The 72,089-nt window shown below is 36.5% G+C and overlaps 1 protein-coding gene across 2 annotated transcripts; it reads right to left on the bottom strand.

The window, feature by feature from the left end:
• Nucleotides 1-58,376: 58,376 nt before the first annotated feature.
• Nucleotides 58,377-68,882, bottom strand: KNAT1 (homeobox knotted-like protein). Of its 2 annotated transcripts, none has more exons than XM_079005393.1 (5): nt 68,043-68,882; nt 67,804-67,935; nt 67,522-67,660; nt 59,666-59,922; nt 58,377-58,978 (listed from the first exon to the last, which is right to left on the bottom strand). In XM_079005393.1, exons 1-5 carry the CDS (start codon nt 68,418-68,420, stop codon nt 58,769-58,771), a joined length of 1,116 nt encoding a protein of 371 aa, XP_078861519.1. In that variant the 5' UTR covers nt 68,421-68,882; the 3' UTR covers nt 58,377-58,768. The 2 variants fall into 2 exon arrangements, with proteins under 2 accessions (XP_078861519.1, XP_078861518.1); XM_079005392.1 differs by having other exon boundaries at nt 67,501-67,660; nt 68,043-68,879.
• Between the last annotated feature and the right edge of the window lie 3,207 nt (nt 68,883-72,089).

The following is a 72,089-nucleotide window of genomic DNA, read 5'->3' as shown; positions in this document are numbered from 1 at the left end:
CCTTCTTAAAGTCATAGGGATCAAGGATATATCTAGTTTTTAATTTTTCCCGATTCACCTCTTGAATTTTCAAGGTTCACCTTGTGAATCCGTAAATGTCCGTATACAACACAGATTCCTGATCCGCGATGTTTATCTTCTAGAAGGACATACTCACCTCATGAATCTTCTAACTCTCACCTCGTGAGTACGCATTTTTCTGATTTTCTTGTCTTTCAAGCCTTCAACCTCCAACGTTCCATTCTTTAACGCTTTTAGTCCATTTTCTTCAAAATGTCTTCTTTTTGGCTGCAAAATATATTTTAACCTTATAAGTACCATTATGCTATTCAAATAACCAAAATATATGTAAAGTGTACTTAAATATTGCCTAAAAATGTACCATTATTTTAAAATACTAGGGTTCTTAAATTTAAGATTTCAAAATTAAACTATTTAATTAAATTTTAAATTATAAAACTATAAGGGTGTATTTTAAAACTTTTCAAAAATACTAGATCAAATTTTAAATAATTAAATTAATCAATTAATTTTGTCTTTATCTTAAAATTTGACCAAATTATTTATTTTGATAAGGATATACAATTACCATTTCAGAAAATTCAATTTTAAGCAATAAAAACAAATTTAGGTAATTATCCTAATCAAATCAAGATATGAAAATCGAAAAATCAGGGAACTGACAGGACAACTCGTCGAGTCTGGGAAGTGCACTCGTCGAGTAGGGCCAACTCGTTGATTCTGGGAATTGAACTCGTCGAGTAGGACCAACCCGTCGAGTTCTATGAACAGATTGACGAATCTGTTCCCTCCTCCTTTGGACAATTCACATATGCATCAAATTCAACTGAAAAACATTATAGGATCTGATACCACTGATGGGTTTTGATCATAACTACAACCTATGTGTTCATGCAACCCTAATTGCTTTAGATCTAAGTTTTTCACTAGTTGAACATGCAAATTGAATACCAAAGCAAAACCCTAGATCTAACATATATAAATCGAAATCTACATATAATAGGGTTTAAAAGATTACCTCACTTGTTATGTAGGAATAACAAGAAATCTTGTAGGATCCGTGACTCTTGAAAGCTTAGTGCTTCAAATGTGACACCTCTAATGGCTTATAAACACAACTAGCAAGAGGATGAGAGGAGAGAGAGAAGAGGGATGCTCTTATAAATTTGGCAGGGTTTATAAATGTAAGCATCGACCGAAAATCATAGGTGATGAGGTCTTTATATAGTTATGGGATGCTAGGTTTTTTTTGGAGAAAACCCTAATTTACTGCTTAAGGCTTAAGTAGCCCATGGACTCCTCATCTAGAGGCCTTGGAAGAAACTAATAGGGCCTCCTTATAGTTTTCGTCCACTCCCATCTAAGGAGTCCAATAGCCTATTTTCACAACTATCAGCTCGGGCTTTTATGGAAATTGGATGTTTGTTCGAGAAGTTGTAAGTCAAGTATGAGTTGAGTAAAGTGTAGAGTTTCTTGTCACCTTTTCATGGATATATGGATCATCAGAATCGGATTTATAATGAAGAAGTTATGGCCTTCGGAATATGTTAGGGTTTGAGGGGAAACCCTAGTACGCAGGGTGTACCTAGGGAGTACGCGGTGCATACTGATGCGAAGGTCATTACGCGGGGCGTAGTGTGGTATATGCTTAGCATATTGCGAAGATTGGATCGGGGGTGCGAGATCTCGTACGCTGGGCGTATGAGGGGGTAAATGAAAACCCTACATTTTGATGTTGTACCATATATAAGCACATTAAGTCTTTTGGGCTGGCCTCTCTACCAACCTCCAAGTCGCCAAAACCCTAGAAATCGTCCCTTAGCCTCCATGGTGGTGTTTTTGAGCTCATTATGTGCATCTTGGTGTTTTTGGGTCATATTTAAGAAAATGGAGTTTGGTGCAAGGTTGTGGATCTAGGAAGAGCTTATGGGTCTTGATTTTCTACATCATTTACAACTTGTTTGAGGTAAAAAGCTATGATCTTGTTCACTATTGGCTTAGATCAATTATTTTTGAGTTTTGGTTCCTTTTTGGCCCAAGAATGAGATTTAGTGGTTTGGTACCACTCCAGGAGCTATGAGTTGCCATTCTTGGTGTTTCTGAGGTTCTAGATGCATAAAGTTGTCACCTTTAAGGTCTAGATTCATCCATACAAGAGTTCATGTCCATTTGATGAAAGTAGTGTGTTATATCTTGAAGTTGGGTTCTTTTGGGGCATGCAAAGTCACCAAGTCAGCGACTATGGTTCCAGACACTTATTTGGACTCAGATCTGTGCTTTGGACTTTTGGACATAAGCATTAAGAGCTTAATGTAAAATTTGGCTTAATGGATGAGTACGCTAGACGTACAAGTCTGTACATGCATCGCACAAGCCAAAAAGCAAGTACGCTTAGCATACAATTGAGTACGCCCCACGTACTCAGTCAGGTGGGTTTTTGCTTTCGGTCTTCAAGTTCGGGCTTTTTTTTGAGCTTAGGTGTTTGAGTTCCTAATGGAACATCTGAATGCAAGTGTTTTGAGCTAGGAAAATTGGTTGGGCTTTAGGGTAAGGCCCATGTTAGGGGTTTGGGCCCAATTTGGAAAATTAGACCATATCTGGGCCTTGGTTGATTATTTGGCTTTTGGGCCTTTCAGATTATGAGTTTGGGCCTTAGTCTTGGACCAAGCTAGGTTAGAGGTAAAATGGTCTTTTTACCTCGAGTATGGATTTATGGATATGGATTGGGACCCAATTGTTAATTGTGTGTTGTTTTGGTATTGGTAGTTCGGGGATCGGTGAGCTAGCAGCCAGGGATTATCTGTATGATTCGACAGTGTGAGGTGAGTCTCCTTACTGTGTTTAGCGGGTCGAAGGCACCAATGTCGGACCATGTTTTATTATGTTAGGATGCTAGATATCTTTGTGGCTCTTGCATGTGTATGTATTGGTATGTATGCTGAGCGGGGCTCGATGTCGGGCAAAACCCGATGACTGTATTGTATGCTGTTATCTTTGTGATTATCGCATGTGTTGGTAGGATTATATGTTTGCATGCTAGGCGGGGCCCATTTTGTAAGTGTGGGCGGGGCCCGTATCTCATAGGGCGGGGCCCGAAATGCAAGTGTAGGTGGAGCCTGTTATTTGAGTGTGGGCGGGGCCCATTATATGCTTAGTTATGTATGGTATGAGGTATCTTGGGGAACTCACTAATATTTGTGCTTAAGGTTTTAGTTTATGTTTCATGTACTTCGGTTTTCAAATGGGAGAGCTCGGGATGATTGTAGGGCACACACCACATGTTTTCACATTCTGTGATTTACTCTGATTTGATGATGTTTTGCTAAATCTTGACTACCTTTGTATTATGAAAATGATATGTATTAACGATTTATTAATCTAAAAACGAAAATTTTATGTCATTGGCCTTGGGATGTTACTAGTTGGTATCATAGCCTTGGTTTGAGGGATTCATATATACTCTCGGGTGTGTCTAAACTCTAACTGAGGATTTGGTAAAGTTTTTCAAAAACGAAAGAAAAATGATTTAAAAATGGAAAAAAAGTTTTATAATACAAGAAAGGGTGTGGTGCATGCAATCGACCAAACTCAAGTAAGTTTCTCCCAAAATACCAATACATGTTATCTGGTATGATTTCATTTATGAATATGTGAATCACGTGCTAGTTAGGGCTAAGGATATGCTCAGTTTTTGCATGATATAATGCTAGGAGAGATGCCTTGTATGCCTATTGTTTGAGCTTGTAGACTTGCATGCTATTTCTGATTAGCCAGTGATAGGTTGACCTGATATGTGATGCCTAGTAGCCTAGGATGCATGGGATGCTGAATTAGGTATGATTTGTATGCGTAAGGCAATCAGTAGCGGGAGTGGGAGCTCCTAGTATGGGTTGTAGTATGTAGGATTGGATGCTCTTGATTACTCTATGGATTGGAGTGTTACTACATGAATGCTGCTTGCTTTATGCTTTGTGGAAATTATAAGTGATGTGAGTTAGTTATTGAGTGAATATGTCAAGTCACATGTGGCAGAGGTTGGATAACCTTAGAGTGACGGATTTGACCCTATTGCGTAACTCTTGTTTGAGTCTAGCCGTTGTAGCGATGATTTTGTTACTCAAAGGATTATCTAAGATTTGTTGCATGAGGTTGTGTTCATAAGGTAACTAACTGACATTATGAGGAATTCTTCAGCAGTTGAGGACAGGGTGAGGTTGGGAACCTAGGAAAGCCTAGGGATTGCTTCAGTGGGTTTTGTTGTGCTGGTTAGTGAGTGTTTGGTGTATGGATTTCAGAAGGTAACTTAGAGGATCCGGGAGGATTCTTGAGGAAAGTATGGATAGGTGTGGAAGGTAGTATTGGGCCCGTACTACTGAAAGCACAAAATCCATACTCGAATCGGGGAAAGTCTTGAAGAATCTGGGAATCCTTGGATGATGATTCTTGAACATAATCAGATCTTTTGCATGTTGTTTCAGTATTGTGTTGAGCACTCAGGAACGAGGTTCTTGTTCTGGTTCCGGCTTAGGAGCAGGAGCAGGTACTGATTTGATCGATGCAAAGATACGAGAGTTCATCTCATCGGAGATTATTCGCCACATTTTGGAATGGACCTCGGTGGTCTTTGGTTCAATTAAGGAAGAGAATTTAGAGTTCTTGGATGGTCGTCTCGGGGCCTTTCTGCCGAGATTGCAGTAAGGCAGTTGGGGGCTCATCTGGAGCCCAAAGCTTGTGTATCTCTAGAATCCTTTAGGAATGAGGATCCTATTGTTAGTTCTTGTCATTTGGGATTGGAGGTGAGTTTTGCACCATGTTACCAGGATGGCCGGGGTAGCTCAGGAGGAGGAGGTTAGGATTCCTTCAGATGCTTTTGCGGGTATGTCATCTTCTGTTCTTCTGGGTTGTTATCGGGAATTTGTATTGTGTTGGAATTTTGCTTGGTTTTGGTTAAGTTATATCCCGGGTTGATTTTATGCTATTGTATGGGTTATCAAGGATTTTTATATTCCATTCTGCATGTCGAGAGTCTTCAATGAATCTTTAGAGGGTCGTATCTTGTTGATCGGGTTTCAGCGTGTTCAGTTGTTGATACGGGTCTTTTTTGAGATCAATTCAGGGGTATTGTTTGGATGATCCTTGTTCAGGGTTAGTGGGTTAGTTCTCCAGTAAAGTCAGGGTTTAGTTGTTTTATCTTTTGATCTGGTGGGATTGGCGGTCGTCTATGGAAGAACTTTTGGGGTTCAAACACTACCATTGCTAGGAGAGGAGCGGTAACAGGAAGATGGTGGTGTTAGTTGCATGAGTTGTTGGTCATTGGAAATGTCAGGGGAGTTTTATATCTTCATGGGTTGTAGATGGTTAGGATTCTATGATTCTTTGAGAATGGAGGTTGGGGTGAAGGTTCGTCACTTCAGGGTAAGTGTTATGGTTTCTAGTCGCCAACATAAGAACTCAAGGATTAGGGGTGTGCAAAAAAACCGAAAAACCGAGCCGAACAGTCCAATCCGAAACCGAAAAAAATCGTAACAAAAAAAAACCGAAACCGAAAAAACCGGATATCAACGGGTCGGTTTTTGGTTTTGATATTTAAGTATCCACGGATACCCGAACCGAACCGTTTGATATATATATATATATATATATATATATATATATAGACATACACACACACACACACATATATATATATATATATATATGTATATATATATATATATATATATATATATATATTAAAAAAAATATTATTTCATTAGTATTTTTCGATTGATCTATGAGTCCATGCATAGCCCAAACAAAAATCCATATCGGCAACTCCAGTTTTGTAATTCTAAATTCATTTGATTTTCTTGTTATTTTTATTATTGTATTTATTATACAAATTATAATATATATGATATTTGAACTTCATTATGTTTTTTAACTCTTTGACTTACTAATTTTAAGAAAGAGATAAATAAAATGGAGTTTGTAGTTTCAATTGGATTTAATTTTTAATATTTTACCGGGTACCCGTGAACCGAACCGTGATTAACCGCCTTCATACGGTTTGGTTTTTTTGTCAATTCGGTTCTGTTTCGGTTAGTGCACATGAGGTACCCGCCCCGTGGTCATGGTTCCCAATTTTTTTACTATCTGAACTGAATCGCCCCGTAAACACCCCTATCAAGGAATTGGTATGGTATCGTGGGAGGTGATTTGGATTATCAGACTGGTTAAGATTTCAAGGGTATTTTTAGAATTTCAGGACTTAGGCGATCATTGAGTTTGGATAGCAATGGAACTCTTGTATTGATTACCGCATGCGATAGGCGGTTCATGCTATATGAGGTTGATGGGTCAGGGATCCATCAGATTTAAGAGGTGATGGAGCTTCGTCGAATCCAAGTGGGGGAGAATTGATCAGGATCTTCGGGTGTTAGGAAGGGTGTGGAACTAGGGAGAGTTTCACATCCTGGTCCGAAGGAGAAACGACCCAAGTGGCTATTTGGATTGAGGTTCTATAAGTGGGAGTTCAGGAAACTTCCGACAACTGGTCGGTGTCTCCTTTATTATGCGTAATAGGCTTGGGGTGGAGCCTAAGTTGAGGGCTTTGGAATTCGAAGTATGACCCGAACACCTGATGGGATGCGGTTGGATGCAGCTTTCGGCTCAGGATGTGTGAGGTTGTGATGGATAAGGTAAGGATATGGGTGGTAACCATGGTTGGTTGGTAGTGTGGTAAGACTGCGATGGGATCGTAGCATTCACCAATTCGAGGTAGACTATCATTGGAGGTGATCATGAGCGTAAAGGGGGAATCAGTTTTTACCTTGGGCACACTGGTCAGGATTGTCGAAGAGTATCTCTCTGATTTAGATTGAGGACCATTGGGGTCTGGGGCGGAGTCGGGCCTGTGTAGCTCTAGATAGGTGGGACCTGTGGGCGAGGTCGCTCTGTGGTATAGTTTAGGCGGGACATGTAGGTAAGGCGCGTGTGATTATGTTAATATAAGTAGGACATGGTAGAGACTGTTGGGTCAAGGTCTGACAACCCGAAATTTCCATTCTGTACAAACTATATCACTTCAATAGAAGTTATAGCAGTCACAGTTAATTTTCAGACTTTTTCGTGTAAGTTTGAGTAATTCAGGGTTTACACTTCAGGAAATATCAGGAGAGTGGGTGCACTAGGGTTTTGTGCAACACTGTTATTCCAACACTCTATTATATTAGAGATCATTTCAGGAATAAAAATATTTTCTGCCAAAAATATCTCAGGACTATAAATAGAATTCTGAACCAAATTCATTCATTATTCACTTTTCCAACTAGAGAAAAGCCATTTTCTCTCTCACGGATCTTCGGGTTTTTATACCAAAACATGAGTAACTCTTTCTAGTAGTGTTAGAAAGCTTTAAATGTGTTCATAACATAGATTACATAGCTAAATCATTAGATTTAGGAGTTTACTCCCCAAGGTGTTCTTAGGCGGTAAACTCCCGAAACCGAGCCTAGACTGTCCCCCGTGATATACTACTGCCTTGGACTTGTATAGGAGTGTATTAGGGACATAAAATCAAGCAAGAATCACCCAAGTTTGGGAGTTCACGGCCCAAGAGTATCTTAGGCCGTAAACTCCAAAAAGCATGCTCAAAATGGTGCTTTTAAGGCACCTAAGGCCTTAGACTTTTACCTAGACTTGTTCCCATTAAATCAAGGGCCTTAAACACATAGAAATCACCTTGCAAAGTGAGTTTACGACCATGACATGGTTCATGGGCCGTAAACTCATTAAAGGGGCACCAAAGTGTGTCAAGAGTCTTCATATGTTTGGATTAAAAGCCTAGAACTTATACCACTTATGCATGAGGCTTGAAAACAACAAGAACACCATTCTAAGGGAGTTTACAACTGTAAACTCCAAAGGAAATGGCCTTAGGGCCGTAAAATCCTAAATGGAGTGTTTCTATACCTTAAACCCTTCCAAGAATTTAACCACCAAGTTGGAATAATTCTAGGAATCATTTGGAACTTCAAAACACACAGTACACCCATGGTTGGGAGTTTACGGCCGTAAACTCAAGAGTTTACAACCGTAAACTCCATGTGTGATGATATATGGAGAGTAAAATCATATGTAGGGTCCTTTGGAACCCTAAACACAAGTGCCTTGTCCCACAATAGCTTAGATGCAATCCTTAGGGCTTAAAACACTTATATAAAGTGTTTATTATGTCTAGGATGTCTTAACATTATCAATTAGTAATTTGAGACTAATTGAGTGCATATATGTGTGATTATATGTTCATTAGGATCGTAGTGTGTGTACAAGTCCTCACTTGACGCCTAACATTCCTACACCGTCCAGTTCATCCGAACCACCATCTACAGGTGAGTTCATACCCCTAATCAATGTTTTAAATGATTTTAAATGCTTTAATGGGGGGGGGGGATACAAGTAGAAAACACCATGTTATTAAATCATCTGTATGTATTTTATAACTGTTTTCATTCAACAGATTTCACATACTACAAAATGTGATGCATGAAATGGTTTTTTATCTTTAAAATACTTTGTTATCAAATGTATTACTTTTGAAATGATTATCAAAATGACATCAAGTCACTTTTATATTTATTCAAAACCCTTAGATGTCTTAAAAAACCATTCTTACATTCTTGAACTAAACTATGCACATACACTTAAATTCTTATATATGTATTGATGTTATAGTTTACAACTTTCATTTAGTTTCTCACACCCTTGAGTAGTAAGAGTGTATAAACCTACTTGAACAACCAATTACCTTTCAGTAAATTATCATAGGGATAATTTGGAGATATCAAACATTATTCCTATTACAAGGAATCACACAGGAGTCAGTTCATTCATGAGTCTACACCAGTACATTACCTGATACATGAGTACATATACATATGCTTACCTGATACATGAACATGTTTACATATACTTGCCTGATACATGAACACACTTACATGAATACCATACATGAACACTATTACATAGGTGCATTATCCTGTATTCACTTACCTGGATACTTGTATCTCAACTTGTGAGGACGATTTATTAGTATTTTCTGTATAAATTATCTTTCTTATCCCAGTTCAATGGGATATCTCGGCGGGACTAACCATTCCGAATCCCATCTGATTAACACCACTGGTAGATGACCATCTATGGAGGTCTAAGGTTATCACTTATATTAGGAATATTTATTCGTACCTTCTGTGTAAATTTTCCTGCCTATCCCTGTTCGACGGGATGTCTAGACGGGACTAACCCTTCTGGAACCCAGCTGTTAGCAACACTGGGTGATGAACATCTACGGATGTCTAAGGTTGTTACTGATATTAGGAGTCAGTTACGGAACTAACCATTCCTCCATCCTACTGTTGCAACAGAGGATGAGATGAAAGTCTTCAGATGATTATTAGGTTAACGTTGCTACGGGACTAACCCTCCCTCCACCCTGCTGCCGCTACAGAGGATGAGTGGACAATCTTCGGATGTTCATTAGGGTATAACTTTTGCTTCGGCGATGTCGTGTTAATCCTGGTCACCCAGGGATAACACTTACATGATTATATTTTTCCTACTTTACTTTATTTTGTGATATATTCACATAAACGATGAGTTAGACTAAGCACTTTTAGTACTAGTCAATAGAAAGGAAAAGCTATCATTTTACGTACATAACATTTAGGTCTCTTTCAAAATAACTTGTATTCTCAGGTCATCAGTAGACATGTACGGTGGCCAGGTTTTGAGAAGACGGAGCAGACAAGTCTCGTCTTTTATTTTGATTGTATATTTTTGTGTCTTATTACAGTGAAAGAACACACATGTATTAAAACTTTACTTATAATGCAATGGATGATGTTGTTGCTTGTTTATTATATTACACTGTTGTGATACTGTACATGACGTCCTCCACCCCTGAACGTTTCCGCCGTTCATGGTTTTGGGGTGTGACAGATTGGTATCAGAGCATTGTTTATAGTGAATATAGTATATCAACCCATAAAAGATATACTAACTATAAATACATGGGGATTAAAACACTCTGTCTAAGAGTTATACTTTTAAATAATAAAATATTTAAGTAAGTATATGTGCCTGCATTCATACTAAAATCAGTGTCACAATGACAAGAACAAAAGTATTACGATTGTTGAATATCACAAGTAGGCCTGGGGATATATGGTCAGTCTTGGGAATGACATAGCCTGATCAACTATGCTGGTCCGAGGAGTGATTAGCATATGCCCAAGAATGGTTGTGATATGGCAACAAGTCTAAAAACTTACCAACACAACCATAAAGAAATACCATTGGGGTATTTGGTCTTACTGTAATTATCTTAGTCGGTTCGTCTATTTAGCTATTTCTTACACCCCTTTTCTCGCGTAGATTAAAATGGCTGGATTTCACCATGGCGATCCGTACTTCCCAAACCAAGGCAATGCTGGTTGGCTAGAGACAGAACCAGAAGATGATCACCCAATCCCTTTGGATGATCACCATCCTGAGGGTTTTTTCGATAGTTCTGACTCCGAGCCTGAAGTCAACAACCTACCCCCAGCTGCTCAAAACCCAAACCTGAACCCCCATCCCGCATTTCAAGGACCCACGCCTCTGTGGGCCACTAACATGGCTAGATGGAGCCAGGAACAAGGTCAACCCATTCCCTACAATGGAGATCGAAGTTTCTACAACCTCACCGAAGGAGGTTTTGCTGACAGGGTCCTACCCATCATGGTTCGTAGAATTTCAAGAAACACGATACTGGGTCAAGCAACTATTGACCGGGTCGTTGAGATTGAAGCCAACTCTGGCGTTAACACTGTCCACATTTGCCAACTAGAGTCTGCTCATGAAAGGACTCTGGTCCGCAATGCAAATATGCAGAGGGAACTTGCTAAAACTCAAGCTGAAGTTAGGGAACTTTGAGCTCAGCAAGTGAGAGCTGACAGGCGTATGAGGGACATGGAACGTCTACTGTCGGGATCAAGAACTCATGCTAGCAGTTCTCGTCGCCGATAGAATCTCGTCGACTCATCTTTTGGATATAACCTAGTTTATGTAAAACTTTGGTCTAATTTCCCGTCTTTATAAATCTTAGACCTGTTAGGTCTTGATCTAGTCTTAATTCTATCAAAATTTCTCATCTTGGTTGATGTAAGGCCTACTTCTAGGCCATTTTCCCAAACTTGTTACATCTGTGATTCCAGTATTATTGACAAATATTTAATCTTATGGAAATTTTTATCCAAATGCTGTCATCTTCTTTTAGTCATACTATTCCTTCTGTTGTTGGGTTATGGGGAGTTAGTCCATGAGACACATTCATTAATTATTTATTCTTATCCATGTCGTCATCTTTTAAACGGATAGTTAAAGATGCCGCCACGCAGAAATCCCAGACGTAACCCAAACAACGAAGCACCGATACCACCACCTCCACCACCACCTGAACCTCTTCAACCACCTAATCCTTTCGATGCCAACATGTTCCAGGTAGTGTTCACAGCAGCAGTTGCAGCTGCTGTGTCAGCAATCAACGCTCCTGCCCCTAGTGGATCAGGAACAGGTGCACCTCCCTCGAACCACGACGAAAGCCATGGACACCCTCGGGGATGCACCTACAAGGACTTCACGAACGCCAAACCCCGCAACTTCAATGGAACTGGGGGTGTTATGCTGTTGAGACAATGGATTGAAAAGATGGAATCTGTCTTTGAAATCTGTGCTTGTCAGGAGGGCAACAAGGTTAAGTTTGCAGCTTGTACCTTCTCTGACAGAGCACTAACATGGTGGAACAGCCATGTTAACTATCTGACTTTGGTGGTGGCGTATTCCATCAGCTAGGAAAAATTGAAGGACATGCTGATGAAAGAATACTGTCCTTGAGGCGAAGTACAAAAACTCGAGTAGGAATTCTGGGGTCTACAAATGGTTGGACCCGACATCACGACCTACACAAATAGGTTCTGTGATCTGGCAAACTTATGTCCTGATATGGTTGCTCTTGAGAGCAAAAAGATAGAGAGATATATCTGGGGACTGTCGCCCCAGATCCAGTCAAGTGTGATAGCTTCCAGGCTATTACTTTCGATAGCGCCAAGGAACTGGCACAATCTCTCATCGATCACCGGAAACCTCAAAACCCAACAATCCCTACACCCGTACCCCAAAAGTCCAACCCCGACCACAACAGGAAGGGGTGGAATAAGAGGAAAAGAGGGGCTTCGCAAGGATCCTCCAAGAAACAACAACTTGTGGCAATCAATGCTGCCACAGTTACTCCCATTGTCCCTGCGAACCCCTTACCAGCAAAAACATATGCTGGAACTCTCCCGAAGTGCACCAAGTGCAACTTCCACCACCACAGACCTTGCAAGGAGATGCAGTGCTCTAACTGCAATAGGAAGGGACACACAGTCCATTTCTGCAAGACTCCAACAGCTCAGGCCGCCCAGGTTCCTAACGCCAGTATGGGCCAAACTTGCTACGGTTGTGGTGAGGTGGGCCACTACAAGAGGAACTGCCCTAAAGCGGGGATGGCTGGCGGAGTAGGAAGAGTTATGGCCCTAGGACACAAGGAAGCGGTAGCTGATCCTATAATAGTTACTGGTATGTTTCTCCTCGATAACTCATATGCTTGCATACTTTTCGATAGTGGAGTAGAGAAAAGTTTTGTAAGTCACAAACTTGCACACCTGCTTAAACAAAAACCATGTGCATTAGATAGTTCATTCACGGTAGAAATGGCTAACAGGAAAACATAGAGTACTAACTGCATATACGTAGGTTGTATCTTAACTTTAGATGGCCATACTTTCAAGATAGATGCCAGTCCCAATTAAATGTTTCGACGTTATCATCGGTATGGATTGGTTGAGTCTTCTTCGCGCCGACATCTTGTGCTTTGAAAAAGCAGTTCGTCTTAACCTTCCTAACAACGAAACCTTAATTATCTACGGCGACAAACCTAGTACGAGCCTTCGCATCATTTCGTGCATTCAAGCTCAGAAGTGCTTGCGAAAGGAGTACCATGCATTCCTCGCACACGTCGTTGATACAAGTCAAGAAATGAAAAACATTCAGAACATCCCTGAAGTACGTGACTTCCCCGACATATTCCCAGAAGAACTTCCCGGTTTACCATCGCAACGCCAAGTTGAGTTTAGAATCGACTTAGTGCCAGGAGCTACCCCAGTAGCCAAATCTCCTTATCGTCTGGCACCGGCTGAAATGCAGGAACTTTCCAGTCAACTTAACGAACTTCTCAAGAAGGGATTCATTCGACCAAGCTTCTCGCCATGGGGAGCACCGATCTTGTTCGTCAAGAAGAAAGATGGATTGTTTCGCATGTGCATCGACTATAGAGAACTCAACAAACTTACCATTAAAAATTGTTATCCCTTGCCCCGCATTGACGATTTATTTGATCAACTTCAAGGAGCCAACTACTTCTCTAAGATAGATCTACGATCCGGATATCACCAACTACGAGTGTTAGAGGAGGATGTTCCCAAGACAGCCTTCCGAACTCGTTATGGGCACTACGAGTTTGTAGTGATGCCATTCGGATTAACAAACGCACCCGCAGTATTCATGGATCTGATGAATAGGGCGTGTCGTCCTTACTTGGACCAGTTCGTCATCGTCTTCATTGATGACTTACTCATCTACTCTCGAAGTAAGGAGGAACATAGCCAACATCTCCGTAAAATCTTAGAAACATTGCGGTCAGAGAAGCTCTACGCGAAGTTCTCCAAGTGCGAATTTTGGATTCGGCGAGTCGAATTTTTGGGCCATGTTGTTAGCGAAGAAGGTATACACGTGGACCCTTCCAAAATTAAGGCCATCGAGAACTGGTCAGCACCAAAGACACCTACTAAAATTCATGAATTTCTAGGTCTAGCTGGCTACTATCGCAGGTTTATTCAGAACTTCTCCCGCATAGCAAAACCTCTTACAACACTTACCCAGAAGGGCGTGGCCTTTGACTGGGAAGAGAAACAAGAAAGAGCGTTCCAAACGCTCAAACGAGCCTTGTGCACCGCACTAATACTGTCCCTCCCCGAAGGGATAGAAGACTTCATGGTCTATTGCGACGCATCAAACCAAGGGCTCGAATGTGTTCTGATGCAGCGAGGTAAAGTCATAGCCTATGCCTCGAGATAGCTGAAGACACATGAGGTTAACTACACAACCCACGACCTTGAGCTAGGAGCAGTTGTGTTTGCTCTAAAGATCTGACGACATTACCTGTACGGTACAAAAAGCACGATCTTTACAGACCATAAGAGTCTGCAACACATTTTCGAACAGAAAGAACTCAACATGAGGCAACGACGGTGGGTCGAGCTACTCAGTGATTACGAGTGCGATATTCGTTATCACCCGGGTAAAGCCAATGTAGTAGCCGATGCCCTAAGTCGGAAAGAATATTCTGGTCGTAGGGTCAAATCTTTGACTCTAACCATCCATTCACACTTGTCCACGCAAATAAAGGAGGCTCAGCTCGATGCTTTGAAACCTGAAAACGTGGCTGGTGAATCCCTTAGAGGGATGGATAAGAACTTAGAAGTCAAGGGTGGCGGAGCCTTATACCTCATGGATCGGATCTGGACACCGAAACACGGTGGCTTCAGAGACTTGGTCATGACCGAAGCTCACAACACTTGTTATTCCGTCCACCCGGGTTCAGATAAGATGTATCTGGATCTTAAAAAGTTATACTGTTGGCCTAACATGAAAGCAGATATTGCTACCTTCGTGAGTAAATGCCTTACTTGCGCAAAGGTCAAGGTCGAATACCAGAAACCCTCCGGTATCCTGCAGCAACTGGAGATACCAGAATGGAAGTGGGAGCGGATCACTATGGACTTCATAAACAAGTTGCCCAAGACGATGGGTGGACTTGATTCCATATGGGTCATCGTCGATAGACTGACCAAGTCTGCACACTTCTTGCCAATCAAAGAAACAGACAAGATGGAGAAACTCACACGAACTTACATTAGGGAGATTGTAAGGCCGCACGGTGTTCCTTTATCTATCATCTCGGACCGAGATAGTAGATTCTCTTCGAGGTTCTGGCAGTCATTACAAAGTTCCCTAGGAACTAGGCTGGACATGAGTACAGCCTACCATCCACAGACCGACGGGCAAAGTGAGAGAACTATCCAAACCTTAGAAGATATGTTGCGTGCCTGTGTGATTGACTTTGGAAAAGCTTGGGATACCCATTTACCCCTTGTTGAATTTTCCTACAACAACAATTATCATACGAGCATAAAGGCAGCTCCATTCGAGGCCCTCTATGACCGAAAGTGCAGATCCCCTCTGTGCTGGGCTGAAGTGGGTGATACCCAGTTAGCTAAGGGACGAGTTCTCGAAAGCACTCTCACGGGTCCGGAGATCATTCGGGAAACGAAAGAGAAGATCGTTCAAATTCGTTAACGATTGAAAGCCTTTAGAGACCGACAGAAAAGCTACGCTGACCAGCGTAGGAAACCATTGGAATTCCAGGTGGGCGACTGAGTCCTACTGAAGGTCTCACCTTGGAAGGGCTTGATACGCTTTGGAAAGCGTGGGAAGCTCAATCCAAGATACATAGGGCCTTTCTAGATTCTCGCAAGAATCGGCCCTGTAACTTACAAACTCAATCTACCGCACAAACTCAGTAACGTACATCCTACCTTCCACGTCTCGAACTTGAAAAAGTGTCTGTCCGACGAGACTCTTGTTATTCCACTCGACGAGATCGAGATCAACGAGAGCCTCAACTTCGTGGAGGAACCAGTAGAGATCATGGACCAAGAGGTCAAGCAAACAAAGCAGAGCCGTATCCCGATAGTGAAGGTGCGCTGGAACGCAAAGCGTGGACTTGAATTCACTTGGGAACGAGAGGATCAAATGAAACTGAAATACCCTCACCTTTTCGCTTAGTTATTTGTAACTTCTTAATTGCTTAAATTCTAATTTTGGGACGAAATTTCTTCTAACGGGGGATGATGTGACAACTCAAAATTTCCATTATGTACAAACTATATCACTTCAATAGAAGTTATAGCAGTCACAGTTAATTTTCAGACTTTTTCGTGTAAGTTTGAGTAATTCAGGGTTTACACTTCAGGAAATATCAGGAGAGTGGGTGCACTAGGGTTTTGTGCAACACTGTTATTCCAACACTCTATTATATTAGAGATCATTTCAGGAATAAAAATATTTTCTGCCAAAAATATCTCAGGACTATAAATAGAATTCTGAACCAAATTCATTCATTATTCACATTTCCAACTACAGAAAAGCCATTTTCTCTCTCACGGATCTTCGGGTTTTTATACCAAAACGTGAGTAACTCTTTCTAGTAGTGTTAGAAAGCTTTAAATGTGTTCATAACATAGATTAAATAGCTAAATCATTAGATTTAGGAGTTTACTCCCCAAGGTGTTCTTGGGCGGTAAACTCCCGAAATCGAGCCTAGAATGTCCCCCGTGATATACTACTGCCTTGGACTTGTATAGGAGTGTATTAGGGACATAAAATCAAGCAAGAATCACCCAAGTTTGGGAGTTCACGGCCCAAGAGTATCTTAGGCCGTAAACTCCGAAAAGCATGCTCAAAATGGTGCTTTTAAGGCACCTAAGGCCTTAGACTTTTACCTAGACTTGTTCCCATTAAATCAAGGGCCTTAAACACATAGAAATCACCTTGCAAAGTGAGTTTACGGCCATGACATGGTTCATGGGCCGTAAACTCATTAAAGGGGCACCAAAGTGTGTCAAGAGTCTTCATATGTTTGGATTAAAAGCCTAGAACTTATACCACTTATGCATGAGGCTTGAAAACAACAAGAACACCATTCCAAGGGAGTTTACAACCGTAAACTCCAAAGGAAATGGCCTTAGGGCCGTAAACTCCTAAATGGAGTGTTTCTATACCTTAAACCCTTCCAAGAATTTAACCACCAAGTTGGAATAATTCTAGGAATCATTTGGAACTTCAAAACACACAATACACCCATGGTTGGGAGTTTACGGCCGTAAAATCAAGAGTTTACAACCATAAACTCCATGTGTGATGATATATGGAGAGTAAAATCATATGTAGGGTCCTTTGGAACCCTAAACACAAGTGCCTTGTCCCACAATAGCTTAGATGCAATCCTTAGGGCTTAAAACACTTATATAAAGTGTTTATTATGTCTAGGATGTCTTAACATTATCAATTAGTAATTTGAGACTAATTGAGTGCATATATGTGTGATTATATGTTCATTAGGATCGTAGTGTGTGTACAAGTCCTCACTTGACGCCTAACATTCCTACACCGTCCAGTTCATCCGAACCACCATCTATAGGTGAGTTCATACCCCTAATCAATGTTTTAAATGATTTTAAATGCTTTAATGGGGGGGGGGGGATACAAGTAGAAAACACCATGTTATTAAATCATCTGTATGTATTTTATAACTGTGTTTTCATTCAACAGATTTCATATACTACAAAATGTGATGCATGAAATGGTTTTCTATCTTTAAAATACTTTGTTATCAAATGTATTACTTTTGAAATGATTATCAAAATGACATCAAGTCACTTTTATATTTATTCAAAACCCTTAGATGTCTTAAAAAACCATTCTTACCTTCTTGAACTAAACTATGCACATACACTTAAATTCTTATATATGTATTGATGTTATAGTTTACAACTTTCATTTAGTTTCTCACACCCTTGAGTAGTAAGAGTGTATAAACCTACTTGAACAACCAATTACCTTTCAGTAAATTATCATAGGGATAATTTGGAGATATCAAACATTATTCCTATTACAAGGAATCACACAGGAGTCAGTTCATTCATGAGTCTACACCAGTACATTACCTTATACATGAGTACATATACATATGCTTACCTGATACATGAACATGTTTACATATACTTGCCTGATACATGAACACACTTACATGAATACCATACATGAACACTATTACATAGGTGCATTATCCTGTATTCACTTACCTGGATACTTGTATCTCAACTTGTGAGGACGATTTATTAGTATTTTCTGTATAAATTATCTTTCTTATCCCAGTTCAATGGGATATCTCGGCGGGACTAACCATTCCGAATCCCATCTGATTACCACCACTGGTAGATGACCATCTACGGAGGTCTAAGGTTATCACTTATATTAGGAAGATTTATTCGTATCTTCTGTGTAAATTTTCCTACCTATCCCTGTTCGACGGGATGTCTAGACGGGACTAACCCTTCTGGAACCCAGCTGTTAGCAACACTGGGTGATGAACATCTACAGATGTCTAAGGTTGTTACTGATATTAGGAGTCAGTTACGGAACTAACCATTCCTCCATCCTACTGTTGCAACAGAGGATGAGATGAAAGTCTTCAGATGATTATTAGGTTAACGTTGCTACGGGACTAACCCTCCCTCCACCCTGCTGCCGCTACAGAGGATGAGTGGACAATCTTCGGATGTTCATTAGGGTATACCTTTTGCTTGGGGATGTCGTGTTAATCCTGGTCACCCAGGGATAACACTTACATGATTATATTTTTCCTACTTTACTTTATTTTGTGATATATTCACATAAACGATGAGTTAGACTAAGCACTTTTAGTACTAGTCAATAGAAAGGAAAAGCTATCATTTTACGTACATAACATTTAGGTCTTGGTAGAAGACTACATTATCATAACAAAACATTCGGGTCTTGGTAGAAGACTACATTGTCATAACAAAACATTCGGGTCTTGGTAGAAGACTACATCTCAAACTGATAGAAAATAAGGGATTTTCTAGGGCTTTTCATACTTACATCAACACTTTCATTTAAAGGTTTACATGACTTTTAAAATAACTTTTAGTAAGCAAGACAATGACACTTAAATACTTATGAATTCACCAGCTTTAAAGCTGATACTCTCTTTCAAAATAACTTGTATTCTCAGGTCATCAGTAGACATGTACGGTGGCCAGGTTTTGAGAAGACGGAGCAGACAAGTCTCGTCTTTTATTTTGATTGTATATTTTGGTGTCTTATTACAGTGAAAGAACACACATGTATTAAAACTTTACTTATAATGCAATGGATGATGTTGTTGCTTGTTTATTATATTACACTGTTGTGATATTGTACATGACGTCCTCCACCCCTGAACATTTCCGCCGTTCGTGGTTTTGGGGTGTGACACAAGGTTTTGGATCTGGAGTTGCAGGATCAAGTGGGTGGTCAGTGTGTAACACAGAGGGGTTTATAGGCTGGGTAGCCTTGTTATTTGAACTATTGGGAACTTGGTGGTTGGACCAGGTGCGAGACTGGTAGTCTCAGTGATGGTTTGGGAACCTTCATATCCTGGTCTAGTGTGGGGTTGTCGTGAATCAGAAGGTTTTGGGTAAAATACAAGTGTAGATCCGTGGATCTTGGGTTATGAGTTGAGTATTGGGTTGGTTTTTTGGTGAGATCTTGAGTTGGGAATCACGAGTGTTTTTGTGCAAGATTTTCTTTCCAATGGGATAAGAATTGGGGTATCTATATGACAAGGGAATCAATCGAAGGGTTCAAGGGTAAGGAATTGATTCAGTTTTGATGGTAGATCAAGCCCTTGTGATTGTGTCTTGGATTGGTTGTATTTATGAAGGGAATCAAGACAAGTAAATGCGGTATTATTGATTTTGAACTCGTATGTGGAGTCGCTCGTTATTCGAAGAATATGTTAGGTTACTTGCAGCTAGGATTGGATAATATCAAAGAAAATGATTTAATCATGTTGCGTAGCTCTTGTTTGAGTCTAACCGTTGGAGGGATGAGTCTTATACTCGAACGATTATCTGAGCCTTCTGTCAAGTATAAGTGTTCTGCAACAATAATTTGTATGAGATTCTATTTTCTACTGGGAACCTCACGTTATCAGAAGTTGAGTAGTCAGTTGGGAGATAAGTGGAATGGATTTAGCAATGGTTTAGTATGGGCAACTTTTCTGGGAGTTAGACCATCTCGAGAATTTAGATATCAGATTGAGTAGATGTGGTTATTTCGCAAGGGATTATTTTCGGGTGGAGAAAGGATTCATTCATCTTCAGGTTAGAGATCCCTGCTAGGGTTGGGTTTGGTTTCCTTGGGAAGGTTGTGGTATGTTCGGGGTTTTGTCCGTGTTGCTCAGGTTGTTGGGCGTGCTGAAGATAGTAAGGAATGATTTCGAGGACGAAATCTAATTTAAGTGGGGGAGAGTTGTAACGCTCTATTTCAAATCATTTTCTTATTTCGGGGTGGTGATCAAGAAATGGGTATGAGCAGACTTAGGACCGTTACAAAATTTAGACTTGAACTCATTTGGAGGTGGCTGATGTATTTGGATGATCTGGGTGTCCGGTTTGTGTTCTGGAGCCAAAGGGTATTTTGGTAATATGTCAGCTCAGGTATTTATGGAAATTAGATATTTGTTTGGGAAATTGTAAGGTAAGTATGAGTTGATTACACTGTAGATTTTCTCGTTACCTTTTCATGGATATATGGATCTTCGTAATAAGATTTATAACGAAGAAGTTATGGCCTTCGGAATATGTTAGGGTTTGAGGGGAAACCCTAGTACGCGGGGCGTACATGGGGAGAATGCAGGGCGTACTGAAGTGAAGGGCATTACACAGGGTGTAGTGTGGTGTACGCTTAGTGTACTGCGAAGATTGGATCGGGGGTGCGAGACCTCGTACGTTGGGCGTACGAGGAGTACGCGGGGCATACGAAGGGGTAAATGAAAACCCTAAATTTTGATGTTGTACACTATATAAGCACATTAAGTCTTTTAGGCTGGCCTCTCTATCAGCCTCCAAGTCCCCGAAACCCTAGAAATCATCCCTTAGCCTCCATGGTGGTGTTTTTGATCTCATTATGTGCATCTTGGTGTTTTTGGGTCATATTCAAGAAAATGGAGTTTGGTGCAAGGTTGTGGATCTAGGAAGAGATTATGGATCCTCATTATGTAGTTCATTTCCAACTTGTTTGAGGTAAAAAGCTATGATCTTGTTCATTGTTGGCTTAGATCTATTATGTTTGAGTTTTGGTTCCTTTTTGGCCCAAGAATGAGATCTAGTGGTTTGGTACCACTCCAGGAGCTATGAGTTGCCACTCTTGGTGTTTCTAAAGTTCTAGATGCATAAAGTTATCACCTTTAAGGTCTAGATTCATCTATGCAAGATTTTATGTCCATTTTATTATAGTAGGGTGTTATATCTTGAAGTTGGGTTCTTTTGGGGCATGCAAAGTCACCAAGTCAGTGACTTTATGGTTTTAGACACTTGTTTGGACTTAGATCCGTTGTTTGGACTTTTGGACTTAAGCATTAAGAGCTTAATGTCAAATTTGGCTTAATGGATGAGTACGTTGGGCATACAAGTCTGTACGTGCAGCGTACAATCCAAACAACGAGTACGCTTAGGGTACAATAGAGTACACCCTGCGTACTTAGTTAGGTGGGTTTTTGCTTTTGGGCTTCAAGTTTGGGCTTGAGTGTTTGAGCTCCAAATGAGCCATCTGAATGCAAGTGTTTTGGGCTAGGAAAATTGGTTGGGCTTTAGGGTAAGGCCCATGGTAGGGGTTTAGGCCTATGATATTTGCATAATTAGTCATATGTTTAACATACATTTTTATTCATTTTTAGCTAATTATGTGTATAATATGGACAAAAGGTACTTAATAATGTTTAAATTGTGTTTTCATTCCAAAAGACATGCTTGGAAGTAAAAAGGAACAAGGAGAAGCAATTAGAGACCAAAGAGTGAAGAACGAGGAACAAAAGCACACTAACTCGACGAGTCCGCGAGGCTACTCAGCGAGTACCCAAGAATATTCCCGAATATAAGCCAAGACTCCTAGCAATAGACAGATTGTACCTGTACTCGGCGAGTCTGCGAAGCTACTCGCCGAGTAGACCTTGTTTTGTGATAATTATAAATACCGAACCTTTATCCAAATGGGGGGAGATTTTCTGACTTTTGGGAGCTGCACCTGTGATTAAAGAACCCTTTGGAGAGCCAAGGAACCCTAATCTTCGATCCTTTGAAGAATCAAGGCAAATTAGGTTATACATTCCACTTAATCTTAGAATTTAAGCATGTCTAGCCTAGTTGAACTTGTTTTTGAGTTTGTTTTTACTGCACCTATGAACTAAATTTGTTTTGTTTCTGTTTGGGGAAGACCAAGTAACTCCTATGGTTTAATTATTAATTTTTGATTGATTTTTTATTGGTGATCTTATTCAATTAAGTTTGTTAAAGAACCTTATGCATTAACCACAACTATTTTCTGTTAATTGGAAGACAATTAAGCTGCATGAACATCTCTTAGTTGTTAACCTCATATGTTTATGTGAACACTTTATCATATGCCTAGGAATAATGAATATGAAACTAGGATTAATAAGAGAATGAGTAAATTAATGTGTGAGCTTGTTTGAGAAACCAACAAACAAGAGGTTAATTGAAACACTAATTTGATTAACCAATTACAAATCTTATTTAATCCAAATAATTGAACTAGGGAATTAATTAGTTTAAACACTTGATCACTGCTTGAATTGATTAATTTTCAAAGGGTTAGTAGTAATGAACATGAACCTAACCACTATAGTTGGTAGCCAATAACAATTGATTTATCATATTATCATATAAATAACCACTAGATTATAGCCCGCGTTAAACGCGGGAAACACATAAAAAAACATATAATCGTATATAGATATTGTATAATGATTATAAAAAAATATATATGGTTATTGGTATTATTGAAATGTGTAGAAAATACATTGAAAACAATAAATATATATAATCATTGAAAGATCTCTTTGTAGACATCATTTTTTGTTTTATTAGTTGAACGACTTTCCTCGTCTCATATAGTTATGATATTTATATATTTATAATCATTTTAATTAGATGTTCCTTGCATAATAATGTTACCTAATTTAAACATATGTTGACAACCAATATACCGTTTTTTCTATTGCATTAAATATTGACAAGTATTTCATTTATTCAAATAAAGTTATGCAATATAATTTATAAAATGTTAAATGTTATATATATATATATATTTAATTTTAGTATATCATCAATGAAGATTCTTTTCTAAATCATGATTGATTTATTTTAAATTGATTATAAATATAAATGCTAGCTTTTATGTTTGTTCTTATTTATTTGGTGTTCACAAAAACTTTGCATTAGTTTTGGCGCAACTTTGAATAATTTTAGTATATCATCAATGTAATTTGATATATATTTCAATTATATGAAATATCAAATAATGACATTTCATTACTATTGTGATAATTTAGTTTATATATTGTATTTTCACTAATCTTAACGGTCTTATTTTTTCTAATAACCGTAACGCTTTTACTAAATGTACTTTTTACAAATCTCCTAATATCTTATAATTTTTATCTTACTTTATAATTTTTCATAACTATGTTATTTTTGATGGGTTTTGTTCATAAGGCATCCTATGTGCTCATACAAACCCTAATGCTTGGATCTAGGTTTCTCTATTGTACATGCTTTGAATCCAAGACTATAAACCCTAATTCTAGCATATGGAAATCGATATTAACATATAATTAGGTTTATGATATTACCTTGATTGTTATGTAGCAATAACAATCCCAATTCCCCCTTGAATTGACTTTGGAAGGCTTAGAGTCACAAGTGTCACTCCTCTAATGGCTTACAAACACCAAGAGCAAATGGAGAAGGTATAAAGAGAGGGGAGAGGTATAAGAATTCGTCTCTAGGACCTCTTGGGAAGGCATGGATGAATTCATGAGCCTTAGGGGGTCTTTATATAGGTGTAGAGATTAGGGTTTTAGTCCTTATCCTTATCTAGTTGCTTGCCCACCAAGTAACCATAAGATAAGCCTTGAAAACCCTTATCCTAGTCAAATTCTAAGGCCTTATCACCTTAAATTCGTCCAACCTATTAATAAGATAGTCCTTACCTTATTTTGTAACTATCACATAATTACAATTCAGCCCCTCTAGTTTAATTAATTACACTTGATCACAAAATTAATTCTTAATTAATTATTGACCAATATTAATTAAACAAATATGATTTCTCCTTTAATATATTATTCTTATAACATATTAATAAATCATAATAACCTCTCTCTTTATTTATTTCTCCAATCAAGTTGCTTTGGTGAAGGCAACCCAAAAGGACCATGCACCATCGGGTCAAGTACATACCAAAATAGTTATGGACTTAGACACTAATCCAACAGTCTCCCACTTGGATAAGTCTAACAACTATTCTGCGTATGACTTCAGATCCTGATCTGCAATCGTAGCTTTCCAAAACCGCTGTCAACTCTGATCCTATCAGATACGCGTGTCCTTAGATAAGGGATCATATATTCCTCCATTCTAGATATCATATGAGATATGATTTAAAATCATTCTCTTTGTACTATATCTCGATTCCGATTTATGACGACTGACTAATTGAACAAATCAAATTAGCCCTAGCCCGGCCGAGCATTTACGTTTGTCATCACAAAATCATCGAGGGGCCCAAAGATATCGCTTTTATCCTACCTTGGATAAAAGGAACGAATAAACTTTGATACAATGCTTGCTTGCACCCACTCACCGAATCATACACAACAATATGTTTTATAACACCAAGTTACTGGTGCGTTTACATATTATCAATGTGCAACCGATTTGCAAGATACAACTCACACATCTCGGTTTCAAGAATATAAGATGTTATCGTCTCACCAATCACTCGTGATACAATCCATGGAGTGATCCAAGTGAGCGTGGGTTTAATCCAATGCTCAAATCATATTCATAAGCACTCATGAACGTTGCAGCAAACATTTGCTTATGTCTAATACTCTTTTAGACAATCCACACACCAATTCATGACAGTCTTCATTCATACCTACTTCCAACATATGAACGACTATGGCCCGTTCGAATAATTCAATTATTCTTAATAAATTCAATTATTCTGGAAGTCAAAACATGCAAATGTGAAACACAAGAATAATACTAATCCCATATGGCCTCAAACCTTTGAGTATAAATAAAACACCTTTTATTTATCACCATATCGATTACTCATTATTTGTTGTTTCGGGTAATCAACTTCTTACTTGAATTATTACACTTGTCCCATGCTCCTAGCATGCACACAATGTTTACTTATGGTTCTCACTTTGTGAAATAGATCAAATTGAACACATTTCTAATCATTCTCATTTCACAACTCCAAATCCATTTTTCATAAGTTAAAGAATATCAAATTCTTGCTACTTATAGAATATGCTAGATTCTAACATTCTATGCAACTATCCTTTCGTAATGTCACTGCACCAAAGTCACAAAGACTATTGCCAATGATATTACAAAGTCCTCTATCGGAGATTGTTACAAGACAATTCCGTAGACGTGATGTCTCTCACTCAAAGTACATTCTTTGAACATCCTTTTGCATAGAAGTTTCTAATCTAGTCATAGATTTCTCAATATTCAATTCCCAATATGGACACACTTCCATATGTTCCATATGACAACTCATTCTTAATAGAATATTTTCTGTTCATAATAGAGTCGATATGGTCCATCTAATATGGAAACATTTCCATATTTTCTAATACTATACTTCCAACTACTCACAAGCAACCAATCCTCGTCGAACTTTGGATTGTCCTTTGATAGTTGTTTAATTATTTTAGTCAAAACCAATTCTAGTCCCTTTTCCCTCTAAATGGGCTCGACATTTGGAAAATTTTATAATGGTCAAACATTAAAGCATTTGCAATCGATCCTATACCCGAAGCGTATGAGACACGACGCACAATGTTTTATTTGCTATGTTCTCAAAATTCGAATTGTGAAGAGGAACGCCGTAATCATAATCGAAATTTTAAGAACACACTATGTACTCTTGACTAAATTTATTAACATTTCTCAACCTAATCCTTTAGATTTGAAATGAAGCATAATATTCTCTCCCTTAATTATAGCAAAAAAACTTTACAACCCTTACAACTTTGCAAGGTATAACTCTTGTTTTCTATAATTAATATTGCCAACTTGCAATACGTGCCTTAATAATCATACAATCATAACATTTATGCTCCCACTATCATGATGATTATCATAAAACATAACACTTATGCTCCCACTAGCTTCGACATGTATTCATGGAAAGGGATACCATAACCATAATCGAATTCGAGAATGCAATTTTACAATCACTATCTTCTTAAAATCTTTCTTAGTGAAAGTATTTCCTCATAATCATTTTCATGAAGGAGGAAATCTTATGACACTTAGATTTAAACGGTGTATGTGTTCCTATCCATGTGAATTTGTTAAAACCAAAGTTTACGACAAATTCAAACTCATATGGACCGAACTTTCTTAATCTTGATTTCTTGCCTTATGGTAGTACAACTGCCCACCATGTCTTCCATGTAGTTTAGCAGCTCACCCTTTCCTATCAATGTACCTTTCATTGATTAAGGTGCCTTGCCTTTTATGCGTTCAAAATGAGAACTCATAGAACTCACATGCATAATTAACTCAATTGGAACAGCACATAAACAAAATAATGTCAACACGATAGGTTGTAAACCTCAACTTGTGTGCTAGTGATGATCGATAAGGTTTATTTTATTTGTTCTTGAACCCTTTCAAGACCATTAAGACTCCCACTGACTTCTTGACATATAAGATTCTCTTGTCAATAACCATTTGTTGACAAACAAATATTCAAGGGTTAGTGTAGCTTTTATCAAAACACTTCATAAATTGGTCCTAGTTGGTCTTTGTCTTATCCAAGACGTCATAACTTTTCACATTTGATGAATGTCATAAACCTTATTAATACTTATCACTCAATTTCACAATCTGAACTCTAGAGACTTGTTTTGGAACGAAGTATGATTGACTTTTCGATCTAACCATTTCTTCAATTCTTGATTCCGCTTCTTTAGACATACAATTGTACTAAGACTCACTTAGAGGATCTATTGAGATATGGTTCTTAATCATTAAGACCTATCATAAAACATAAAAGCTACTCTCCCTTCTTCTTAGAATGGAGAAACTTTTATCTTTCTGCCTACACGATTCTTCTTATTCGTTTTACTATTGATTTAAACTTTTTCAATCAATTCATAATTACACTTAATCTTGTAAGTATAATCATATTTACTAAACCTTTAGTAAATCATGACGAATATCATTGTTACTCTTATGGTGGACTTGATTAACACGCAACTTTGTGTGCTCGATCTCCTAGTCCTTCACTTGACACTTTGTCAATGAATTAGTCTATTTTCCAAATATGAAATTTCTCATTCATCGTGCAACCAAGTTGCATGATTCCAAGTTTGTGTCCAATTGAAACTTGGGCGATGAGAAACTCTCCCTATTTGGTAAATTCTCGACTTTCCATAAATAACATAATAAGAACCAAATCCATTATTGCTAATATTCAAACATCAATTTTTCATGTACGCCATTGCAAAGATAAATAAATAAAATCAAAATTTATTTTATTGTGGAAAAATTTGTCCTTACAATGCAATTCATTGAAAAACTATCCTAATACATCTTTCTTAGCAATCTAATTCTAACTCTAAATAGCAGCTCAAGAATCTAATCTTCGAGAAATGCGATCGAAATCCATTCCTTCATGGTTAGATTCTGCTCACTTCTTCCCTTAAGCTTCCTTTCTTTTCTTCGATCCTACAAAACATCAATTGTAATCTTATCACATTATGTATTAAGGATCTAGAATAGAAGCTTAAAAGAGTTAGTTAATGGATTTTACCTACATTAGAGCCATACGTTTCGACTCTCCCATCTCTTAGATCTCTTAGGTAAATGGGGCAGCTTTGTCTCCGATGCCCTTTCTCTTGGCAATAAAAGCAGATTGACTCTCTTGGAACAGGACATGGAACTACTTCAGACATTGCCTTTCTCTTATGATCAAAATTTTCGATCATAACATGTCTTTCGTTGCCATTGTCTATATCCATAGAGGTCTTGAAGACAGATTCACCAATCAACTTTGCTTTTCTATTGCGTCAAATCATTGCTGATTCAGCAGCAAAAGCATATAGGTGAGATCTATAAGGGTCACGTTTCGGTTCATCATATAGTACTCTCTTACGAACTTAATATATGAGTTAGGAAGTGACTGAAGAACCCAATCAACAGCCATTTCCTCACAGACAACGGATCCCAACATTCTTAACCTATCAATGTGTGACTTCATCCCTAGGACGTGTGCACACACCGGCTTTCCTTCTTTATGTTCACTTGCCAAAAGGGCTTGAGTGATCTTGAACTTTTCAAGCCTTCGAACTTGTGGGTTAGGGAGAATAATTGGAGGAGGAGGAGGAAATGAAGCATGATTTCTTGTTCCTCGATCGAATCGTGGAATATCATCTTCATGTGGAAAGCTTGTCCCACGGGATTTAGGAATATCATAGTTGTCGAACTTTGACATCTACAAAACGGGAGAAAATGAATTCAAGTTAGTTGATAGATTGAGTCCTTAGTAGATCACCCAAATGAGATACTGAGGCTAGGACCCAACACAATATTCTACAACTTGGGAGAGGGATGCCGTAACCCAAATTGCAGAACATTTGAAGGTAAGTGAATGACGATTCACTAATTTCCACCATGAAAAACGAAAAAGAAATTTAGGTTTTAAATCTATGAAAACTGCTAGATCCTTTGAGATTCATTGAACATTTCAATGGCATGTTTAAATCTCGATATGCCCTTCTTATTTGTGACTGGGATGCCGAGGATCACAAAGCTGGTGTGAATAACCATGCAAACTACATGGTACCCTCACATGTTACAGTCACCTATTCGATGTGCCGGTAAACCACGCACGCTCCACCGAACTATGACAAACATTGAGTCACCCTTTTCTACCTTTGCTTAGAACCATTTAGTGTGCCGGTAAACCACACACGCTCCATTAACGTCTTTGCAAGGGCACAAAGTGTAATTTCATGGAATTGCATCAATTAACTTTTGCCTAAGTAACTAAGATTGGGAATTTTATGAAAAGATTTCGTTACTTTTATACTTCATTATACTTATAGTGGAAGGTTTCGTCCTATCCTACCCGTTCGGCTAACGACCCTCCACTAGTCAAGAGTGTGGTGGGTAAGAGTGGATACCCATTCAATCGCCATTTTATAGGCAATTTCCTTAAACACCCCTTATAGACCAGCTTCGTGAATGAGGCCTAGTAACGGTAAGACTGACTTTTAGTCATACATATATATATATATATATATATATATATATATATATATATATATATATATATATATATATATATATATATATATATATAATGTTAGACTTTTAATGTTATATATATATAGTATAGGGTGTATTTTACACTTTTAAAATATTAGGTGGTCAAATTTAACAATTATACTTTTAATTCAATTAAATTTTAAACCAAAAACTTTATGGATTTATTAAACCTCTTTTAATTATACACCTTAATTAATTAATAAAACCATAAGGGTGTGATTTGAACTTTTTCAAAACAATACTAGGGTTTTAGAATTTAGCATTCCTAATTAAACTTTTAATCAACTTTTAAATTCCAAAACTTGAGGGCAAGTTTTGAAACATTTCAAAACATTAGGGTTTAGAATTTAAATTATACATCAAAATTAAACAATTAATCAAACTTTAAATTCCAAAACTTGAGGGCAAGTTTTAAAACCTTTTTGAAAACATTAGAGTTTCAACTATTTAAATTTCAAAACAACAAAACTTTTGAGGTCAAATTTAAACTATAAAACCTAAAGGGGAAAATATGAAACATTTCATAACACAAGGATCAAATAACAAATAATTTAAATTAACATTTAATCACATAATTATCCATATTTGATTTATTTAATGATTTCTTGCAAAACAATTTACCAATTTAATCAAAATAATTAATCAATTATCACATAAGGAAACAAATATTTTATTAATTGATAAATATCTTCAATTAGATCAAGAATATAGTCATATATATATATATATATATATATATATATATATATATATATATATATATCAAAAAATCGGATTTATATTGATCTAATATAATAAGGCAAGTATCCTCAAGCAAAAACAACAAGAAATCTCGGTTTTCCCTCTCACTGACCAGCCGACTCGTCGAGTCAGGCATGGACTCGTCGAGTTAGCATGAACTCGGCGAGTTCAGCACCCAGAAACACAAAAATCGAAATTTTCCAACATACAAAGCATCAATACAGTAGAAACCAATCTAGGCTCTGATACCACTGATGAGTTTTGGTCATAAGACATCCTATGTGCTCATACAAACCCTAATGCTTGGATCTAGGTTTCTCTATTGTACATGCTTTGAATCCAAGACTATAAACCCTAATTCTAGCATATGGAAATCGATATTAACATATAATTAGGTTTATGATATTACCTTGATTGTTATGTAGCAATAACAATCCCAATTCCCCCTTGAATTGACTTTGGAAGGCTTAGAGTCACAAGTGTCACTCCTCTAATGGCTTACAAACACCAAGAGCAAATGGAGAAGGTATAAAGAGAGGGGAGAGGTATAAGAATTCGTCTCTAGGACCTCTTGGGAAGGCATGGATGAATTCATGAGCCTTGGGGGGTCTTTATATAGGTGTAGAGATTAGGGTTTTAGTCCTTATCCTTATCTAGTTGCTTGCCCACCAAGTGACCATAAGATAAGCCTTGAAAACCCTTATCCTAGTCAAATTCTAAGGCCTTATCACCTTAAATTCGTCCAACCTATTAATAAGATAGTCCTTACCTTATGTAACTATCACATAATTACAATTCAGCCCCTCTAGTTTAATTAATTACACTTGATCACAAAATTAATTCTTAATTAATTATTGACCAATATTAATTAAACAAATATGATTTCTCCTTTAATATATTATTCTTATAACATATTAATAAATCATAATAACCTCTCTCTTTATTTATTTCTCCAATCAAGTTGCTTTGGTGAAGGCAACCCAAAAGGACCATGCACCATCGGGTCAAGTACATACCAAAATAGTAATGGACTTAGACACTAATCCAACAATTTTCAAGATTGACTGCTTTAGTAGTGATTTTTTTTTCAGTCTATTAAATTTTATATTTCATTGTACAACATCATCGTTTGTATGTATTCTGAAATTTCACTTTAAAAATGCTTAATGTTTACACCTTGATATTAATTTTTTTAATAAACTCATGTAATAATTATGGAATATATATCTCATTTTAATTAACATTCATTTCCTTTATTATATAAAATTCCTCAATAAACAGATATACTTTTGGAAAATAATAATTATAATATGGCAGCATTATCTAAGACGTAAATGTTTGATATACTTTTGGAGAAAAAAAATCAAGATCATTAAAAAAAAATATATATATATAAAGAAAATACAAATTTAAATTAGTTGAAATTATGGATGAAATTACTGGCGAAAATTTATTTTGGAGGGAGTTGTATTTTGTAAGGTATAATAATATTACAAAATTTGAAATATCTATATTTGTTGTGTAAATTAATAAATTTTATTGTTACTATACAAAGATAAAAAAGTAGGTTGATATGATATACAAAAACATAATAATTTCAATGATATTTTAAAATTATGCCAAAATTAACCGGATTCTTATGACATAAAAATTAAAAAAAAAATCATAATCATCTCTAATATATAAAAGTAACATTTTCGTAATTAATATCAGTTCCCAAGATAGTTAATTTTTGTTTTGTTAAAGGTATCTAATATCTTTTCATGTTTATTTGAAAAGTTTTAGAAAAGTAGTTAACTGATTTCATGTAATTTGTGACAAAGAAAATCGAAATATATGAATACATACATTTGATATAGGAACAAAAAATAATCGAAAAAATATAAAAAAACGAAAAAACGTACCGACCTTTTAGCGCACAAGAGCGAATGTTTATAGCAGAGAATGATGATGGAAGTTATAAGCAATATTAACGATGTTGTAGGAGAAGGTTTGAAGAAAAGAAACGATTGAAAATAAATATGAGTCGCGGATTCAATGATGAATCGTATATGTATGTGATAATTTGAATATGATTTTTCGGTATTAATGGTTGATATTAAGGCCTTGATTGAAATGATTTGTTAGTAATATGTTTTTAAAATTGACCATATTAAAATCTTCATAACTGAAAATTCAAGATGTAAAATATGGAAAACTTTTATTGGAATTAAATACATTCCATTTCAACGAATGTAAGTTATTGATTGATAATTGGAAAACATTTATTGGAATTAAATACATTCCATATGGGGAAGATGATGTCAGCAATTTGATATAAGGGTGGAAAAAATAAGATTGAAATACAATCAATGGTCCAGATTATTTAAGATGATGTCATAAGGTTTCTCTTTTAGTAATATTTAAGATAGGAGTGAATTGGTAGGACCTAAATTTATCAATTAGAAGTAGGAATAAAACCAACGCATTTTACACACATCAGCCTACATTGGAAAATTGGGCCATATCTAGGCCTTGGTTGATTATTTGGATTTTAGGCCTTTCAGATTGTGAGTTTGGGCCTTAGTATCAGACTAAGCTAGGTTAGGGGTAAAATGGTCTTTTTACCCTGAGTATGGATTTATGGATATGGATTGGTACCGAATTGTTAATTGGGTGTTGTTTTGGTATGGTTAGTTCGGGGATCGGTCAGCCAGCAACTAGGGATTATCTGTGTGATTCGGCAGTGCGAGGTGAGTCTCCTTACTGTGTTTAGCGGGTGGAAGGCACCAATGCCGACCCATGTTTTATTATGTTAGTGTAACAACGTAAATTTTCAAAACAATTTTTCATTTTTCAAACGACATAATTATCTTTAAACATTCTCAAATTACATGTTCAACACTTGTTATCAAATAAAAACATATCCCAAGATCATAAATGAAATCCCCTGACTGTGTGTGTACGGATCACGCCGGCGCCTTCCCACGCTCGTCACTAGTACCTGAAACACATAGCACATAACACTGTAAGCATAAATGCTTAGTGAGTACCCCAAAATACCACATACAACACATACGCCACTCGAGGCTACAGTATGACCCTCCGGTTGATGTGTCTCAGCGTGACCCTCCAGTCTCGTAGCTCGTTGGACCCTCTGGTCCGGTCATAGCTCGTTGGGCCCTTCGGCCCGGTTTGTATCGTTGGACCCTTCGGTCCGGTCTGAATCGTTGGACCCTCCAGTCCAGTCTATACAATCATATAGCATACATATATCACATAGCACATAATCTCATACATAACACATAAGACCCTCCGGTCAACACATAAATACCACTCTAGGTAACGTATAGTGAGAAGACTCACCTCGGGTAACTCGGTAATCTCGAACTCTGTGAAATCGGGTCTAGCCTCCGCCTAATCATATGAAATAAACACTCTACATCAATACATTTCCCAAGGCTAGACCATTTCCTCTCTTATCACTCTCAGGAGGGTAAAAGACCATTTTACCCCTCTCATGGCTCAAAGACCCTAAAGTTGACCAAACCCTAAAAGTCAACAAAAGTCAACCCTCCGGGTTACGCTGCGCGTACCAAACATGTACAATGGGCGTACCCGGTGTCCTCACAGAAACGGGGTGCGCGACCCCCTACGCTGCGCGTATTGGGATTACGCGCCGCGTAATTCCCAATTTCAGTCATTCAGCTCTTGAGGTCTTAAACAGTTAAGACTCACGTCCAACTTCTAGATCTGACCATTTCTAAGCATCTTAATCCATAAAGTCGATGACTTTAAGCCTTTGCATGGCTGAACAAGTCATTAACACCCATAATATCCCATTTCTAACCCGAGAAAGCTCAAAACTCAAGCATGTTCTCATATCAACGACCAAGATGGAAACTTTATGGATCTAAAACACAAATACCACTGAAAAGGGACAGATCTCGGACCATGGAGCACCTTACACTCATAAAGTCTCCCACTTTGGGACTTTTAACCCTAGAAATGGCCCATGCAACAACAAACCAAAAATGAAGAGGAAAGTTTTGAACTTTATACCTCTAAATGCAGCTCCTTTCTCTATAGATCACAGATCCAAACTTGCACTTCAAGCTCTAGCCTCCAGAAGCTCCTCTCCTTCTTCTTCACTAACACACCAAGGCACTTTTAGCTCCAAAATCGCACACACTCACTAAGGACGATGGAAGGCTCTCTCTTAGGGTTTCACTCACTAATATGGAGGCTGAGAAATGAGCCTTAGCATCCATTATATAGTGCACAAGTCAAATATTAGGGTTTGCATCTAGACACATTACGCCCAGCGTAACCCTGGGTACGCCCAGTGTACCTAGGCGAGTCTGCGTCCAAATTAAGCGCATGAGTACGCATAGCGTACTCCCCAGTACGCCCAGCGTACTCATATTCCACAAAATCTCCCAAGGGACCAATCTTGACAACTTGACAAAATGGAAGGGTTAAGTAGCTTTACCTGAATTTCGGGATGTTACAGTTAGGATACTAGATGTCCGCGTGACTCTTGCATGTGTATGTATTAGTACGTATGCCGAGTGGGGCTCGATGTCAGGCTAAACCCGATGCTTGTATTGTATGTTGTTATCTTTATGATTATCGCATGTGTTGGTAGGATTATGTGTTTGCATGCTGGGCGGGGCCCGTTATGTGAGTGTTAGCGGGGCCCGTATCTCAGAGGGCGGGGCCCGATATGCGAGTGTGGGCGAGGCCCGTTATGTGACTGTAGGCGGTGCCCATATCTCAATGGGCAGGGCCCGTTATACGAGTGTGGGCGGGGCCCGTATCTCATTGAGGCGGGGCCCATTGTATGCCTAGTTATGTATGGTATGAGGTATCTTGGTGAACTCACCAAGCTTTGTGCTTACGGTTTCAGTTTATGTTTTTGGTACTTTGGTTTTCAAATGGGAGAGCTTGGGATGATTGCAGGGCACACACCACATGCTTCCGCAATTTGTGATTTACTCTGATTTGATGATGTTTTGCTAAATCTATACTACCTTGGTATTATGGAAATGATATGTATTAACGATTTATTAATCTAAAAACAAATTTTTTCTGTCATTAGCCTTGGGACGTTACAGTTTTCGAATCTAAAAGGTTTAGACTATAAATTTTAATAGAACTTAGTCATAGACATATATGAATATCATGTTGAAATGGTTCAACACAGGAAATTTGTTATATGCAAATATTATAGCAAGGGATTGAAAATATATCAAATCCTTATATAAGATATAATGAGTTAAGTCCTATATGCTTCAGATATAGAATTAATTACATATGCTATAATTTTCACTTATTCTAAATTTTCAAATGCTCAGAGCATTGTAAGAAAAAATACTAGAATTTTGTGTGACTGAAGTTGTTGAACAACTGTCAAGAACATTCTATGGTTATACCAAAAGACTGGTTGCTTATGGACAATGTAACACCGTGAATTTCAAAATAATTTTTCGCATAATATAAAAACATTTTCATTTAATTTTCATAAAACATCAAGTTTAAAACTCCAATCCATATCATACAAAATCCCAAGATCACATATCATAAAAATCCCATGCGTGTGTATAGATCAAGCCGGCGCCTTCCCACGGTCATCACTAGTACCTGAAACAAACAACACTAACACTGTAAGCACAAAGCTTAGTGAGTTCCCCAAAATACCACACATAACACATATTAGCCACTCGAGGCTATAACTATGTGAACCCACTGGTTCTAACTCTGGGAACCTTCCGGTTCCAACTCTATAAACATGCACCGCATAAATCACATAGAAATAATGCAGTACAACACATAACATACATATAGCATACAAATAATCTGTCACATAACTCTGATTACCTACTCAAGGTAAAGTATAGTGAGAAGACTCACCTCGTATATCTCGATAACTCGCGAATCCTGGAAATCGCTCGTGCTCGATCCTCCGAGCTATAATCCTCCTATAACATCATATATCTCTAATTAACACTTTTACCACTAAGGTTGACTACCCCTATCAAGTCAACACTGGTTAACTCTGGTCAACAGTCAATGGTCAACTTTGACCGGACTCGGCGAGTGCACTAGGGCGACTCGGTGAGTCTATATGTGTTCACTGACTCCCTAGGATCCTCTCCTGACACGTCGAGTACACCCCCAACTCGACGAGTCCCACCTGGCATGAATCGCGGGCCCACCACGACTCAACTCGCCGAGTCTCAAGAACAACTCGGCGAGTTCCAGCTCGACTCAGTCCACCTGTCAACCCTCTCTAACTCTCCCTGACTCACTGAGTCAACCCTTAACTCGGCAAGACCACTCGCTGAGTGGTTAAGGACAATCTTCATGCTACTCGCCGAGTCTGTTCTTCGGACTCGGCGAGTCCATGCCATGCATCAACTCAATCTCGCTTCTGAGGTCAGATCCGCTCCATCAACTCATAGATCTGGCCCTCCCAAGCTCATTCATCACATAAAGTTACAGTCTTGGCTACCATGCAACGCCTACAAGGCTCCTTTTGAAGAAATGACCTCTAAAATGGCAACCTAAGTCTCCAACCCAAAAGGAAGGACATAAAGCATGGCATTTGGGACTCTCTGGACCTACTAAGGTCCAGATCTAGGTACCATATCCCCATGGGACCTCTCACACTCCAAATACAAGGCAAACAAGGCATGAAGAAACCCTAGATTTGACCATATCAACAAAAACACGAGAATAAGCTCTGAATGATACCTCAAGAAGCTTCCTCTGACGAAATGGAAGTAGATCCAAGCTCCCCAACTCTCCTAACTTGATTTTCCCCTTCCTTTCTTGCAAATACACACAAAATTGGTGAATAATGGCCTCTTATCTCACTCACAAGAACTCTCAGCTGTTTAGGTGCTCTCAAGGTTAAGATAGCCGCAATGAAGGGCCATAAGGTCCTTTAAATAGGGCTTAGGACCGGGAAATTAGGGTTTCATTAAACAGCGCGGACTCGCCGAGTCCATTCCTTGGACTCGCCGAGTCCAGGCGCGAACCCACGTCCAGAACCGCGATCCTACTCGGCGAGTTTGAGCTCCAACTCGTCGAGTCCCCTCACAAAACACCAAAAATATATGAATAAAAGATACCTGGAAATCCGGGCTGTTACAGACAATTAGAAGTATGATATTAATTTGGATGGACCATAGTAACATGATTTTGGATTGAGAAGGTTCTTGATTAGAATTGATGGTCATATGGAAATGTTTCCATAATGGGAGATACTTGAAAAATCTACATGTGAGTTGGAAACTTAGTTGCAAAGAGAAGTGTTCAAGGAGTGTACCTTGAATTAGAAATTACCATGAAATTATTTCAAATAACAAAGTTCCAATGGGATATTCTATAATATCAAAAAAAGAAAAAAAACCTAGTCTTTGAGACTTTGGAATCTTGATAACATAGAAGATTAATGCATGTTAAGTTGAAATTCCATCACATCTTGGATAGTGATAAGAATTTGGAATTGTGAAATGAGCATCATTGGAATAATGTCCAGTTGATCTGTTCACAAAGGAAGGACCATAGAGAGACATAGTAATGCATGTTCACAACATGGCATGACTGATGTTTGATTAAAGTGGTTAGTTGATTACTCGAAACATTATACAATGAATAAAGTCGTAATTATTTTGGTGATTAAATAATATGGATTATTATATTCAATATATTTGAGACCATAGTTAATTAGGTTATTATTATGTTTCACTTTGCATGTTTTACTTCCTGAATACTTTTATTGTTCAAAACTCCATAGCCGCTCATACTTTAGGAAGTAAGGCCCCGTTTGATATGCATCTTTCCAGGTCCAAACAGATCTTTTTGGCTGAATGGACCGGAAAGACTGTTTGATTTGCACCAAAGAAGGGGTCTTTTACGCTAAGATATGTCTTTCCCAAAAAGCCCCAAAATCATATCTTTCTGGCTGAATGGGCTGGAAAGACAATTATGCATTAAACCCTGCCTCTTTCTTTCTTTATTGGATTATTAATTTTTTTAAATAACTTTTTTTAAATTTATTTTTTATTGAATTATTACTTTTTTTCATCATTCAGCACAATCAATCAGATGTACAATCAAACAGTATGGTTTCTTTCCCAGTTAGAAAACTTTCCCAGACAACACTTTACCATACAACACTTTTCCAGACAGAAACTATCAAACGGGACCTAAGTAGTGAATGAAGACCGTCATGAATTGGGTTGTAGATTGTCTAAGGAGTTTAGACATAGCACTTGTGTTGCTACAACGTTCATGAGTACTTAGAAATTGGGGATTTGAGTATTGGATAAACCTACGCTCATAGAATTAATGCATGGATTATATCTCGTGTAATTCTGAGATGATAATATCTTATATTCTTAAAATAGAGATATATGAATTGTAATTTACAAGTCGGGTGTACACTGGTATCACGAAATGCATAAGTAACTTGATGTTATAAAACGTAGTGACATGTAAAAGTTTATTCATTCCTTTTGCTCTTACGGGAAAATCGATATCTTTGGGCCCCTCCGTGATTTGGTGTTGACTTATAGTTCCGTGCCCAGCCAGAACTAAATTGACGTGTTCAATTAGAAGTCTTATGACGTCATCACAAATCAGGAAATGGAGAAACAAAATTTTGGACAATGAGATTGATTATAATCCATGTCTCATGTCCATATGATATTTAGAAGAATGGGGGAATATTTGATCACTTATGTAAAGGACAAATATATGATCAAATAAGAATTCGACAATTGCTTTGGAAAGCACCCTTTGCTATTTGATTTAAAAGTTATACTTGTAATTTAGTTTTATACTTATCCAATTGGGAGACTGTTGGATTAGGTGTCTAAGTCAATAACTAAATTAGTATAGTCTTAAATTATTAGCAAAGTCCTTTTGGGTTGCCCTCAAACCTAGTAATTGACTGAAATGCTTTTTGGAGAGAGAGGATGATTTATTAATTTATTATATGGTTAATAAATTAATTTTAAATCAAAATAAATGATTTATTAATATATTATGAGAATAATATATTAATTAGAAGTAGTATTATTTAATTAAAAATTGATCAGAAATTATATGGAATTAATTAGATTAATTAAAAGTAGAAGGACTAAATGTGACAATGCTTAAAAGTTGAACATTGACCAATTCTAGAACCTCCCATAGGAAGGACGGTTCTAGAGGAGCTCTATAGGCTTTCTAGACCTTTTCTTGGGCTCTAAGAAAACTTGGATTCCTTAGGGGAAAGCAAAAGGATTAGGGTTATCTAAAAGGAACCTGCATTATCCTTAGCCTCGTTATCACCTATATAAACCACCTTGAGTTATGATTTTTGAAATCACTTCATTCCAAAGAGAGAATTCAAAAATTTCCTTCCTCCTCCTCTCTCCTCTTAAGTCTCCAACTTGTTAGGGTTTGAGTGTGAGGCATTAGAGGCACGAGACTTCTAGTGCTTGCTTTCTAAAGACCAACAAGGAAGGATTACTAGTTTATTTGCTATAATAAACTAAGGTATGTATTTTCTAATGACCATTTAGTAATTTCAAAAATATCAATGTACTTGTGGGGTTCTTGATATTCAATAGTTGTTTGTAAATCATAATGAGAACATAGATCCTTTAGGGTGCATGTTAACTTAGGGTTTTTGTTTTTCCGCTAAAAGTAGTTTTTCTTTGTAACATATAAAATCCATCAGTTTCATATATACTTACTCAGATAAATCACCATGTAGGAAATCATTTTTGACACCAATTGATGAATAGGGCAATGTCTTGATATAACAATGTTGAGAGTGGTACAAATGGTGGCTGGTTTGACAACAGGACTGAACGTGTCATCCAAATCTAAACCAGGAAGTTGAGAGAAACCCTGAGCAACAAGAAGACATTTGTAACGATCAAAATTACCTTTGCTATCAAACTTGTAACAATAATGCCAACGACAACCCATAATGTTAGCTTAAGTAGGAAGGGGAACAAGCTTCCAAGTGTGATTAGACAGGAGAGTTGACATTTCAGAATCCATGACAACTTTCCAGTTGGGATCATACAGAGCTTGAGTAGTAGAGAGAGGGATAGGAGAAATATCAAAGGTGGTAGATAAATTGAATATTTAACATGGTCTGACAGACCAAGTATGAGATCGGGTGACCATAAGGTAAGAAGGTGAGGGAGGGGGATGAAAGGAAGAAGGTGATGGGTGGGGTGTGGTAGTAGAATAAGAAGTAATACTAGGAGAAAGGGAAGGAGAAGAGGTATTGATAGGAGTACTAGTATCACCAATCCTAGTGTAGGGAGGCGTGACAGGAGTAGGAGAGGGGGAGGAGTTTCATCAAATAGAAAAGGGTCATAATAAGAGACTAATGGTTTAGCGTGAAAGTATGAGAAAGAGAAATGGTCTTTATCAAAGATGACATGACGAGAGATAATGACGCGTTGAGTAATGAGTTCAAGACATCGATGGCCAAGATGGCCAGAAGAGGGACCAATGTACACACATACAGAAGATCAAGGAGTCTACCAAAAGATCAAAATCCAAAAGAGGGTAGTAATTTTATAGTTTTTCTAAGTAAGTTGCTATAATAGAATAAACCTAGATCCATTAAGGTGTATGTACACATATGATTTTTAATATGTTTCCGCTGCCATAACTAGTGTGTATAGATGCTAGAAGGCCCATAAGTTTCTTTTATAAAATTACAAATCACTATCTAAAGATCTTTTAAACATTATGTACCTTATCGTTTTTGAGATGGAATTGACCATATTGTTGTGAAAAATTCTGGACTAAAAAATAATGTCAAGCTCATTGTGCTATATAATTGACAGGTCCATTTTATTTACTTATTTTTATAGTTTATTTTAACATATTTCATTTCAATTTTAGTAAATTATCATACATATTTTCCATTTTCTTATTTTTTTTTATCAATATCAGGTATTTTCATTTTAATTTTAGTTACCAGATGGAAGACATGGGATAGCTGGAGTTCCATGAGCTAGGATTTGAGTGATGAGCTTTCTTCAGTTCGGACGTATGAAAAAATCGTTGGTGTCTTCAGTTTCTTTTATTTATGTTTTCGTTATCTCATTGTAATATTGGATGATCTATTGAATGATATTGTCTTAATCAACTGTGGTTCTGTTTTGAGTAAATTATTTATGATTGGATTGTGTTCTAGTTATGGAGTTGTGGATGTGTGTTGGAACTCTCAAATTTTGTTTGAAGGATTTGGATTCTCTTTTTTCCTTTGGATGTCAGGTGGGTTTGTTAGGAACCAGGTGGTAAAGTTTTGAGTTAACCCGAAAATTTTGATTGGTTATGAAGACAACGAAGTTTAATAAATTTCAAGTGGGGGATAATCGCTTGTTCGAATGGAAGGATTTTAGATATCAGGTCATCCCCAAACTTTCTTATTCAAGGGAAAAGGATAATATGTCCAAGTCATTGACAGGAATGAAGCTTACACATGGAGTATTGTTCTGCAGACACCCGTGACCAAGGAAGAAGATGATGAGGATTCAAGGTTATCTTGTTTGACGGTTTGAGGCATCTTTGGCGGCGAAAGTAATGGTTAGTGATTAGGATCATTTTGAGGGTTATATGAGGGCCAATATGTCTGTTCTTGTCTGATGAAGGCTTTATATTTCGAAGCACAACCCGAACATATGATAGGGTCTAGTAGACTAAGGGTCCGAATCGTGTCAGTTTTTTTTGTTATATTTGAAGTTTAGATTGAAAGATGATGGGGGAGCCCATTGAAAGTAGGGAAGTGATTGTAAAACTGTGGAAGGAGCACAACAGTCACATGGCTGAAATAGGCCAAAAGTGATTGTGAGACTGTGGGAGAACCACAACATTCACATGGCTGAAATAGGACATAACTTATTGTAATATTGTGGGAGGACCACATAATTCACATGGTTGAAATAGACCATTGGATAAAATAGGATGAAAGTGATTGTAAAACTATGGGAGGAACATATCATTCACATGGTTGAAATATACTATTGGTAAGCTAGGTTGGGAGTGATTGTAAGACTGTGGGAGGACCACAACCTTCACTTGGGTTGAAACATACTTGTCATTGTTTATTTGTTAGTTTGTTAGTCGTTCCTCATTTAGACATAAATGCTGTTAGAATCATGTTGATGTATATGATAGGTTAGCCTTTGTCTCTTGGGCTTTTGTTTAGAAACTTTGGTTTTGTGTTTGTGTATGAGGTTGCCGGTTTTAGCGGTTGGTTGTGGATTTCATTCTTCAGTTATCAGTAGGATGGAATATGGTTGAGAAGGTATTGAGTTTTTGGTCAGCATGGTCGATGCACGGGAGTGCCTTGTCTTCCTAGAAGCCAAACATGATCTTGGAGTCTTCAAGTTATGGACGAAGAAGTCAGCTCTTCTCGATGTTGGTTAGTTGTGATGTGTTAGGGTTTGTTTCTTCGTCAGGTCGCATATTTCTCACTAAGGATTGAATCTGATTTTGGGTTTAAAGTAAGCGTCCGTTTATAACATTGTTCCAGTGCTGCAACAAATATGATTTTGACCTTTGGGAGTTTCCGCTCGGGTTTGGTGTATGCGCCTGGTTTTGGAAATCCTTGTGTTTGTAGCTGTAGATTCTGGTATTCAGAATAAATTCGACTTGTGTAAGTAGGGAGTGGAATAAAACAACCCACAAGGGGATTGGAGGGCATTTTACGGATAAATTATAAGGACAAATTCCGAGGACAAAATCTATTTTAAGTGAGCGAGAGTTGTACTGCCCGTTTTCCAGAATAGATCCGCTAAATATTTAAATGGGTCAAATTTATGGGTTTTGGAAAACACCACATGCCACAAGGTGTCATGTCAATTTAATGAAGAGTGCGTTTGGCTCGTTTTCCATGACGTGGTAGCTGTTGCAGCCTAATCCCATAATTTTTGGGGTTTCCTCCATATTAAAGGCCTTACCTTCAAGTTTAGGTCATTTCCCCCAACCCCCACCCTTCTATATTGAAATCCTAACCTCTCCTCTTGTCTTTTGAGCTCTTTGTTGGTTTTTTGGTTATTTGAAGGTTGAAGGAAGGTTTTGTTGAGCAAAGTGTCAGGTAGAATCTTGTCTCCATTTCTTGGTGCATCTTCTAGACTTGGGTAAGTCACCAAGTTCTCATCTTTATGGTTCATCCTTGTAGATCTAGATTTTTTAGCTCTTTTCTTTCATGTAATGTTGATATGAATGGTTGGTTTTCGACAAAGTGGGAAAATTTATCACTTATTGAGGTCTCTAGGTCATCATATGTTTCAGATCTATACTTTCATGTTGATAGGTACCATGCATTGAGTCTTGACCCCATTTCTTGCCCTATTTTGACCTAGTTTTGGGAGAGAAATGCATTGGACATGCATTCCCTTAAAGTAAGGATTTTTATGGTTCATTTGACGGCGAGGAAGCCTTCTAGAAAGTTGGACCAAAGGGCTTAATGGACTAAGTCCTTAACAAGGAAAAATGGCTTTTGCTAGTGACCACGACGTGGCCAAGGATGTGACAACCCAAGTTGTTCCGTTACATTTCCCCGTTACCGTTAACGGAATATTCCAGTTTATAAAAGTTCCGTTAATTAGAGGTCGTCAGTTAAATAAACATTCCATTTGTTTACATTTAACATGCCGTTAAGTCGTGATAAAAAGAAATAAAAACACATAACACCCATTTCCATTTATTTGGAAAATGTTAAGTTTTATTGTTACGACCACTAAATCGGGTGCGACCAAAAGCCCCGTTTAACGGTAGTATCGGGTAAAATTCCACTGAGCCCCGACTATGAACCCTATATAAGGGTGAGTGGATTCCATTGGATACTTTTTACACACTCTCTCTATACTCTCTCTCTCTAGACCCGTTTTCGCCCCGAATCCGCAACCAAACGCTTCCAAATTGTAAGTCCGCTTACCCTAGCTTGTTCTAAACATTACTAGCTGTAGTTATAGCCCAAAAACCATCCAAGAAGGCATGGGATAAGGAGTTTACGGCCCAGGAACACTCTAGGGCCGTAAACCCCTAAAATGGTGCCAAACATGCCTTTAAACTTGCCCTTAAGCTTGGAAACTAGTTGGGGATCTAGCCTAGGAGTGTTTAAACATCAAAACACAATGATTTAGGGCATAAATGAGAGTTTACGGCCCAAGCACATGCTTAGGCCGTAAACCCCTCTAAACCATGTCAAAATGCCCCAAAAACACTCCCAAACCACCCTTAGGCTTCATACATAATTTAGGGACTTAGTATTTGGGGTTTGGATCAATTAAACACATCAAAATGAAGGATAAAAAGGAGTTTACGGCCCAGGTCTATACCAAGGCCGTAAACACCCCAAAACATGCCCAAAATGTGGTTTTTGCCCCCCAAATGACCTTAGACTATTTCCATAAAATACTAGGAAGGATTTAAGGGCTTAAACACATGAAATGGAGGGGTAAAAAGGAGTTTAAGGCCCAAGCAAGTGTCTAGGCCGTAAACTCCCCAAAACACATCCAAATGTTAGATTTAATCCCCCAAAATAGCATCACACTTCATTAGAAATCGCTAGAAAGGTAATAGGGGCTTGAAACTTCACAAAACACTAAGGGTGAGAGTTTACGGCCGTAAACTCCCTTAGGAGTGTTCCTAGGCCGTAAAATCCAAGTTAATGCCCTTAGAAGCCTTAAAACCACTCATGCCTTTTATGAAAAGTACTTAGAATAATTCCATGATGCAAGTAGAAGCCTTAAACCACCCTAGAACCCATCACCATGAGTTTACGGCCGTAAACTCATGGTGAGTAGTCCCTGGGCCATAAACTATGTAATAAGGGTTTATTCTTGGAGAGTAAACTCCATTCCATAGCCATACATACCCTTAAACGCTACCCGGGACACCCAAACACTTAACCAAAGTGTTTTCCGCTCCTGTGAGCGTGTATATTTGTTTAATTAGTATTAATTATGCTAATTGTATGTGAACATATGTTATCATATGTTAAATAGGTCATTGTATGTGTTCAAGTCCTTGCATGACACCGAACGCCCAAACGGAACCTTCGTCGGACCTACTTACACCAGGTGAGTTCATACCCCTGAGTGAACCTTTTAAATGTTTTAAACATGTTTTATAGGGGGGGGGGGGAATACAAGTTAAACATGCCAGTTATCATATCAATCACATGTGATTGATAACCCGCATGCACAAGATTTTACCACTGTATACTGTTTTACCGAGTAGGACACTATAAATGGCTTTTAAAAAGGGTTTTCACTTGTTCAAGTTCTTACTTTTATTGCTTTATCAAAGTTCCATTTTCAAACTGATTTATGAAAGATCCACAAAGATATCTAAAGGTTTTCACACTTATTTTACCAAAGAATACAAATGCGATTTTCCTGAGTATAAAGGTTTTTCCAAGGTTTTCATTTATACTTTTACTTGTTAGTTACTGTTGCTTCACTTTTACTTATTTTTAAACTCCTACTCGATAACGCTTTCACTTTGTGATGCGTTTATACTTGGTATCGTCTCTATTTCGCTTATACTTGTAGTCGCTTATACTTGATAGACGCTCTTACTTCACTTATCGTCGTTTCCACTTCGTGATACACTTACACTTGGTACACTTATACTTCACGATTCGATTATCCCACTCTGTACGCTTATACTTCACGACTCGGATGCTCCACTGTACGCTTATATTTCACGACTCGGATGTTCCACTGTACACTTATACTTCGCTGTATGATACCACTTGACACACACACTCAAGCGTAGTTAGATGTATGCCTGTGCTTGTATAGATGCATATAAATAATGATTGAAGGACTTAGGAAGGCTTGTCCGACCTATTTCCTTTTCTTCGTTGAGATGTGGTCTGGTGGGATCGGATGTCCATCCGAAGGTCGTTTGATTCATTACTTATATATTATGTACACAAGCATAGACATACGGGTTTACTTCAGTCAATTCAGTTAAGAGTCTCTACCTCTAGTTCAGCACTTACATTAGAAACCCACTAGTTGGAAGTCTCTACCCACTATTTGGGATGCATCTTCAGGACACGACCTTCTCCGTCGTCTAGTTGGTAACCAGAGTCTCCTGTAGGGAGAGCAGACATTGTGTGTATAGATCTATACGGGATTGACACCCGCGCACCCTGACTGCTAGCTACAGTCCACGGCTCACCAAGCCAAGGGGTGACAAATGTCACATTATATAAACGCTTGTAGGGCGTCTGGTACTCTAGTGTCGGTTAGTATGGTTACAAGTATCTCGGGTTACCTTATAATTCATGGCCTTAAGGTAACGGTATTTCGCCAGCAATTTACACCGTATGCTGGTAATTCAATTTCAGAGTTACACTGTTTTGACCTTACAAGACGTATCTTTCATTTGATACTGTCTGGGGTCTGTCTCCTCTGTTTTGACCTTACAAGACGTATCTCTCATTTGATGCTGTCTGGGGTCTGTATTTACTGTATTCACTGTATTCATTGTATTCACTGTTTTAGACCATACTAGACATATCTTTCATTTGATATTGTCTGCGGTCTGTATTCACTGTTTTGGACCTTACCAACTGTACCTTTCATTTGGTACCTTCGGGGATCTGTATCTCTATTTGTTAGACTGAAACAGATGTGACGTTCGTTCGATACTCTCCTGGAGTCTATGATTCATTTGCCTTAGTCAACAGTCCTCACTGCTGAGGCATATGTTATTTCCCTGTTGTCTCTTGCTTTCTTTAATAATCAAATTCAGTATTTTGATAATGATAGCAATTAAGGGAAAACCACTTTTTACCACATAACACTGACCAGTCTTGGTAGAAGGCTGCTTTGATTAAAGAAAATATAGGATTTTCTGGAAAGAACTCTAATACACTGTAAGCACTTAAACTACTACTTCATAAAGTTATTTGAATGAAATGTCACTAAATACTTATGAACTCACCAACATTTGTAAAAATGCTAATACTCGCTTTTCAAATAACTTGTATTCTCAGGTTAGCATTAGACAGGTACATCCCCGGAGCAGTTGATGAAGATAGCTTAGTATTATGTTGTATCTATTCTATTACTTGTATTACTTTGAATCGATGTATTAATGTAACCATGTAAAACTATTACTATTAGTGCAATGTTTTGTTGTACTTTGATTACTATAATGCATGTGTTGTGATACTTGACATGACGTCATCCACCCCAGAACGTTTCCGCCGTTCCGGTTTTGGGGTGTGACAGATTGGTATCAGAGCATTGTTTATAGTGAGCTAAGTATATCAATTCATAAAAGATATACAACCTATAAACACAAAGGGATAAAACACTCTAACCAAGAATTATACTTTGAAATATAACCATATTTTTACCAAAGTATAATAACATCCAGAATCTAAACACTCGAACAAAAGTATCACAAGAAGAAACAATAATAAAAGTCTTCGGATGTTGAGCACTACAGTCAAACCTGGGCAGTTATGTAATCATAAGCTGGGATAAATGTAACCTGATCAACTACATGTATCCGAGATGCGATGAACGTGTGCTTGGGAGTGATAGTGGTGTACATCAGGTCTGAAACTTACCAACTAGGATTGCTAGAGCCAAACATAAAGTTAAAATACTATAGGAGTATTTTAGAACACTAAAAGATCCACACTAATCCCAGAATCATAATCAGAAGATAAGACTCAAACAAGAATTAAAATACCATAGGGGTATTTTAGAACCCATTAACAACCTTGCATGAATAACTAAAAAGATCCTTATTGATATACCTACAACTACAGAGGGTATACTCCCAAGGTTATATATAATAAGGATCCCATAGGCTGAGAATGTGTGGTTTCGCTCTATTTCCTTTTCCTTGTTGGGATGTGGTTCTAGAGTAGTATCACATATTCAAAGGCCTATCGGATCTAAGCTATATATGATTTGTATACCCTGTGTAATCGTAGCAGGACTCGATATGGATCATCCAGTGAAATGTTAATAATCTCTTAGGATTCTTTAGACATTTCCATTCTCGCACGAACCCTGTAGAAAACCCTACCCAGTTCAGTGCTTGACAGAAGAGTTGATTCCGACCCCGAGGAGGTTCATTGAGAAGATTTCCTGTTCGGAAATAAATGAACTGGGTCGAGACTATTGAATTCACCAGGTGCCTATATTCTTTTAGGGACAGTGGTGAGAGATTCGCCTGAACTTCAGAGATTCCCAGTCATCCATCATGAAGTGATGACACCCAGAGTTGGAATCAGAAGAAAGGCGGAGTAGAAATTCAATATGTCCATACGAGCAGAGAACCCTAGGAAACTACCCGAAGGAAACCAACGCCGATTCCAGTTAAAGATACGAGGCAAACCGAGGGAGCCAGTACATGGAACCTGGGAATTGTCCCTTCCTCGTGTTCGTCACGCTAATACAACCATAAAATAATACAATTTAGTGAGTTAGTGGTTACACTACTCACGCTAGGTGTTAGGTAAATCGTTGATTCCCGTTGCCAGACACATGATTAGGGCGGGTCCCCACACCTTTATTGAGAGTGCTTAGCCATGAGCTTTCATGAGCCTCTCTTTCCGCAGTTTCGTTCCGAACCGTTCTCAAATCTCTCCAGACCAGAGAGTGAAACCTTTCCCAGTATAAAGGTAACTTAGTAGGAACGACTCGCATCTTATGGCCTCTTTCCGATATTCATACACCCACTTCGATTACCAGGACTACATCATAGGGATGTAGGTCGACACTCAGACCACCAGTACCCGAGGCACGGGAAAAATATTATGCCTAATACATTTAGGACAGAAATGTCCAGGGTTAGCCATCGTCTCTTATCATCTTGTATTCCTTTCTGTGTAGGAAAAACCATGCCACCGAAGAAGCGCAATCAGTCCACAAGCAAGAAACCTGCTCTCTTATTCGATGAAGCTACGTTCCAAGCTGCAGTCTCAGCAGCCGTAGCAGCTGTCATGGCTCATCTGAATGCTAACACCGCCAATGTTAGCAAGGGCCCTGTCGGAATTTCCAATTCTGGCAATGGACAGCAACAACCAACGCTTCCATACCCAGTCACCCAAGAACCTCAAACGAACCCACTAAAGAGAAAACTCAAGATGGAGGAGGGGAGTACCTCGGCCCAAGAACCTTCCGAAGGGCAACGAGCGGAAGCAACCCCTGTCAACCCTTCCCTCCCGACTTCAAGCAGACCATACCTAGGAGACCTTCCCCACCGCGGCAAGTGCAGCTACCATCATCATGGTGTCTGTTGGGAACTCCACTGTATTAGATGCAACAGCAAGGGGCACACCTCCCGTACTTGAAGAGCCCCGGTGGAGTTTATTACACCAACCACTAGCGCGGCAACCAATATAGTTTGTCACCTATGTAGTGGAAAGGGACACTTCAAAAGGGATTGCCCAACTGAAAGAAACAACAAACACACCAAAGGAGCCTGACACTACTGCTTAGGGAGAAGCGGCAAGGAACTCGTTAGAGTTTTGGTACGTCTCTCGATCTCGGATAACTAAGCTAAGAACAATAAAAGACTAATTCAAATGTAAATTCTTCCTAGTAAGGCGAAAGTCGCGGCACTGTTATAAAATTTAAAATTCATTAGGTAAAACTATAATGGCTAAACAAATACGTTACGACCATGTATATTTAAGATGGACAGACCTAGAGTGAGCGAGTACCGCCTCATTTCCTGTTCCTCGTTTGGTTGTGGATTTAGGGCGGGGTCGCTCAGTCAACAGTCCTCCCCACCTTAAATATACATGACTAGTATATGTGAGGCGATTTTAGAAATGCCTCGTGAGAATCCGTTCATGAAAAAGGTACTCTATTCGGAAACACTTAGAAATCTCTATAGTTACGCGTCGACTCTATCGGTCCAAGTATCCGCGGTAGTGGTACATAGGACGAAACCCGAGACGCCTAGAACTTGTGTGCCTGTTCGGCACATGACTCTATCGATCTTCACTTATTATCAGGTCGAAGTGTGCCTACTTCAACGACCCTATCGATCATGGTTTGACTTCGTTCAACCATGTGTTCACCTTTAGTGCTGTGTAAAAGAACTTTCTCCGTAGCCATGTCGGCAAATAAAGGTTCATCAGAACCTAAACCTAACACAAATAATCAAACATAATGCGATCCGTCAATCGTCCCTCTTAACTCAAACCTTCCGAAGTACCCAGGAGAGGGTACTGTACGCTGTTGACCGACCCCTCGTAGTCAGATGGACACCGAAGCGAACGACACTGTAGATACTCTAAGAAGACGACCACCAACCGAAGCATACTCCGTAGAATCCCCCGGGAGACCCTTCGCACCTCGCACATCAGGTTCGTGAACCCAGAGAATAGAACTCATGAGGCTGACCACTATAACCAGGTATACTGCTGGCATCCATCAAGTATTGGCGGTAAAGCCAAGCATGAGCTCTACCACGAACCTCTTCGCAAAACACTTTCACCCTATTCCATGACATAGGAGCCGGAATCAAGAGAATCACTGCGGATTGAGCTAGTAAAGTTCCGAGTGATGAGACCCTATACTCACTAGAGATGACCTAAACCGAGGAAACTCAGAACCTTCGGAAGAGTAGTTGCAGTAGATGCACGCACTACTCAGACACCTTGTCCACCCTGTTATAGACAAGTGGTGCTTATCATCCTCCAACCTCTCGCAAGGAGGAAATCGTCGTCACCCTATAGACGATGAATTACACTTTCCAAATTGAACTCTAGGATACCGAGAAACACAGGATAAACTTCGCAGCCAAGAATACTTGGCCAAGTGCGAAAGTAGTTGCGATAAGCCTCATGACCCTGATCCCGAAGTAGGTATAGACTTGACACCAGTCCTGGTGTTAGTCGAAGGGTTATGTAGGAGCATGCACTTTCCACGCTAGAATAAACCACAGTCTTAGAGATTCATTGGACTATTAGGTGTTCCACGAATACTATCTCACACAGAGATAGTAGAACCACCTCCTGAGATAGTCCAACGCTCGTCTGGTGAAACCCTATCTCCCCGACCAGCAGGGTTTCCGTATCTCAAGATTTCTTAGTGCAGATTCATTTTGCACAAGCTTGAGACAGACACTCTACAACAAACCGATAACCATAGTCACGTAACCCACTCGACGATCTAGAAACTCTCTATCAGTCAAGTGACAGGAAACGCGAGACTAAAGACCACCCGAGATTCCTAAGAACCAACCTGAAGGACTACACATCCAGTACTGGAGAGAACGTTGGGAACTTCGGAATGGCGATCGCGCCAGTGATGATCTTACCATAGAAGTACACTATGTTCCAAGTACTGAAAAGCTCTACCCTTTCGAGAGCGTAGGACCATCCGAGAATCCTCATGGAGACTTGGTCCAACCCTTTTCTAGGCCGCTATTACCTTCGGATATGCCACAAGATTCACACCCGGTCGATCCACTTCTTAGACTCGATATGTGATTCCCGACAACACTCTTCATGCCTCAATCATCTTGATAGAATCCATTGAGAACTCTAACCCTATAGATACACCAGTTGGAACCCACTAGCTACACTAGACGGAATCCGCATCCCGTACGTGAAGGTCTGTCGGAATGACAAACACAGACTGGAGTTCACTTGGGAATGCGAGGAAAACCGTATAGGAAGTACTCTCTTACCTCTACTTGGCCATTCATACCTACTTCCTTACCTAAACCTAAATTTCGGGACGAAATTCCCTCTAACGGGGGGATGATGTGACAACCCAAGTTGTTCCGTTACATTTCCCCGTTACCGTTAACGGAATATTCCAGTTTATAAAAGTTCTGTTAATTAGAGGTCGTCAATTAAATAAACATTCCATTTGTTTACATTTAACATGCCGTTAAGTCGTGATAAAAAGAAATAAAAACACATAACACCCATTTCCATTTATTTGGAAAATGTTAAGTTTTATTGTTACGACCACTAAATCAGGTGCGACCAAAAGCCCCGTTTAACGGCAGTATCGGGTAAAATTCCAATGAGCCCCGACTATGAACCCTATATAAGGGTGAGTGGAGTCCATTGGAGACTTTTTACACTCTCTTTCTATACTCTCTCTCTAGACCCGTTTTCGCCCCGAATCCGCAACCAAACGCTTCCAAATTGTAAGTCCGCTTACCCTAGCTTGTTCTAAACATTACTAGCTGTAGTTATAGCCCAAAAACCATCCAAGAAGGCATGGGATAAGGAGTTTACGGCCCAGGAACACTCTAGGGCCGTAAACCCCTAAAATGGTGCCAAACATGCCTTTAAACTTGCCCTTAAGCTTGGAAACTAGTTGGGGATCTAGCCTAGGAGTGTTTAAACATCAAAACACAATGATTTAGGGCATAAATGAGAGTTTATGGCCCAAGCACATGCTTAGGCCATAAACCCCTCTAAACCATGTCAAAATGCCCCAAAAACACTCCCAAACCACCCTTAGGCTTCATACATAATTTAGGGACTTAGTATTTGGGGGTTTGGATCAATTAAACACATCAAAATGAAGGATAAAAAGGAGTTTACGGCCCAGGTCTATACCAAGGCCGTAAACACCCCAAAACATGCCCAAAATGTGGTTTTTGCCCGCCAAATGACCTTAGACTATTTCCATAAAATACTAGGAAGGATTTAAGGGCTTAAACACATGAAATGGAGGGGTAAAAAGGAGTTTATGGCCCAAGCAAGTGTCTAGGCCGTAAACTCCCCAAAACACATCCAAATGTTAGATTTAATCCCCCAAAATAGCATCACACTTCATTAGAAATCGCTAGAAAGGTAATAGGGGCTTGAAACTTCACAAAACACTAAGGGTGAGAGTTTACGGCCGTAAACTCCCTTAGGAGTGTTCCTAGGCCGTAAAATCCAAGTTAATGCCCTTAGAAGCCTTAAAACCACTCATGCCTTTTATGAAAAGTACTTAGAATAATTCCATGATGCAAGTAGAAGCCTTAAACCACCCTAGAACCCATCACCATGAGTTTACGGCCGTAAACTCATGGTGAGTAGTCCCTGGGCCATAAACTATGTAATAAGGGTTTATTCTTGGGGAGTAAACTCCATTCCTTAGCCATACACACCCTTAAACGCTACCCAGGACATCCAAACACTTAACCAAAGTGTTTTCCGCTCCTGTGAGCGTGTATATTTGTTTAATTAGTATTAATTATTCTAATTGTATGTGAACATATGTTATCATATGTTAAATAGGTCATTGTATGTGTTCAAGTCCTTGCGTGACATCGAACGCCCAAACGGAACCTTCGTCGGACCTACTTACACCAGGTGAGTTCATACCCCTGAATGAACCTTTTAAATGTTTTAAACATGTTTTATAGGGGGGAATACAAGTTAAACATGCCAGTTATCATATCAATCACATGTGATTGATAACCCGCATGCACAAGATGTTACCACTGTATACTGTTTTACTAAGTAGGACACTATAAATGGCTTTCAAAATGGGTTTTCACTTGTTCAAGTTCTTACTTTTATTGCTTTATCAAAGTTCCATTTTCAAACTGATTTATGAAAGATCCCCAAAGATTTCTAAAGGTTTTCACACTTATTTTACCAAAGAATACAAATGCGATTTTCCTGAGTATAAAGGCTTTTCCAAGGTTTTCATGTATACTTTTACTTGTTAGTTACTGTTGCTTCACTTATACTTATTTTTAAACTCCTACTCGATAACGCTTTCACTTTGTGATGCGTTTATACTTGGTATTGTCTCTATTTCGCTTATACTTGATAGACGCTCTTACTTCACTTATCGTCGTTTCCACTTCGTGATACACTTACACTTGGTACACTTATACTTCACGATTCGATTATCCCACTCTGTACGGTTATACTTCACGACTCGGATGCTCCACTGTACGCTTATACTTCACGACTCGGATGTTCCACTGTACATTTATACTTCGCTGTATGATACCACTTGACACACACACTCAAGCGCAGTTAGATGTATGTCTGTGCTTGTATAGATACATATAAATAATGATTGAAGGACTTAGGAAGGCTTGTCCGCCCTATTTCCTTTTCTTCGTTGAGATGTGGTCTGGTGGGATCGGATGTCCATCCGAAGGTCGTTTGATTCATTACTTATATATTATGTACACAAGCATAGACATACGGGTTTACTTCAGTCAATTCAGTTAAGAGTCTCTACCTCTAGTTCAGCACTTACATTAGAAACCCACTAGTTGGAAGTCTCTACCCACTATTTGGGATGCATCTTGAGGACACGGCCTTCTCCGTCGTCTAGTTGGTAACCAGAGTCTCCTGTAAGGAGAGTGGACATTGTGTGTATAGATCTATACGTGATTGACACCCCCGCACCCTGACTGCTAGCTACAGTCCACGACTCACCAAGCCAAGGGGTGACAAATGTCACATTATATAGACGCTTGTAGGGCGTCTGGTACTCTAGTGTCGGTTAGTATGGTTACGAGTATCCCGGGTTAACTTATAATTCATGGCCTTAAGGTAACGGTATTTCGCCAGCAATTTACACTGTATGCTGGTAATTCAATTTCAGAGTCACACTGTTTTGACCTTACAAGACGTATCTTTCATTTGATACTGTCTGGGGTCTGTCTCCTCTGTTTTGACCTTACAAGACGTATCTCTCATTTGATGCTGTCTAGGGTCTGTATCCATTGTATTCACTGTTTTAGACTATACTAGACATATCTTTCATTTGATATTGTCTGCGGTCTGTATTCACTGTTTTGGACCTTACCAGCTGTACCTTTCATTTGGTACCTTCGGGGGTCTGTATCTCTGTTTGTTAGACTGAAACAGGTGTGACGTTCGTTCGATACTCTCCTGGAGTCTATGATTCCTTTGCCTTAGTCAGCAGTCCTCACTGCTGAGGCATATGTTATTTCCCTGTTGTCTCTTGCTTTCTTTAATAATCAAATTCAATATTTTGATAATGATAGCAATTAAGGGAAAACCACTTTTTACCACATAACACTGACCAGTCTTGGTAGAAGGCTGCTTTGATTAAAGAAAATATAGGATTTTCTGGAAAGAACTCTAATACACTGTAAGCACTTAAACTACTACTTCATAAAGTTATTTGAATGAAATGTCACTAAATACTTATGAACTCACCAGCATTTGTAAAAATGCTGATACTCGCTTTTCAAATAACTTGTATTCTCAGGTTAGCATTAGACAGGTACATCCCCGGAGCAGTTGATGAAGATAACTTAGTATTATGTTGTATCTATTCTATTACTTGTATTACTTTGAATCGATGTATTAATGTAACCATTTAAAACTATTACTATTAATGCAATGTTTTGTTGTACTTTGATTACTATAATGCATGTGTTGTGATACTTGACATGACGTCATCCACCCCAGAACGTTTCCGCCGTTCCGGTTTTGGGGTGTGACAAAGGACTTACCACGCCATGGTGGAGTCCAACTTACATGTTGACTATTTTGTCTGAACATACCCACGATATGAAGAAGATGTCTCCATGCTGTGGTGAGTGTTGACTCACTTGATTGTTGAATTTTGACCAATTTGACTTGGTGTCAAAACTTGGAGGATTTGGATTGTTGATTGAGTATTTATATATTTTGGTCTTAGTCGGTTCGCATAATTGAACAGTGAAAGGTGTAAGAGTGTTGTTGTGCTTCTCTGGCTCTTCAGTTCAGGTGAGTTTCTCACTATGCCACATATCCCATTGTATATCCTTTGCATGGTAGGCTAGAGGTAATGTTAGAGTACAAGTATGCTACTTGGCTAGGATAACTCCTTATTATGTATGTATAGTTAGAACACTTAGTATCTTGGTATGCTAGACTGATAGGATCTTGCCTGTTGATTGTATAATACTGTTAGGAGTTATGCTTGGTTAGGGTAACTGGGGAAGGCCACTTTTGAGGATTAGGTAGGTTTGAACAACAAAGGACTTAACTAAGAAATAGTCAATGGCAGGGTAACAATGGAAGGTTGTAATATGTTGGTTTATGTTACATGATTATATGGTAATGATAGCATTGGTTGTATGTAGTTTAAGTTGGATAGCATGAGAACTCTTGGTCTAATGCCTTATTGTGATGTTCTTACCTGATTGTTCAATCTCCGGTGGATCAACTGATCAACTGTCTATCTGATCCCTAACTACATATGACTTTATCAATTGTATGAAAGACCAAGATCTGGCCCCCGAAAATTATATGAAAGACCAGGATCTGACCCTTGGAAATTATATGAAAGATTAGAATATAGATCCTAGAAATTGTATGGAAGACCATGATCTAGCCCCTGACAGAATACGTAAGATTGGGATTTGCCCCTCAACATTGCAAGGAAAGACCATGATTTGGCCTATGGTAGAATATGACTGTAGGACTATGATTTGGCCCATAGCTTTCACTTGGGGTTGGAGTAGACCAGTTATTTCATATATGATTTCTACATATGTTTACGTTGATATGAGATTTGGCAAGTCAACACTAGAGCCAAACACTTTTTGTGGATGCATTGTATGGTGGAATATGTGGTATATTGGGGAACTCACTAATCTTTATACTTACAGTTGTTGGTTAAACATTTTGCAGGTCGTTCGTGAGAAGAGCTCGACGTAACTGTACACGTGCATCAAAGATATTCATTTCCCCGATTTTGTGAACTTAACTATGATAATGTGTTGTTTTTATCAATCAAATGTTATTCAATGATTTTAAAAATAAAGGTTTAAGTGGTTATTCTGTTTTAAAATCAAAATACTCTTTGTAATTTTTGTGACGTTGCAGAACTAATGAAGTACAAACCCAAAAAGAAAAAGTCCCCAAATTCTGATGCATCTACGCGACCTGCGTGGCTCCTGCTGGGGGCAATTTCAAGATTTTCCATTATGTATAATCCATGGATAATTATTTGTTTGAAGATTATTATGAACTTTTGGTGATGTTTATGAAAGTATTTTCCATTTCAACAATTTTTTATTCATATATCTTTATTCACGAGTTTAGATGTATGTTTAGTGATTAGTTGACCAATTTCTTAATTAAGTAATGGATCTTCAAATTATCAAGCAACAAATGGTTTTTGTATTTATTTTCATTTCACACAAGTCTCGAAAGTATTTTCTCCAATATTGCAATGAAATCATTTGACTGCTTTTGGATTTGGTGACTTTTAAATCTTAATGCTAGTTAACTTTTATTAATTACATACTTCATAAGAATTATGAATTTAACTGAGAGTATATGCTACAAGCTCCTCTAGATATTTTACTAACTAAGAAAAATCTAGATGATTTAAGCTTTTTGATTATTATAACCAAATTAGACTAAGTCATGAGTCTAGCACCATAATATCTAATGATAATGAGCTAAATATCCATGTGATGAAAGCCAAAGTTAGCCATATCCTCTTTATTGATAGTTAAAAGCCCTTCGAACGTTGTTAGTTCGAAGTAATTCTTTCTCTTGCGTTGCTTAGCTACTTGGAGTCTTTCGGCAATGATAATTATTTTAAATAACAATAAATTGACTACAATTACACTTGAACCTTTTTACAAATGTGTCGTTATCGTTACATAAGCTTCTATAAGTAAAGTTTAATAGTTAATTAGGGACGGACCATTCAATTTAAAATAAAATCTTTTAATTAAATTAGCCATGAATTAGTGAGGAATTTTAGATATTATATAATTCCGTTGCTAATCTATGTGTAATCTTGCAAAATCTTGTCCAGATTAGCCACAATCTTATATTAGTCGCAATTACGTCACTAACCCGTCACAATTTTCTTTAGAAATCGGGTAGATTTTAGAAGTCTTATTTCTTGTAGTTTTATTTAATAAAACCATCTATGTAGAGTTGTATATGGTATTTTGGGAGGCTAGCAAATAGTGGGTCTGAGAATGTTATTGTTTGATGTTTAATAAAATAAGCTTATTAATGCAATATAAACACAAGACACCTAAATAGTTTGAAAGCATTTTAATTAACGTTATAAAAAAGGGTTATTTAATTAGTGTGTTTCTTAGAAATCTCATCACAACATGCACCAGAGAACACTTTCCTTTCCATGAACAAAAAGGCCAAACTAAAAATCATTGATAAAGAAAAAGGAAGATAAAGGTCATTCTATAAACTCCAATGAAAATTAAAAAAAAAAAGAGTTCAAGTTATCAATAAACACAACTTTTATTATCCTTATACAAAATAATATAGACAATTCCAAACATCACCCTAGCTATTACATGCATGCAATTATTAATTAAAAGAAGATATAAATAAATATATGCACTCCACAGAGTGTGATTATGACACTTGGATGACCCTATGCAGCCATATAGTACGTACAATGTTGTTATGCATAAGGTCTTTCCAAGAACATATCAACATGACTAAGTATACGATAAATATAAGGGATACAAATATGATAGGTATTACGCTATGGTAGAATTACCCAGGCCTAGGCTTTTCAACTATGCACAACACAAGTGCCACTCAAGAATGCATACCTCTATGGCTAAACCACAAACATATGATATATTCTCCTTTTTGTTTGGATCACTCAAGGACCCAATCTGTAAGGACCTTCACCCATGTAGTGTCCTTCCATGTAGAGAGTAGTAGAAACATTTTGTGGATGAAGCCCATCCATAACCATAAATTGCATGTCCTCTGAAGGTTTCCAATGTCTCTTCCTTTGATTGATAAACCAATTATTTATCTGTTTCTGGTCCAACCCTGTTGATTCTGCCAATGCTACCTTTTCCGACTCCTGTATTATCAATATTAAGAAAATACCAAGAAATAGATTCAGTCATGTACCACAACTACAAATATGTGCATTCATTAATGGCTTTTGTGTGTGTTTATATATTGTTACATCTTTAGTTTGTGGGCCTTGCTTTACATATGCATCTTTATGTTAAATGTGGTTCTGAATGTTTTGGTTAGCAATTAATATTAGTAGTTGAAAGTGATGGCTATTGGTGGATGCATGATGATAGACGATGGTTAGGATTAAGACAAGTATATCAGTTATGATTCTTAGCACACTTTTTCTTCTTTATTTTGTTATTGCTATTTGTTTTTCAAGCATTATCCCATATTTCTACTAGTCATGAATCATATTATTAGAACAATATACTATGTCAATGATTTGAAGGTTCTAACAAAGATCAAATAAGCCATATAAAGAGTATCTACTGCTAATTTCTCAACATATATAATAAGATACAACTACACCATTGATGCTTACCACAAAACATAAAAAGATCAAATAAGCCATATTGGGAGTATCTACTTATTATTTCTCAACATATAAAATGAAAGACATTTGAAACTACACAAGTTGAATTTTTTTGGTAAGTAGCGAACACAGAGGAAGAGAGAAGGAAATTTTAATTTTTGTTGGATTTTCAACAAAGGGAAGGAATCCAAAATAGAGAAGAGATTCACTTACCGAAGGATATGGCCACTTGTAGTGTAATTCCCACCAGCTTAAAAGCTTTTGTCGGGCTTCTTTCGGTAATTTCCCTTTCTTCTTTTTCTTGGAAAGTTCTTGCTTAAGACTACTTAAGTAGCCACTATACTTTCTCAACAAGTGATTCTTTAATTCACGATCTTCAGCTCGTGGATCAATTTCTGGAAGTTCCGTTTCTCCACCGCTGTTTTCTTGTTCTTCATCTGATGAACCAATCACCTCGCATTTACTATCATCTGTTTAAACACCAACATAGGTGCCAACAAAAGTAAATAAACATGCAAGCACAAAAAGAAGGGTAAGTACCCATCCATATAAGACCTAAAAACATACTCAATTTCACAATTTAAGGCTCATCTGAGCTTTGTAAACGGAACTTTGAATAATCAATTATGACCGTCATCTTAGACTACAATATAAATTAGAAGAGGAATGAAAATTTTAACCGCATATCAAAAACATGAATATTAATTAACAAGTATTAATGGTTTAAGAAGAAACTCAAACATAATGAAAATTTTAGGCTACTTTAAATAAGAAATTGAAGAGGAAACGCTAGTTAATGTGAGTGTATAACATGCAATTAAACTTTTTCAAGTCTAGTTCAATAGTGAAGGTTTCCAATGTACTTGGAGTTCTCCATGATTTTAGTATCCATAGGTGAAATAGGTGAAGCTTAAATTGCAATTAAATTTTTGTTTCTTGCCATTTTATTAATTTCAAATGTTTTTCATTGTGGAAAACGAGTATTTTCTTTTGAATGACATAATTTATTAAAAAAAATATTAAAAACCTACAAAGAAGCTCGCCAATAGAGAACATTAAGGAAAAAGTATAGTGAATGAATGTTTATATTAAAGTACAGCATGTTTAAAAAGGGAGTTTTATATAACATTTTAGATATATAAAGATACTGTTTTTAAAATAATAAAAAGAGTCATAAAAAAGTTTAACTATTGGAGAAAATACTTAATTAGATGTTAATACTAATAAAATGGTAATGTGATAATATTTTTGATCACTAATATAGATTTACCAGTAAATTGGAGATGTTATAATATACATAATTTATTAGTCTAAATATGTTGTTGTAAGAAAAATATAATCATTTTAATATCATAACTTTTGAATATATATATATATATATATATATATATATATATATATATATATATATATATATATATATATATATATATATAATTTGAAAATATGTTTAATGGAAAAGATAAATCAAAATGTCAATTAAATCACAACAAAATCCATAGATTTTTTTTTTTTTTGAATAGTTAAAAAAATTTAAATGTCGTTTTATTATTTTTTTGAATAGTTAAAAAAATTTAAATGCCATGTTAAACAAGTTAAAAAAATCCAAAAGCTATCTTTTATAGTTAAGAAAACTTTTCAAAGTAATAGTTTAAAAGTAACAAAAGATGAAAATAATAAAAAATAATATTAAATTAAAAATAATATTGTTACTTTAAAACAAAAAAACTTTTTATATTTGAAAGTCATGATGATCGAAACTAAAAAGTTAGAAAAATAATTTATTTTTAAAATTGAATAACCATAACAATATTTAAAAACAACACTAAAACTGATGTTATATTTAATTTATTTAAGTGCAATCAACAGATTGAGACCATTGAGACCATTAAGGTGACATGATTCTAATATTTATAAATTACATGCAGCCTAATGGTATAACCTATTTGGATTATAAGTTTTTAATATGTGTTTATATTATCATATAATTCAAAATAGTTATAATGTTTAATACCAACTTAGCAAAAATTTATTTTTTCAAAGTTAATAACAATGATATGGTTAGTTTTAATAACATATATGTGTTGATATTTCAAATATATAACTATCATGTGCAACGTATGGGACATTAACCTGTGTTAGTTTTTATATGTATTTCATATTGTTAGAGTTTGAAGAATAATACGAATAAAAAATGTTTTGAGAACACATAAAACTCTAATTTAATTATGTTTTGAGAACACATAAAACTCTAATTTAATTTGGGTGTATTTATACGAACGAAAAAGTGATAGACTGTACATTCGGAGATGTTAATTTGATTAAGCAAATTCATTTGTTAATTGTTTTTATTAGGTTCATATGGGTATTTTTAAAAGCTATGGTAAGATTATGATTTCAACGAGTGTATATCGTTTTTATTACATGAAAAGATATGTATAAATATATTGAAAGTATGTATTTCTTATATATATATATATATATATATATATATATATATATATATATATATATATATATATATATATATATATATATAGAGAGAGAGAGAGAGAGAGAGAGAGAGAGAGGGAGGGGTAAGTTCAAATATTTTTCACATCTATTGTGTGCTAGAATGCACCAATAGTAATTTTGTATTAATTATATGTATATTAAATGCTATCCATACTTATAACTCATTTTTATGGAAACTAATTAAATTCGTCATTAATGTCAACAATAATATTCTTTCAGGATAAATTCATATCTAGAAGAATGAGAGTGTATTATAATAGAATACACATTCGTTCTTCATATTCCATACAACTTTGTTGTATTTTAAGTGATTGAGTTTTGAAACAAAGTATGAACTCATTTATAAAAACCTAGATGCAAATTCATTCTGAAAGAATGTTATTGTTGACATTAACGACAGATTTAATTAGTTTCCATAAAAAGAGAATTATAATTATGGATGTCATTTAACATACATATAATTATGGAAATCATTTGATATCTATAATTATTTAATTACTAAATTTCTATTGGTGCATTCTAGCACACAATAATTGTAAAAAACTAAATAACCTAGCCATATATATATATATATATATATATACATATATATATATATATATATATATATATATATATATATATATATATATATATATATATATATATGGTTTAGGTTCTATGAAAAAAAAAACTCTAAAAATCATAAAAATGCATAAAAATATACTTAGAGATCACAAAACTTTTTTTTTGAATTTTTTTAATAAAAAACCACAGCTTTTTCTTAAAATTCGTTGAAAAAAAAAATAATAAATCATTTTTTTTTATAAAAAAATACTTATTTTCAAAAAAAATTTCAACGAATTTATATAGAAAGCTGCGATTTTTTATAAAAAAAAATAAATAAAAAGTCTTGTGATCTCTAAGTATTTTTTTATGCATTTTTATGATTTTTAGGGTTTTTTTTGTTTTCCAAATAACCCTTCCCATATATATATATATATATATATATATATATATATATATATATATATATATATATATATATATATATATATATATATATATATATATATATATATATATATACTTAATTTGCTAATTTAAATAAGCGCTAAATGAAAAACTTAAAATCAAAATCTAAACTAAACTTACAAAAAAGTTAAAGACTATTTTTGAAATGGTTCAAATTTTTTAAATATAATGTTAAATGTAAAACCTAAATTCTAATATCAAATAAACAAAATATTAATCAAATCTAAGATCCTTATTTAGTAGTTTTAGACACTATTATTATTATTATTATTATTATTATTATTATTATTGATCATTTATATTAGTATTATTATTATTGTTATTATTGTTATTCTTATTGTCCATTATTCGAATGTTAAACATAGGTTTTTGGCTTTGATTTTTTATATAAGCACATATACATAATTACTACTACTATGTAGTTATCACCATTGTCATAGCTATTGTGTTGTTGTAATTATTATTATTATTATTATTATTATTATTATTATTATTATTATTATTATTGCAGTTATATATGTATGTACACATGTACATGCATGCATGTATATATCTATAATAAATATATAAAAAAACGAAGAGAAAAAAAGATGTTTAATACTCGAATAATAAAAAAAGATGATGATGACGACGACGAGGATGAGGATGATGATGATAATAATAATAATAATAATAATAATATTATGTATGTGTGTGCGTAATATATATATATATATATATATATATATATATATGTGTGTGTGTGTGTGTGTGTGTGTGTGTGTATGTGAAAGTGTATTTTAATGTGCAAGTGATAGTGCATATGAATATTTATGTGTATATGTATGTATGTATATGTCTATGATTTTTGTGTATGTATATGTGTATATATGTATGTAAATGAGTGTATGTATATGAATATGTATGTGTATGTGTGTGTATGTATGCGTTTGTGAATGTATATATGTATATAAATGTATATGTGTATATATGTATGTTGGTGTATCCAAAATCACATGTATTAATAGACATTGTAATGTTAAATTATAAAATAAGTAACGAATTCCGAAGATTCACATAACTTTATATAGGTGGATATTAGCTATATATTTGTGAAAGTAAAGATATTCATTTATAATATATGTGAAAAAATGAAGCGGAAAAAACGACATTTTGTGGCTGAAAATCGAAAATAAGGGATGGTCGTTGGTAATCCATTGATAATTACCGACATATGAGTAATGGTATACTGACGGATAGCATATTTCATCGCTAACTACATGGATGATTTGGAGGTATGGGTTAAAAGATAACTGAAGAAAAAAGGTAGGAAAAAAGAAGGATGCTACCTTTGGGATAGAATCCTTATCTGTTAATTTTGTGGTTTCTAGGACACCATCTTTCCAATCTAGCCAATCCACCTAGTCGGATGCATCACAACTAGAGGCATGTTGTTATGGTTTAAAATTAAGTAGTATGTTGTTCTTATGGATTAAATTGATAATAAACAAAAGTATAATGATGGTTTAAAAGTTTTTTACTATGTTGTTATTATGGATAAAACTGATTATATAAAAAAAAAGACATTGTTATTGTGGTTTAAAAGTTTAGTAGTTTGTTGTAAATATTGATTAAATTGATAATAAACAAAAGTACATTGCTATTATGGTTTAAAAGTTAAGTAGTATGCTGTTATTATGGATTAAATTGATACATTGCTATTATGGCTTAAAACTTAAGTATATTGCTATAATTATAAACTAAACTACATTGTTATAATAAACTAAAGTACATTGTTATTGTGGTTTAAAAGTTAAGTACATTGTTATAATAAACTAAAGTAAATTGTCTGTTATATTAACCTAAAGTACATTGCTATTATTGTTTAAAAGTTATGGGCATTGCTATAATAAACTAAAGTTCATCTCTTTTATGGTTTAAGTATTAAATTGTGTTACCATTTTTTAGGTTGTAAGTTTGCATAAGGAATTTTCTTCCGAGCGACAAACACAAGAGAAGATTCAAGAACAAATGAAAATGTTTTTTTGAAAGTGGAATATGTCCAGTAATCAACCCTGTAATCCACCCGATAATTCACCTTATGCCAGTTCTTAGTTTTTGAGAATGGAATGTGTAAACACTCGGTATTGTTTGCTTTTGTATTAATTCTTAGTTGATATGAAACGATTGTGTCAAACTTGGTATTGAGACATTTTTTGTGTGTATTGTGACACTTTAATTGTAATGTTTAGTTAGGTTTGTGTTTGAATATGTTATTATCAACATTTGAGTATTGTTTTTTCTATATATTTACAAAAAGCTGGAAATTTTAATATTTTATATTTTTTTTAAATCTATCAAAAATACCGATGGATTAGTGACAGAATATCCATCGGTAAAAGATGTAGTTGGTATTCCGTAGGTAACTAAGGCCTCGTTTGTTTTTCTATAAAAGTACTTTTTGAGCACTTTTTCCTTCTGGCGGATAGACGTTTCTCAAGTGCGTGTCTTCTTCCGCAAACATGAAAAAAGACAAAAGACATTTAACCACTTCCAAAATAAACAACACCTAAGTCAAAGAGAGTTAAACATCGTTTGTCGCTAAAGCGTAGCTATCCGTCGGTATTAAAGTCAAACACGGTCAAAGAGACATCCGTCACTAAAGCATACCTAATCCGTCGGTAAAGTAGAGCCGTCAGTAATTTAGCGACGGAACTTTTCATCTGTAGACTACTTCGCTAATCTGTGGGTATATATATATTACACACGACCAAAAACCTGACGGCCCACATTTCCGTCGGCAATCTTTGGCTATCACCGATGGAATAATGACGGATTATGCGTTTTCTAGTAGTGTAATAACATAAAATAAAGGTAGAGGGTATAGTCCTTTCAACCTTGCACCTGTCCCGCTTAAACGGAAAGCTTGACATTACTTACAAATTTTGAACAACAGAAGTTTTTCAATGACTTATTAATATAGTACATTTCTTAATAGATAAAAGCTAGTGTATAGTCATTTCACATCGTGGTCGTAGAAAAAACCTTACAGATCTGAAAATGAACTTAGAAATTTATACAAAAGAAGATAATAACTTATTTTAAAAATTATTAAAAGAATCTAAGACCTAGTTAATTGTTTGCAATTTTGCATGCATGTTTGACTTGAGCACAATCACTAAAGTAAATCTTTAGCATTAAATCAAATAATATATGTGCAAAGTTTCAAAAACAGGAAAACTGTAAAACTTGATAGAATATATATATATAGCTGCGAATTTTCCATCATTGAGAAAAAAGTATCAAAAGAAAATGTGATGCAGACACCAGTAATATAAGACAACAATTAAAAATCAAAGAAATCAAAATGAAAAGAAATCAAAAAGGAACATGGACTTGGACATCGACATGGGGTAGCACTGAAATGAACAGCATCCTATGTCTACCCCATTTTTCAAATCCCTCCAAAGCTACAATAAATTATTGCAACATAAAAAAAATTATCAATGAATCTCCAAAGATACTAATAAAATAAAAAGGTTATAAATACTCGCGAACACAGACTGAGAACGTGACCAGAATAATGTCTCCATTCTCTCGAGGTAATACAAATGAAGAACGTTGGGAATGAAAGATTTGCATATATTATGTAAAAAGTAGAGCTGAATTTAGGTTAAATTTAGGGTATTGTTAAAAACCGATAATCTGGAAATGAGAAAACTCATATATAGATGTCATGAAATTTTAGGAATATATTTTAGAATGCAGTACGTATGTACTTAAAGTAATGTTTCATTTAATGATTAATGGTTGTTTCTATCTTGTAAAAGAATTAAAATAGAGGGCGTCACCAGTCATGTTAAAGATTATAAAATAATTGTTTGGAAAACATGTGATATTTATTATTATCAAATTATTTTCTTCTGTCGGTTAAAAGTAAACCTAAGAAGGTGTGAGTTCTATCATCTACGAGCTACGGGTGTTTAGTGTTGAACGTTGATGCTACAAAACATACTAAGATGATGATTAGTCGCATCTGAATAATTATCAAACAAGAATAAATCTTTTACCCTACACACCCGTGATTCCTAATTAGGGTTTTCTTTTACCTGCGTCACTTTGTGTTGTGACACTTTTTCTTTCTTTCTTTCTCATTGAGAGTGAAAGTTCAGTAGAAGATCTAAGTAACAAAGTTGGGTCAAAAAAAAAAAAAAAAAAAAAAAATTCAACCTGGCTGGAACTGAAGAGACCAATGAATGGTCGATATCTGATCAGTCCTACCACTACTACTACCATAAATAGCTGGATTTGACAGTAAACAAACTCCCAGTTTCTTTTAGTATTTCCACACTTCGTACTACTATACCTCTAGACTGAAAATAAAAGTGAAATCAGACATACCGAACAAGAAAAACCAAAATCAAAAACAATTTTTTATGATCAATATAGTCCCAAGATTTGATTTTTTTTTTGGATTTTAAAAGAAGCCCATTTTCTCCAAAAACACATATGTATATATAGATATAAAGATAGAAACAAACCGGGAGAGATAAAAGTCCGACCAGGAGAAGCATTGGTGGAAGAAGAGGAGATGGTAAGTGTCGAAAGCTGAGATTCGATCCGTCGCATGAACTCCGTAGCTTCTTGTATTGGCCTTGTGAGTTCTTCTTTATACTTCACCAGCATATCATAATATGCTTCCTGTAGTATTTTTGACGTGTCAAAATTAAGAAAAAGAATCATAAAATCAACAACCCCATTACAAAATATCAGTAAATCGTATGATCAACTTCACAGATCTTATGTGTTAAGCGCAGATGCACTGATCAAGGTGTTGGTCATACCATGAACTGGTCCAGTTCCGGGTCTTTGTAGTTGTCTCTGCAACCACTATCAAGTAAATTAGCCCGTTGTCGTTCCTCGTAATCTTGCCGCACCGCCGTCAGCCTCCCAGCAACTTCCGGTGGCGCTCCCACCTACATATAGAGAATATACAATTAGTCCTTGAATTAAGAGCTATACGTATATTGTGTATATAACCTGTAATTATTCTGAGTTCGAGAATTATACGAATTTAGGTCACCTTTTGACAGTCCATGTACGCTTGAAGAAGGTTGGAATAGTGAGGGTGGGAAATGATCTTAGCTTTAAGAGCTTCATCTTCGTTATGAAAGCTCATCACAGAAGGGTAATTATGAAATTTCTGGGCACCTCCACTTTCGATCTTTACCACCGGATGATTATGATGATGATGATGATGGTGATATTGAAGATGATTAAAGCCTCCAGGATTACTTTCATCGCCTATAGTATTACCTCCTCCTCTCCCATACAAAGAAGTATTGGTGGTATCTGGGGAAAGAACCGATCCTCCACCCGACCCGTATAAGAAAGTTGTAGATGGTGTGCCTGTATTATTGCTGCTGTTGTTCTCTCTCATTTGGCCCATGTAATCTTCCATCACTCTTGCTCAAGAAAAACCCTACAGAACAAGAGCTCGGGAGAGAAAGAAAGGATCGATGAAGCAGAAAACGAAAAACCCTAATCAAATTGTAAATCGAAGAAGGCGAATTGTTGTCCTTTTGTTGATGTTTGATGAAAGTCGAAATCAAATATCTTAAGAGTGAATCTTAAAACCCACAGAAGGCAGATGTTTTATTCTCTTTATATCTGATACAAAGCGGAGTTGGCCGGAGCACCGGTGGTGGCGAGAAGGAGGTGATGAAAAGGTATGACAAGACGTTATTGAGAAAGAATAAAGAAATATTAAGTGAATGTTTGAAAATTGATCATACAAGGAGAGCAGTACTAGTGAGGGAAGACCAGCCTTGTTGATAAGGAAGAGAGAGAGAGAAAGAGAGAGAGAGAGAGAGAGAGAGAGAGACTCCTCTCATTCATGGTTAATTCCTTTTTCCCCCTTCAATTTTACGATAGATTCCTTCATTTTCTTTAGGGATCACGAATCCAACACCAAACTTCAACTTTTTACAATATATTTGATGTTAAATTTCTTCAATCATATATCATATTATCATGTTTTAAACTGTTTTCGTGTATAATAAATTATAAAATGTAAAATTTATTTTATATTATATATTTATATCATATTTAATCTATACAAATATTAAAATTTTCAAATATTATACAATATTAGGGATATTCACAAAAAAAATTAAGAAAAACAAATTCATATTTCGAAACTGCCAAAATTTTCAAGATAAAGAAAAATTACCACTCGATTAAGAACGTGATGTTCTTGACTATTCATTTTTGAGTCGAGCTATCAAAGAAGATGTGAGATGTCACTTAAAGTAATCTGGAATCAAAGTGAAGGTACATTCCATACTAAATTCTTGTACATTTAGGATAGTCCTTTAAAATGGAGTAATACTTTGGATACATGAATTCAATGGTTTATTTTTATCTTTGTATGAGTTTAGGGTTTTACTCTTAATTTGTATATCAACACACCATTCTACTATTCAAATGAATTCATATAATCGGTTTTTTAGAATCTATATTTGTACCGAAGGACATTGGAAACGAATCAACGATGTTATGTAGTATATGATGTCATTTAAAGACTTGAACAATACTAAGAAACATGATATATGTAATTTCATTACTTCATAACAATGAAAAAACTTGAAAGGATAGGGAATGTGAAGACGGTTTCTAAACTGCTGAATATATATATATATATATATATATATATATATATATATATATATATATATATATATATATATATATATATATATATATATATATATATATATATATATAAAGAGAGAGAGAGATGTTCAAATGTGGATTAATATCTATTGTGCGGACGTATGGACAATGTTATTTTGTGAGAATGACAAAAAAACGTGTTGTTTGATAATGTAAATGTGTTCCATCTTACATAACTATTGTCATTATCACACAATCTCACTAACTAAATTGTCTATAAGGTTATTATAGACTTTTTTTTTTTTTTTTTAAGTTATTCTCATTCTGTCAGAATGTTTATTGAGTCCTATTCTATAAGAATGAAAATGAGTGAAAAATGATGCGTGAGAACAAAAATAAATAAGAATTAATGAGAATGCATGAAAATGACAATAATTGTATGAGGTTTAACGTATTCACATGACTAAACAACATATTCTCTTATTAATTATCATAGAATAACACTGTCCACATAATAGTTGTTATCCACATTATAACCTAGCCCTATATATATATATATATATATATATATATATATATATATATATATATATATATATATATATATATATATATATAATTTCCATCACCGCCACCCATCACTATCCGTCACCACCACCACCGATACCACTTTTGCTTTCGCCACCACCTTTGATTCCGCCACTTTCATGAGAATCGCCACCACCATCGTTGCCTTTGTACACCATGACCACCACAACAACCTTCGCTTCTACCACTTCCATTGTCATTGCCTTCATCACAACCACCGTTGCCACCACCACAACTATGTCACCACCACCATCGCCACAACCACAACTAGGGGTGAGCGTGGTGCGGTTTGATGCGGTTATTAGCCAAAACCTCACCACTAACCGCAAATGCAGTTAATCCATTTTCAAAACAACTTGGCGCGGTTATTTTTGCGGTGCGGTTAGGCGGTTATTTTTGCGGTGCAATCTTGTTTTTTCTGTGTTACGGTTATTATCCGCATGAATTTGGTGCGATTATTTTGTGTGGTTTTTAACCACAATTTAGAGCTCAAACGGTTTTAGGAGTTCAAACATATTACTTATAATAATAATAAAAAAAAACCATAAGCTATAAGACAATTAACTTAAATCACAAACAATTAATATCTTAAAAACGTCAAATCAATAGTAATTAACAATAAATTTCTTAAAATTACCACTGCCATCGCCACCACAACCACCCAACACAACCGTCACCACCACCATCCACCACCCACCACAACTGACACCACCACCACCACCACCCACCCACCACCACCACTACCATTTACATTTTTATAATTTATAAATATATTTTTAGATATAAGTTATAAAAAAAAGTAAAGTTAAGAAAAAAACATAAGAATAAATATGTTATAATATATTGTTAAACTTAAATTGATATAACTAGGCACTAAAATTATATTTAAGTCCTAACAAATTTCAATATTTTGACAAATTCCACTTCCATGCGAAACATTTTGCAATTCAAATGTCATCTAGTGTTTTTGTTAAAACTGAAATTATTTGATTCTAAATTGAAACTATTTGGCTTCAAAAATCGAACTTGCCAAAAAGAACCTATCTCCTAGGTATTATCCCTCATGCTTTCTCACTCTCATTCACAATGATTTTCTCAATTTCTACAAGATAATCAGCACACTACCACTCAGTTCCTGTTTTTTTATTTATTTATTTATTTATTGGTGTGTGTCAAAAGCTAGCATTTCTGCGACCAAGTAAAAGACATTAAAAGTTCAGACCCATTTCTAGTCTCATTATGAATTCTCGATCTTGTTTCTGAGTTCGACACTCTCATCCTCTGCTACTTACTTCTCAATCTTGAACTATATAACAACCACATGTATGTATCCTTCTCACTCTCTGCAATAACCACTACCCTATCTCTATACACCCACCAGAAACATACACCAAACACTGCCTTCAACCACCTACAGTTGTCGTTCACCACTCTTAACCCTAGATTCGAATCAACTTAGCCGACTCATTCGCTTCTTGAGCCCTCATTGTTGCTTCTCTGACTCTCCATCTCTTTATCTATATGTTTCTATCTTCCTTTATTTCCATCTCTCTCCTCCTACCTCTATTTCTAACCATTTTGTTGTTTTGATTTTGTGAATTTAAACCAGGTTATAGGTTACATGCTTTTTCTCTCAAGAACCATCACCATCACTGTCTACCAGGTAAGATTTTATTTTGAATTTTTTTTTCTCTACTAGTTGAATTAATCATCATTTTTTTTACACAATGTATGTGTGTTACCCTGAGCAAAAATCTAGTTGAAACTCATTTATTTTCTCTATTCCTATTCATTTATATAAAATAATATTATTTATACAAATATTTGGTATTTGTATGACTTAATTTGATTAATTTGATATATATGG

This window comes from Lactuca serriola, chromosome 6, assembly GCF_051521515.1.
Source record: "Lactuca serriola cultivar US96UC23 chromosome 6, Lser_US96UC23_V15, whole genome shotgun sequence".
Lineage (NCBI taxonomy): Eukaryota > Viridiplantae > Streptophyta > Magnoliopsida > Asterales > Asteraceae > Lactuca > Lactuca serriola.
The sequence above is the reverse complement of the archived record's forward strand: the minus strand, read 5'-3'. Positions and strand labels throughout refer to the sequence as shown.

Bases quoted from the DNA above. Each gene is read 5' to 3' on its own strand.
- KNAT1 (XM_079005392.1), bottom strand. From the start codon at position 68,420: ATGGAAGATTACATGGGCCAAATGAGAGAGAACAACAGCAGCAATAAT. The intron at 67,661-67,803 runs GTATGACCAACA...AAAATACTACAG, and splicing joins CGGAACTGGACCAGTTCATG to GAAGCATATTATGATATGCT. The intron at 58,979-59,665 runs GTAAGTGAATCT...TTGATAATACAG, and splicing joins ACAAGTGGCCATATCCTTCG to GAGTCGGAAAAGGTAGCATT.